Source organism: Macaca nemestrina, chromosome 12 (assembly GCF_043159975.1).
Source record: "Macaca nemestrina isolate mMacNem1 chromosome 12, mMacNem.hap1, whole genome shotgun sequence".
NCBI classification, from domain to species: domain Eukaryota; kingdom Metazoa; phylum Chordata; class Mammalia; order Primates; family Cercopithecidae; genus Macaca; species Macaca nemestrina.
The window spans coordinates 66,165,816-66,237,904 of NC_092136.1; positions in this window are offsets into that span (position 1 = coordinate 66,165,816).

Consider the following 72,089-nt stretch of genomic DNA (forward strand, 5'->3'; position numbering starts at 1 on the left):
TTCAGATCCCTTTGAAGACAATATGGTGAAAGGAAATATCCTCCGATAAAAAAGAGAAAGAAGCTTTCTGAGAAACTTCGTTGTGTTCTGCGAAATCATCTCACAGAGTGACAGCTTTCCTCTCCAGAAGCCTTTCGCTAAGACAGTTCTTGTGGAATTGGCAAAGTGATATTTGGAAACCCATAGGGGGCTATGTTGATAAAGGAAATATCCTCAGATGAAATGTGGAAAGAAGCTTTCTGAGAAACAGCTTAGTGTTCTGTTAATTCATCTCACAGAGTTATATCTGTATTTCGTGGATCTCTTTGCTAGGCTTATTTCTGTGGAATCTGAGAACAGATATTTCGGATCCCTTTGAAGACTATAGGGCCAAAGGAAATATCCTCCGATAACAAAGAGAAAGAAGCTTTCTGAGAAACTTCTTTAAGTTCTGTGAAATCATCTCACAGAGTGACAGCTTTCCCCTCCAGAAGCCTTTCGCTAAGACAGTTCTTGTGGAATTGGCAAAGTGATATTTGGAAGCCCATAGGGGGCTATGGTGAAAAAGGAAATATCCTCAGATGAAATCTGGAAAGAAGCTTTCTGAGAAACTGCTTAGTGTTCTGTTAATTCATCTGACAGAGTTACATCTGTATTTCGTGGATCTCTTTGCTAGCCTTATTTCTGTGGAATCTGAGAACAGATATTTCGGATCCCTTTGAAGACTATAGGGCCAAAGGAAATATCCTCCGATAACAAAGAGAAAGAAGCTTTCTGAGAAACTTCTTTGTGTTCTGTGAAATCATCTCACAGAGTGACAGCCTTCCCCTCAAGAAGCGTTTCGCTAACACAGTTCTTGTGGAATTGGCACAGTGATATTTGGAAGCCCATAGAGGGCTATGGTGAAAAAGGAAATATCCTCAGATGAAATCTGGAAAGAAGCTTTCTGAGAAACTGCTTAGTGTTCTGTTAATTCATCTCACAGAGTTACGTCTGTATTTCGTGGATCTCTTTGCTAGCCTTATTTCTGTGGAATCTGAGAACAGATATTTCGCATCCCTTTGAAGAAAACAGGGCCAAAGGAAATATCCTCTGATAACAAAGAGAAAGAAGATTTCTGAGAAACTTCTTTGTGTTCTGTGAAGTCATCTCACAGAGTTACAGCTTTCCCCTTAAGAAGCCTTTCGCTAAGACAGTTCTTGTGGAATTGGCAAAGTGATATTTGGAAGCCCATAGAGGGCTATGGTGAAAAAGGAAATATCCTCAGATGAAATATTGAAAGAAGATTTCTGAGAAACTGCTTAGTGTTCTGTTAATTCATCTCACAGAGTTACATCTGTATTTCGTGGATCTCTTTGCTAGCCTTATTTCTGTGGAATCTGAGAACAGATATTTCGGATGCCTTTGGAGAGTATAGGGCCAAAGGAAATATCATCCGATAATAAAGAGAAAGAAGCTTTCTGAGAAACTTCTTTGTTTTCTGTGAAATCATCTCACAGAGTGACAGGTCTCCCCTCAAGAAGCCTTTCGCTAAGACAGTTCTTGTGGAATTGGTAAAGTGATATTTGGAAGCCCATAGAGGGCTATGGTGAAAAAGGAAATATCCTCAGATGAAATCTGGAAAGAAGATTTCTGAGAAACTGCTTAGTGTTCTGTTAATTCATCTCACACAGTTACATCTGTATTTCGTGAATCTCTTTGGAAGCCTTATTTTTGGGGAATCTGAGAACAGATATTTCGGATCTCTTTGAAGACTATAGGGCCAAAGGAAATATCCTCCGATAACAAACAGAAAGAAGCTTTCTGAGAAACTTCGTTGTTTTCTGTGAAATCATCTCACAGAGTTACAGCTTTCCCCTCAAGAAGCCTTTCGCTAAGACAGTTCTTCTGGAATTGGCAAAGTGATATTTGGAAGCCCATAGAGGGCTAGGCGGAAAAAGGAAATATCCTCAGACGAAATCTGGAAAGAAGCTTTCTGAGAAACTGCTTAGTGTTCTGTTAATTCATCTCACAGAGTTACATCTGTATTTCATGGATCTCTTTGTTGGCCTTATTTCTGTGGAATCTGAGAACAGATATGTCGGATCCCTTTGAAGACCATAGGGCCAAAGGAAATATCCTCCGATAACAAAAGGAAAGAAGCTTTCTGAGAAACTTCTTTGTGTTCTGAGAAATCATCTCACAGAGTTACAGCTTTCCCCTCAAGAACCTTTCGCTAAGACAGTTCTTGTGGAATTGGCCTAGTGATATTTGGAAGCCATTAGAGGGCTATGGTGAAAAAGGAAATATCCTCAGATGAAATCTGGAAAGTAGCTTTCTGAGACTGCTTAGTGTTCCGTTAATTCATCTCACAGAGTTACATCTGTATTTCGTGGATCTGTTTGCTAGCCTTATTTCTGTGCAATCTGAGAACAGATATTTCGGATCCCTTTGAAGAGTATAGGGCCAAAGGAAATATCCTCCGATAACAAAGAGAAAGAAGCTCTCTTAGAAACTTCGTTGTGTTCTGTGAAATCATCTCACAGAGTTACAGCTTTCCCCTCAAGAAGCCTTTCGCTAAGAAAGTTCTTGTGGAATTGGCAAAGTTATAGTTGGAATCCCAAAGAGGGCTATGGTGAAAAAGGAAATATCCTCGGATTAAATCTGGAAAGAAGCTTTCTGAGAATCTGCTTAGTGTTCTGTAAATTCACCTCACAGAGTTACATCTGTATTTCACGGATCTGTTTGCTAGCCTTATTTCTGTGGAATCTGAGAACAGATATTTCGGATCCCTTTGAAGACTACAGGGCCAAAGGAAATATCCTCCGATAACAAAGAGAAAGAGGCTTTCTGAGAAAATTCGTTGTGTTCTGTGAAATCATCTCACACAGTTACAGCTTTCCCCTCAAGAAGCCTTTCGCAAAGACAGTTTTGTGGATTTCGCAAGGTGATATTTGGAAGCCCAGAGAGGGCAATGGTAAAAAAGGAAATATCCTCAGATGAAATCTGGAAAGAAGCTTTCTGAGAAACTGCTTAGTGTTCTGTTAATTCATCTCACAGAGTTACATTTGTATTTCGTGGATCTCTTTGCTAGCCTTATTTCTGTGGAATCTGAGAACAGATATTTCGGATCCCTTTGAAGACTATAGGGACAAGGGAAATATCCTCCGATAACAAAGAGAAAGAAGCTTTCTGAGAAACTTCTTTGTTTTCTGTGAAATCATCTCACAGAGTTACAGCTCCCCCCTCAAGAAGCCTTTCGCTAAGACAGTTCTTGGGGAATTGGCAAAGTGATATTTTGAAGCCCATAGAGGGCTATGGTGAAAAAGGAAATATCCTCAGACGAAATCTGGAAAGAAGCTTTCTGAGAAACTGCTTAGTGTTCTGTTAATTCATCTCACAGAGTTACATCTGTATTTCGTGGATCTCTTTGCTAGCCTTATTTCTGTGGAATCTGAGAACAGATATTTCAGATCCCTTTGAAGACTATAGGTACAAGGGAAATATCCTCCGATAACAAAGAGAAAGAAGCTTTCTGAGAAACTTCTTTGTGTTCTGTGAAATCATCTCACAGAGTTACAGCTTTCCCCTCAAGAAGCCTTTCGCTAAGACAGTTCTTGTGGAATTGGCAAAGTGATATTTGGAAGGCCATAGAGGTCTATGGTGAAAAAGGAAATATCCTCAGATGAAATCTGGAAAGAAGATTTGTGAGAAACTGCTTAGTGTTCTGTTAATTCATCTCACAGAGTTACATCTGTATTTCGTGGATCTCTTTGCTAGCCTTATTTCTGTGGAATCTGAGAACAGATATTTCTGATCCCTTTGAAGACTATAGGGCCAAAGGAAATATCCTCCGATAACAAAGAGAAAGAAGCTTTCTGAGAAACTTCTTTGTGTTCTGTGAAATCATCTCACAGAGTGAAAGATTTCCCCCAAAGAAGCCTTTCGCTAAGACAGTTCTTGTGGAATTGGCAAAGTGATATTTGAAAGCCCATAGAGGACTATGGTGAAAAACGAAATATCCTCAGATGAATTCTGGAAAGAAGCTTTCTGAGAAACTGCTTAGTGTACTGTTAATTCATTCCACAGAGTTCCGTCTGCATTTCGTGTGTCTCTTTGCTAGCCTTATTTCTGTGGAATCTGAGAACAGATATTTCGGATCCCTTTGAAGAACACAGGGCCAAAGGAAATATCCTCTGATAACAAAGAGAAAGAAGCTTTCTGAGAAACATCTCTGTGTTCCTTGAAGTCATTTGTGTTCTGTTAAGTCATCTCACAGAGTGACAGCTTTCTCCTCAAGAAGCCTTTCGCTAAGACAGTTCTTGTGGATTTGGGAAAGTGATATTTGGAAGCCCAGAGAGGGCTATGGTGAAAAAGGAAATATCCTCAGATGAAATCTGGAAAGAAGCTTTCTGAGAAACTGCTTAGTGTTCTGTTAATTCATCTCACAGAGTTACATCTGTATTTCGTGGATCTCTTTGCTAGCCTTATTTCTGTGGAATCTGAGAACAGATATTTCTGATCCCTTTGACGAATATAGGGCCAAAGGAAATATCCTCCGATAACAAAGAGAAAGAAGCTTTCTGAGAAACTTCGTTGTTTTCTGTGAAATCATCTCACAGAGTTACAGCTTTCCCTTCAACAAGCCTTTCGCTAAGACAGTTCTTGTGGAATTGGCAAAGTGATATTTGGAAGCCCATAGAGGGCTATGGTAAAAAAGGAAATATCCTCAGATGAAATCTGGAAATAAGCTTTCTGAGAAACTGCTTAGTGTTCTGTTAATTCATCTCACAGAATTACGTCTGCATTTCGTGTATCTCTTTTCTAGCCTAATTTCTGTGGAATCTGAGAACAGATAATTCGGATCCCTTGGAAGAAAACAGGGCCAAAGGCAATATCCTCTGATAACAAAGAAAAAGAAGCTTTCTGAGAAACTTCTTTGGTTCTGTGAAGTCATCTCACAGAGTGACAGCTTTCCCCTCAAGAAGCCTTTCGCTAAGACAGTTCTTGTGGAATTGGGAAAGTGATATTTGGAAGCCCATAGAGGGCTATGGTGAAAAAGGAAATATCCTCAGATGAAATCTGGAAAGAAGTTTTCTGAGAAACTGCTTAGTGTTCTGTTAATTCATCTCACAGAGTTACATCTGTATTTCGTGGATCTCCTTGCTAGCCTTATTTCCGTGGAATCTGAGAACACATATTTCGGATCCCTTTGAAGAGTATAGGTCCAAAGGAAATATCCTCAGATAACATAGAGAAAGAAGCTTTCTGAGAAACTTCTTTGTGTTCTCCGAAATCATCTCACAGAGTTACAACTTTCCCCTCAAGAAGCCTTTCGCTAAGACAGTTCTTGTGGAATTGGCAAAGTGATATTTGAAAACCCATAGAGGGCTATGGTGAAAAAGCAAATATCCTCAGATGAAATCTGGAAAGAAGCTTTCTGAGAAACTGCTTAGTGTTCTGTTAATTCATCTCAGAGAGTTACGTCTGTATTTCGTGGATCTCTTTGCTAGCCTTATTTCTGTGGAATCTGAGAACACATATTTCAGATCCCTTTGAAGAAAACAGGGCCAAAGGAAATATCCTCCGATAACAAAGAGAAAGAAGCTTTCTGAGAAACTTCTTTGTGTTCCGTGAATTCATCTCACAGAGTTACAGCTTTCCCCTCAAGAAGCCTTTCGCTAAGACAGTTCTTCTGGAATTGGCAAAGTGATATTTGGAAGCCCATAGAGGGCTATGGTGAAAAAGGAAATATCCTCAGATGAAATCAGGAAAGAAGCTTTCTGAGAAACTGCTTAGTGTTCTGTTAATTCATCTCACAGAATTACATCTGTATTTCGTGGATCTCTTTGCTAGCCTGATTTCTGTGGAATCTGAGAACAGATATTTCGGATCCCTTTGAAGACAACCGGGCCAAAGCAAATATCCTCCGATAACAAAGAGAAAGAAGCTTTCTGAGAAACTTCTTTGTGTTCTGTGAAATCATCTCACAGAGTTACAGCTTTCCCCTCAATAAGCCTTTTGCTAAGACACTTGTTGTGGAAGTGGAAAGTGATATTTGGAAGCCCATAGAGGGCTATGGTGAAAAAGGAAATATCCTCAGATGAAATCTGCAAAGAAGCTTTCTGAGACTGCTTAGTGTTCCGTTAATTCATCTCACAGAGTTACATCTGTATTTCCTGAATCTCTTTGCTAGCCTTATTTCTGTGGAATCTGGGAACAGATATTTCGGATCCCTGTGAATGGTATAGGGTCAAAGGAAATATCCTCCGATAACAAAGAGAAAGAAGCTTTCTGAGAAACTTCTTTGTGTTCTGTGAAATCATCTCACAGAGTTACAGCTTTCCCCACAAGAAGCCTTTCGCTAAGACAGTTCTGGTGGAATAGGCAAAGTGATATTTGGAAGTCCATAGGGGGCTATGTTTAAAAAGGAAATATCCTCAGATGAAATCTGGAAAGAAGCTTTCTGAGAAACTGCTTAGTGTTCTGTTAATTCATCTCACAGAGTTACATCTCTATTTCGTGGATCTCTTTGCTAGCCTTATTTCTGTGGAATCTGACAACAGATATTTCGGATCCCTTTGAAGACTATAGGGACAAAAGAAATATCCTCCGATAACAAAGAGAAAGAAGCTTTCTGAGAAACTTCTCTGTGTTCTGTGAAATCATCTCACAGAGTTACAGCTTTCCCCTCAAGAAGCCTTTCGCTAAGACAGTTCTTCTGGAATTGGCAAAGTGATATTTTCAAGCCCATAGGGGGCTATGGTGAAAAAGGAAATATCCTCAGGTGAATTCTGGAAAGAAGCTTTCTGAGAAACTGCTTAGTGTTCTGTTAATTCATCTCAAAGAGTTACATCTGTATTTCTTGGATGTCTTTGCTAGCCTTATTTCTGTGGAATCTGAGAACAGATATTTCGGATCCCTTTGAAGACTATAGGGCCAAAGGAAATATCCTCCGATAAAAAAGGGAAAGAAGCTCTCTGAGAAACTTCTTTGTGTTCTGTGAAATCATCTCACAGAGTTACAGATTTCCCCTCAAGAATCCTTTCGCTAAGACAGTTCTTGTGGAATTGGCAAAGTGATATTTGGAAGCCCATAGAGGGCTATGGTGAAAAAGGAAATATCCTCAGATGAAATCTGGAAAGAAGCTTTCTGAGAAACTGCTTAGTGTTCTGTTAATTCATCTCCCAGAGTTACATCTGTATTTCGTGGATCTCTTTGCTAGCCTTATTTCTGTGGAATCTGAGAACACATATTTCGGATCTCTTTGAAGAAAACAGGGCAAAGGAAATACCCTCAGATAACATAGAGAAAAACTTTCTGAGAAACTTCTTTGTGTTCTCCGAAATCATCTCACTGAGTTACAACTTTCCCCTCAAGAAGCCTTTCGGTAAGACAGTTCTAGTTGAATTGCCAAAGTGATATTTGAAAACCCATAGAGGGCTATGGTGAAAAAGGAAATATCCTCAGATGAAATCTGGAAAGAAGCTTTCTGAGAAACTGCTTAGTGTTCTGTTAATTCATCTCACAGAGTTACGTCTGCATTTCGTGTGTCTCTTTGCTAGCCTTATTTCTGTGGAATCTGAGAACAGATATTTCGGATCTCTTTGAAGAAAACAGGGCCAAAGGCAATATCTTCTGATAACAAAGAGAAAGAAGCTTTCTGAGAAACTTCTTTGTGTTCTTTGAAGTCATCTCAGAGAGTGACAGCTTTCCCCTCCAGAAGCCTTTCGCTAAGACAGTTCTTGTGGAATTGGGAAAGTGATATTTGGAAGCCCATGGAGGGCTATGGTGAAAAAGGAAATATCCTCAGATGAAATCTGGAAAGAAGCTTTCTGAGAAACTGCTTAGTGTTCTGTTAATTCATCTCACATAGTTACATCTGTATTTCGTGGATCTCTTTGCTAGCCTGATTTCTGTGGAATCTGGGAACAGATATTTCGGATCCCTGTGAAGAGTATAGGGTCAAAGGAAATATCCTCCGATAACAAAGAGAAAGAAGCTTTCTGAGAAACTTCATTGTGTTCTGTGAAATCATCTCACAGAGTTACAGCTTTCCCCACAAGAAGCCTTTCGCTAAGACAGTTCTGGTGGAATAGGCAAAGTGATATTTGGAAGTCCATAGAGGGCTATGTTTAAAAAGGAAATATCCTCAGATGAAATCTGGAAAGAAGCTTTCTGAGAAACTGCTTAGTGTTCTGTTAATTCATCTCACAGAGTTACATCTGTATTTCGTGGATCTCTTTGCTAGCCTTATTTCTGTGGAATCTGACAACAGATATTTCGGATCCCTTTGAAGACTATAGGGACAAAAGAAATATCCTCCGATAACAAAGAGAAAGAAGCTTTCTGAGAAACTCCTCTGTGTTCTGTGAAATCATCTCACAGAGTTTCAGCTTTCTCCTCATGAAGCCTTTCGCTAAGACAGTTCTTCTGGAATTGGCAAAGTGATATTTGGAAGCCCATAGAGGGCTATGGTGAAAAAGGAAATATCCTCAGGTGAATTCTGGAAAGAAGCTTTCTGAGAAACTGCTTAGTGTTCTGTTAATTCATCTCAAAGAGTTACATCTGTATTTCGTGGATGTCTTTGCTAGCCTTATTTCTGTGGAATCTGAGAACAGATATTTCGGATCCCTTTGAAGACTATAGGGCCAAAGGAAATATCCTCCGATAAAAAAGGGAAAGAAGCTCTCTGAGAAAATTCTTTGTGTTCTGTGAAATCTTCTCACAGAGTTACAGATTTCCCCTCAAGAATCCTTTCGCTAAGACAGTTCTTGTGGAATTGGCAAAGTGATATTTGGAAGCCCATAGAGGGCTATGGTGAAAAAGGAAATATCCTCAGATGAAATCTGGAAAGAAGCTTTCTGAGAAACTGCTTAGTGTTCTGTTAATTCATCTCACAGAATTACATCTGTATTTCGTGGATCTCTTTGCTAGCCTTATTTCTGGGGAATCTGAGAACAGATATTTCGGATCCCTTTGAAGACAACCGGGCCGAAGCAAATATCCTCCGATAACAAAGAGAAAGAAGCTTTCTGAGAAACTTCTTTGTGTTCTGTGAAATCATCTCACTGAGTTACAGCTTTCCCCTCAATAAGCCTTTTGCTAAGACACTTGTTGTGGAAGTGGAAAGTGATATTTGGAAGCCCATAGAGGGCTATGGTGAAAAAGGAAATATCCTCAGATGAAATCTGCAAAGAAGCTTTCTGAGACTGCTTAGTGTTCCGGTAATTCATCTCACAGAGTTACGTCCGTATTTCCTGAATCTCTTTGCTAGCCTTATTTCTGTGGAATCTGGGAACAGATATTTCGGATCCCTGTGAAGGGTATAGGGTCAAAGGAAATATCCTCCGATAACAAAGAGAAAGAAGCTTTCTGAGAAACTTCTTTGTGTTCTGTGAAATCATCTCACAGAGTTACAGCTTTCCCCACAAGAAGCCTTTCGCTAAGACAGTTCTGGTGGAATTGGCAAAGTGATATTTGGAAGCCCATAGAGGGCTATGGTGAAAAAGGAAATATCCTCAGATGAAATCTGGAAAGAAGCTTTCTGAGAAACTGCTTAGTGTTCTGTTAATTCATCTCACAGAATTACATCTGTATTTCGTGGATCTCTTTGCTAGCCTTATTTCTGGGGAATCTGAGAACAGATATTTCGGATCCCTTTGAAGACAACCGGGCCAAAGCAAATATCCTCCGATAACAAAGAGAAAGAAGCTTTCTGAGAAACTTCTTTGTGTTCTGTGAAATCATCTCACTGAGTTACAGCTTTCCCCTCAATAAGCCTTTTGCTAAGACACTTGTTGTGGAAGTGGAAAGTGATATTTGGAAGCCCATAGAGGGCTATGGTGAAAAAGGAAATATCCTCAGATGAAATCTGCAAAGAAGCTTTCTGAGACTGCTTAGTGTTCCGGTAATTCATCTCACAGAGTTACGTCCGTATTTCCTGAATCTCTTTGCTAGCCTTATTTCTGTGGAATCTGGGAACAGATATTTCGGATCCCTGTGAAGGGTATAGGGTCAAAGGAAATATCCTCCGATAACAAAGAGAAAGAAGCTTTCTGAGAAACTTCTTTGTGTTCTGTGAAATCATCTCACAGAGTTACAGCTTTCCCCACAAGAAGCCTTTCGCTAAGACAGTTCTTCTGGAATTGGCAAAGTGATATTTTGAAGCCCATAGAGGGCTATGGTGAAAAAGGAAATATCCTCAGGTGAATTCTGGAAAGAAGCTTTCTGAGAAACTGCTTAGTGTTCTGTTAATTCATCTCAAAGAGTTACATCTGTATTTCGTGGATGTCTTTGCTAGCCTTATTTCTGTGGAATCTGAGAACAGATATTTCGGATCCCTTTGAAGATTATAGGGCCAAAGGAAATATCCTCCGATAAAAAAGGGAAAGAAGCTCTCTGAGAAACTTCTTTGTGTTCTGTGAAATCATCTCACAGAGTTACAGATTTCCCCTCAAGAATCCTTTCGCTAAGACAGTTCTTGTGGAATTGGCAAAGTGATATTTGGAAGCCCATAGAGGGCTATGGTGAAAAAGGAAATATCCTCAGATGAAATCTGGAAAGAAGCTTTCTGAGAAACTGCTTAGTGTTCTGTTAATTCATCTCCCAGAGTTACATCTGTATTTCGTGGATCTCTTTGCTAGCCTTATTTCTGTGGAATCTGAGAACACATATTTCGGATCTCTTTGAAGAAAACAGGGCCAAAGGAAATATCCTCAGATAACATAGAGAAAGAAGCTTTCTGAGAAACTTCTTTGTGTTCTCCGAAATCATCTCACAGAGTTACAACTTTCCCCTCAAGAAGCCTTTCGCTAAGACAGTTCTAGTTGAATTGCCAAAGTGATATTTGAAAACCCATAGAGGGCTACGGTGAAAAAGGAAATATCCTCAGATGAAATCTTGAAAGAAGCTTTCTGAGAAACTGCTTAGTGTTCTGTTAATTCATCTCACAGAGTTACGTCTGCATTTCGTGTGTCTCTTTGCTAGCCTTATTTCTGTGGAATCTGAGAACAGATATTTCGGATCCCTTTGAAGAAAACAGGGCCAAAGGCAATATCTTCTGATAACAAAGAGAAAGAAGCTTTCTGAGAAACTTCTTTCTGTTCTTTGAAGTCATCTCAGAGAGTGACAGCTTCCCCCTCCAGAAGCCTTTCGCTAAGACAGTTCTTGTGGAATTGGGAAAGTGATATTTGGAAGTCCATGGAGGGCTATGGTGAAAAAGGAAATATCCTCAGATGAAATCTGGAAAGAAGCTTTCTGAGAAACTGCTTAGTGTTCTGTTAATTCATCTCCCAGAGTTACATCTGTATTTCGTGGATCTCTTTGCTAGCCTGATTTCTGTGGAATCTGAGAACAGATATTTCGGATGCCTTTGAAGACAACCGGGCCAAAGCAAATATCCTCCGATAACAAAGAGAAAGAAGCTTTCTGAGAAACTTCTTTGTGTTCTGTGAAATCATCTCACAGAGTTACAGCTTTCCCCTCAATAAGCCTTTTGCTAAGACACTTGTTGTGGAATTGGAAAGTGATATTTGGAAGCCCATAGAGGGCTATGGTGAAAAAGGAAATATCCTCAGATGAAATCTGCAAAGAAGCTTTCTGAGACTGCTTAGTGTTCCATTAATTCATCTCACAGAGTTACATCTGTATTTCCTGAATCTCTTTGCTAGCCTTATTTCTGTGGAATCTGGGAACAGATATTTCGGATCCCTGTGAAGAGTATAGGGTCAAAGGAAATATCCTCCGATAACAAAGAGAAAGAAGCTTTCTGAGAAACTTCATTGTGTTCTGTGAAATTATCTCACAGAGTTACAGCTTTCCCCACAAGAAGCCTTTCGCTAAGACAGTTCTGGTGGAATAGGCAAAGTGATATTTGGAAGTCCATAGAGGGCTATGTTTAAAAAGGAAATATCCTCAGATGAAATCTGGAAAGAAGCTTTCTGAGAAACTGCTTAGTGTTCTGTTAATTCATCTCACAGAGTTACATCTGTATTTCGTGGATCTCTTTGCTAGCCTTATTTCTGTGGAATCTGACAACAGATGTTTCGGATCCCTTTGAAGACTATAGGGACAAAAGAAATATCCTCCGATAACAAAGAGAAAGAAGCTTTCTGAGAAACTCCTCTGTGTTCTGTGAAATCATCTCACAGAGTTTCAGCTTTCCCCTCAAGAAGCCCTTTGCTAAGACAGTTCTTCTGGAATTGGCAAAGTGATATTTGGAAGCCCATAGAGGGCTATGGTGAAAAAGGAAATATCCTCAGGTGAATTTTGGAAAGAAGCTTTCTGAGAAACTGCTTAGTGTTCTGTTAATTCATCTCAAAGAGTTACATCTGTATTTCGTGGATGTCTTTGCTAGCCTTATTTCTGTGGAATCTGAGAACAGATATTTCGGATCCCTTTGAAGACTATAGGGCCAAAGGAAATATCCTCAGATAAAAAAGGGAAAGAAGCTCTCTGAGAAAATTCTTTGTGTTCTGTGAAATCATCTCACAGAGTTACAGATTTCCCCTCAAGAATCCTTTCGCTAAGACAGTTCTTGTGTAATTGGCAAAGTGATATTTGGAAGCCCATAGAGGGCTATGGTGAAAAAGGAAATATCCTCAGATGAAATCTGGAAAGAAGCTTTCTGAGAAACTGCTTAGTGTTCTGTTAATTCATCGCCCAGAGTTACATCTGTATTTCGTGGATCTGTTTGCTAGCCTTATTTCTGTGGAATCTGAGAACAGATATTTCGGATCCCTATGAAGACTATAGGGCCAAAGGAAATATCCTCCGATAACAAGAGAAAGAGGCTTTCTGAGAAAATTCGTTGTGTTCTGTGAAATCATCTCACTGAGTTACAGCTTTCCCGTGAAGAAGCCTTTCGCTAAGACAGTTCTTGTGGAATAGGCAAAGTGATATATGGAAGCCCATAGAGGGCTATGGTGAAAAAGGAAATATCCTAAGATGAATCTGGAAAGAAGGTTTCTGAGAAACTGCTTAGTGTTCTGTTAATTCATCTCACAGAGTTACATCTGTATTTCGTGGATCTCTTTGCTAGCCTTATTTCTGTGGAATCTGAGAACAGATATTTCGGATCCCTTTGAAGACTATAGGGACAAAGGAAATATCCTTCGATAACAAAGAGAAAGAAGCTTTCTGAGAAACTTCTTTGTGTTCTGTGAAATCATCTCACAGAGTTACAGCTTTTCCCTCAAGAAGCCTTTCGCTATACAGTTCTTGTTGAATTCGCAAAGTAATATTTGGAAGCCCATAGAGGGCAAAGGTGATAAAGGAAATATCCTCAGATGAAATCTGGAAAGAAGTTTTCTGAGAAACTGCTTAGTGTTCTGTTTATTCATCACACAGAGTTACATCTGTATTTCGTGGATCTCTTTGTTGGCCTTATTTCTGTGGAATCTGAGAACAGATATTTCGGATCCCTTTGAAGACTATAGGGCCAAAGGAAATATCCTCCGATAACAAAGAGAAAGAAGCTTTCTGAGAAACTTTTTGTGTTCTGTGAAATCATCTCACAGAGTTACAGCTTTCCCGTGAAGAAGCCTTTCGATAAGACAGTTCTTGTCGAATAGGCAAAGTGATATTTGGAAGCCCATAGAGGGCTATGGTGAAAAAGGAAATATCCTCAGGTGAAATCTGGAAAGAAGCTTTCTGAGAAACTGCTTAGTGTTCTGTTAACTCGTCTCACAGAGTTACCTCTGTATTTCGTCTATCTCTTTGCTAGCCTTATTTCTGTGGAATCTGAGAACAGATATTTCAGATCCCTTTGAAGACTAAAGGGCCAAAGGAAATATCCTCCGATAAAAAAGGGAAAGGAGCTCTCTGAGAAACTTCTTTGGGTTCCGTGAAATCATCTCACAGAGTTACAGCTTTCCCCTCAAGAAGACTTTCGATAAGAAAGTTCTTGTGGAATTGGCAAAGTGATATTTGGAAGCCCATAGAGGGCTATTGTGTAAAAGAAAATATCCTCAGTTGAAATCTGGAAAGAAGCTTTCTGAGAAACTGCTTAGTGTTCTGTTAATTCATCTCCCAGAGTTACATCTGTATTACGTGGATCTCTTTGCTAGCCTTATTTCTGTGGAATCTGAGAACAGATATTTCGGATCCCTTTGAAGAAAACAGGGCCAAAGGCAATATCCTCTGATAACAAAGAGAAAGATGCTTTCTGAGAAACTTCTTTGTGTTCTGTGAAGTCATCTCACAGAGTGACAGCTTTCCCCTCAAGAAGCCTTTCGCTAAGACAGTTCTTGTGGAATTGGCAAAGTGATATTTGGAAGCCCATAGAGGGCTATGGTGTAAAAGGAAATATCCTCAGATGAAATCTGGAAAGAAGCTTTCTGAGAAACTGCTTAGTGTTCTGTTAATTCATCTCACAGAATCACATCTGTATTTCGTGGATCTCTTTGGTAGCCTTATTTCTGTGGAATCTGAGAACAGATATTTCGGATACCATTGAAGACAATACGGCCAAAGGAAATATCCTCCGATAACAAAGAGAAAGAAGCTTTCTGAGAAATTTCTTTGTGTTCTGTGAAATCATCTCACAGAATTACAGCTTTCCCCTCAAGAAGCCTATCGCTAAGACAGTTCTTGTGGAATTGGCAAAGTGATATTTGGAAGCCAATAGAGGGCTATGGTGAAAAAGGAAATATCCTCAGATGAAATCTTGAAAGAACCTTGTGAGAAAATGCTTAGTGTTCTGTTAATTCATCTCACAGAGTTACATCTGTATTTCGTGGATCTCTTTGCTAGTATTATTTCTGTGGAATCTGAGAACAGATATTTCGGATCCCTTTGAAGAGTATAGGGCCAAAGGAAATATCCTCAGATAACATAGAGAAAGAAGCTTTCTGAGAAACTTCTTTGTTTTCTGTGAAATCAACTCACTGATTTACAGCTCTAACCTCAAGAAGCCTTTCGCTAAGACAGTTCTTGTGGAATTGGCAAAGTGATATTTGAAAATCCATAGAGGGCTATGGTGAAAAAGGAAATATCCTCAGATGAAATCTGGAAAGAAGCTTTCTGAGAAACTGCTTAGTGTTCTGTTAATTCATCTCACAGGGTTACGTCTGTATTTCTTGGATCTCTTTGCTAGCCTTATTTCTGTGGTATCTGAGAACAGATATTTCCGATCCCTTTGAAGAAAACAGGGCCAAAGGAAATATCCTGTGATAACAAAGAGAAACAAGCTTTCAGAGAAACTTTTTTGTGTTCTGTGAAGTCATCTCACAAACTTACAGCTTTCCCCTCAAGAAGCCTTTCGCTAAGACACTTCTTGTGGAATTGGCAAAGTGATATTTGGAAGCCCATAGAGGGCTATGGTGAAAAAGGAAATACCCTCAGATGAAATCTGGAAAGTAGGTTTCTGAGAAACTGCTTAGTGTTCTGTTAATTCATCTTCCAGAGTTACATCTGTATTTCGTGGATCTCTTTGCTAGCCTTATTTCTGTGGAATCTGAGAACAGATATTTCGGATCCCTTTGAAGACTATAGGGCCAAAGGAAATATCCACCGATAACAAAGAGAAAGAAGCTTTCTGAGAAACGTCCTTGTGTTCTGTGAAATCATCTCACAGAGTTACAGTTTTCCCCTCAAGAAGCCTTTCGCTAAGAGAGTTCTTGTGGTATTGGCAATGTGATATTTGGAAGCCCAAGATGGCTATGGTGAAAAAGCAAATATCCCCCGATGAAATCTGGAAAGAAGCTTTCTGAGAAACTGCTTAGTGTTCTGTTAATTCATCTCACAGAGTTACATCTGTATTTCGTGGATCTGTTTGCTAGCCTTACTTCTGTGGAAGCTGAGAACAGATATTTCGGATCCCTTTGAAGACTATAGGGCCAAAGGAAATATCCTCCGATAACAAAGAGAAAGAAGCTTTCTGAGAAACTTCGTTGTTTTCTGTGAAATCATCTCATAGAGTTACAGCTTTCAACTAAAGAAGCCTTTCGCTAAGACAGTTCTTGTGGAATTGGCAAAGTGATATTTGGAAGCCCATAGAGGGCTAGGGTGAAAAAGGAAATATCCTCAGATGAAATCTGGAAGGAAGCTTTCTGAGAAACTGCTTAGTGTTCAGTTAATTCATCTCACAGAGTTACATCTGTATTTCCTGGATCTGTTTGCCATCCTTATTTCTGTGGAATCTGAGAACAGATATTTCGGATCCCTTTGAAGACTATAGGGCCAAAGGAAATATCTTCCGATAACAAAGAGAAAGAAGCTTTCTGAGAAACTTCTTTGTGTTCTTGAAATCATCCCACAGAGTTACAGCTTTCCCCTCAAGAAGCCTTTAGCTAAGACAGTTCTTGTGGAATTGGCAAAGTGATATTTGCAAGTCCGTAGAGTGCTATGGTGAAAAAGGAAATATCCGGAGATGAAATCTGGAAAGAAGCTTTCTGAGAAACTGCTTAGTGTTCTGTTAATTCATCTCACAGAGTTACATCTGTATTTCGTGGATATGTTTGCTAGCCTTACTTCTGTGGAAGCTGAGAACAGATATTTCGGATCCCTTTGAAGACTACAGGTCCAAAGGAAATATCCTCCGATAACAAAGAGAAAGAAGCTTTCTGAGAAACTTCGTTGTTTTCCTGAAATCATCTCACAGAGTTACAGCTCTCCCCTCAAGAAGCCTTTCGCTAAGACAGTTCTTGAGGAATTGGCAAAGTGATATTTGGAAGCCCATAGATGGCTATGGTGAAAAAGGAAATATCCTCAGATGAAATCTGGAAAGAAGCTCTCTGAGAAACTGCTTAGTGTTCTGTTAATTCATCTCACAGCGTTACATCTGTATTTCGTGGATCTCTTTGCTAGCCTTATTTCTGTGGAATCTGAGAACAGATATTTCGGATCCCTTTGAAGACTATAGGGCCAAAGGAAATATCCTCCGATAACAAAGAGAAAGAAGCTTTCTGAGAAACTTCTTTGTGTTCTGTGAAATCATCTCACAGAGTTACAGCTTTCCCCGCAAGAAGCCTTTCGCTAAGACACTTCTTGTGGAATTGGCAAAGTGATATTTGGTAGTCCGTAGAGTGCTCTGGTGAAAAAGGAAATATCCGGAGATGAAATCTGGAAAGAAGCTTTCTGAGAAACTGCTTAGAGTTCTGTTAATTCATCTCACAGAGTTACATGTGTATTTCGTGAATCTCTTTGCCAGCCTTATTTCTGTGGAATCTGAGAACAGATATTTCGGATCCCTTTGAAGACTATAGGGCCAAAAAAATATCCTCCGATAACGAAGAGAAAGAAGCTTTCTGAGAAACTTCGCTGTTTTCACTTAAATCATCTCAGAGAGGTACAACTTTCCCATCAAGAAGCCCTTCGCTAAGACAGTTCTTGTGGAATTGGCAAAGTGATATTTGAAAACCCATAGAGGGCTATGGTGAAAAAGGAAATATCCTCTGATGAAATCTGGAAAGAAGCTTTCTGAGAAACTGCTTAGTGTTCTGTGAATTCATCTCACAGAGTTACATCTGTATTTCGTGGATCTCTTTGCTAGCCTTATTTCTGTGGAATCTGAGAACAGATATTTCGGATCCCTTTGAAGAGTATAGGTCCAAAGGAAATATCCTCAGATAATTTAGAGAAAGAAGCTTTCTGAGAAACTTATTTGTGTTCTGTGTAGTCATCTCACAGTGACAGCTTTCCCCTCAAGAAGCCTTTCGCAAAGACAGTTCTTGTGGAATTGGCAAAGTGATATTTGGAAGCCCATAGAGGGCTATGTTGAAAAAGGAAATATCCTCAGATGAAATCTGTAAAGAAGCTTTCTGAGAAACTGCTTAGTGTTCTGTTAATTCATCTCACAGAGTTATATCTGTATTTCGTGGATCTCTTTGCTAGCCTTATTTCTGTGGAATCTAAGAACAGATATTTCGGATCCCTTTGAAGACTATAGGGCCAAAGGAAATATCCTCCGATAAAAAAGAGAAAGAAGCTTTCTGAGAAAATTCGTTGTGTTCTGTGAAATCATCTCACAGAGTTACACCTTTCCCCTCAAGAAGCCTTTCGCTAAGACAGTTCTTGTGGAATTGGCAAAGTGACATTTGGAAGCCCATAGAGGGCTAGGGTGAAAAAGGAAATATCGTCAGATGAAATCTGGAAAGAAGATTTCTGAGAAACTGCTTAGTGTTCTGTTAATTCATCTCCCAGAGTTAAATCTGTATTTCGTGGATCTGTTTGCTAGCCTTATTTCTGTGGAATCTGAGAGCAGATATTTCGGATCCCTTTGAAGACTATAGGGCCAAAGAAATATCCTCCGATAACAAAGAGAAAGAAGCTTTCTGAGAAACTTCGTTGATTTCTGTGAAATCATCTCACAGCGTTATAGCTTTCCCCTCAAGAAGCCTTTCTCTAAGACAGTTCTTTTGGAATTGACAAAGTGATATTTGGAAGCCCATAGAGGGCTATGGTGAAAAAGGAAATATCCTCAGGTGAAATCTGGAAAGAAGCTCTCTGAGAAACTGCTTAGTGTTCTGTTAATTCATCTCACAGAGTTACATCTGTATTTCGTGGATCTCTTTGCTAGGCTTATTTCTGTGGAATCTGTGATCAATTATTTTGGATCCCTTATAAGACTGTAGGGCCAAAGGAAATATCCTCCGATAGGAAAGAGAAAGAAGCTTTCAGACAAACTTCTTTGTGTTCTGTGAAATCATCTCACAGAGTTACAGCTTTCCCCTCAAGAAGCCTTTCGCTAAGACACTTCTTGTGGAATTGGCAAAGTCATATTTGGAAGTCCGTAGAGTGCTATGGTGAAAAAGAAAATATCCGGAGATGAAATCTGGAAAGAAGATTTCTGAGAAACTGCTTAGTGTTCTGTTAATTCATCTCACAGAATTACATCTGTATTTCGTGAATCTCTTTGCCAGCCTTATTTCTGTGGAATCTGAGAACAGATATTTCGGATCCCTTTGAAGACTATAGTGCCAAAAAAATATCCTCCCATAAAGAAGAGAAAGAAGCTTTCTGAGAAACTTCGTTGTTTTCTCTGAAATCATCTCACAGAGGTACAACATTCCCATCAAGAAGGCTTTCGCTAAGACAGTTCTTGTGGAATTGGCAAAGTGATATTTGAAAACCCATAGAGGGCTATGGTGAAAAAGGAAATATCCTCAGATGAAATCTGGAAAGAAGCTTTCTGAGAAACTGCTTAGTGTTCTGTTAATTCATCTCACAGAGTTACATCTGTATTTCGTGGATCTCTTTGCTAGCCTTATTTCTGTGGAATCTGAGAACAGATATTTCGGATCCCTTTGAAGACTATAGGGCCAAAGGAAATATCCTCCGATAACAAAGAGAAAGAAGCTTTCTGAGAAACTTCTTTGTGTTCTCTGAAATCATCTCACAGAGTTACAGCTTTCCCCTCAAGAAGCCTTTCGCTAAGACACTTCTTGTGGATTTGGCAAAGTGATATTTGGAAGTCCGTAGAGTGCTATGGTGAAAAAGAAAATATCCGGAGATGAAATCTGGAAAGAAGCTTTCTGAGAAACTGCTTAGTGTTCTGTTAATTCATCTCACTGAGTTACATCTGTATTTCTTGAATCTCTTTGCCAGCCTTATTTCTGTGGAATCTGAGAACAGATATTTCGGATCCCTTTGGAGACTATAGGGCCAAAGGAAATATCCTCCGATAACAAAGATAAAGAAGCTTTCTGAGAAACTTCGTTGTGTTCTGTGAAATCATCTCACAAAGTTACAGCTTTCCCCTCAAGAAGCCTTTCGCTAAGACAGTTATTGTGGAATTGGCAAAGTGATATTTGGAATCCCATAGAGGGCTATGGTGAAAAAGGAAATATCCTCAGATGAAATCTGGAAAGAAGCTTTCTGAGAAACTGCTTAGTGTTCTGTTAATTCATCTCACAGAGTTACATCTGTATTTCGTGGATCTCTTTTCTAGTCTTTTTTCTGTGGAATCTGAGAACAGATATTTCGGTTCCCTTTGAAGAGTACAGGGTCAAAGGAAATATCCTCAGAAAACATAGAGAAAGAAGCTTTCTGGGAAACTTATTTGTGTTCTGTGAAATCATCTCACAGAGTTACAGCTCTCCCCTCAAGAAGCCTTTCGCTAAGACACTTCTTGTGGAATTGGCAACGTGATATTTGAAAACCCATAGAGGACTATGGTGAAAAAGGAAATATCCTCAGATGAAATCTGGAAAGAAACTGTCTGAGAAACTGCTTAGTCTTCTGTTAATTCATCTCACAGAGTTACATCTATATTTCGTGGATCTCTTTGCTAGCCTTATTTCTGTGGAATCTGAAAACAGATATTTCGGATCCCTTTGAAGAATATAGGGCCAAAGGAAATATCCTCCAATAACTAAAAGATGGAAGCTTTCTGAGAAACTTCGTTGGGTTCTGTGAAATCATCTCACAGAGTTACAGCTTTCCCCTCAAGAAGCCTTTTGCTAAGACATTTCTTGTGAAATGGCAAAGTGATATTTGGAAGACCATAGAGGGCTATGGAGAAAATGGAAATATCCCCAGATGAAATCTGGAAAGAAGCTTTCTGAGAAACTGCTTAGTGTTCTGTTAATTCATCTCACAGAGTTACTTCTGTATGTCGTGGATCTCTTTGCTAGGATTATTTCTGTGGAATCTGATAACAGATATTTCGGATCCCTGTGAAGACTATAGAGCCAAAGGAAATATCCTCCGATAACAAAGAGAAAGAAGTTTTCTTAGAAACTTCTTTGTGTTCTGTGAAATCATCTCACAGAGGTACAGCTTTCCCGTGAAGAAGCCTTTCGATAAGACAGTTCTTGTGGAATAGGCAAAGTGATATTTGGAAGCCCATAGAGGGCTATGGTGAAAAAGGAAATATCCTCAGGTGAAATCTGGAAAGAAGCTTTCTGAGAAACTGCTTAGTGTTCTGTTAACTCGTCTCACAGAGTTACCTCTGTATTTCGTCTATCTCTTTGCTAGCCTTATTTCTGTGGAATCTGAGAACAGATATTTCAGATCCCTTTGAAGACTAAAGGGCCAAAGGAAATATCCTCCGATAAAAAAGGGAAAGGAGCTCTCTGAGAAACTTCTTTGGGTTCCGTGAAATCATCTCACAGAGTTACAGCTTTCCCCTCAAGAAGACTTTCGCTAAGAAAGTTCTTGTGGAATTGGCAAAGTGATATTTGGAAGCCCATAGAGGGCTATTGTGTAAAAGGAAATATCCTCAGTTGAAATCTGGAAAGAAGCTTTCTGAGAAACTGCTTAGTGTTCTGTTAATTCATCTCCCAGAGTTACATCTGTATTACGTGGATCTCTTTGCTAGCCTTATTTCTGTGGAATCTGAGAACAGATATTTCGGATCCCTTTGAAGAAAACAGGGCCAAAGGCAATATCCTCTGATAACAAAGAGAAAGATGCTTTCTGAGAAACTTCTTTGTGTTCTGTGAAGTCATCTCACAGAGTGACAGCTTTCCCCTCAAGAAGCCTTTCGCTAAGACAGTTCTTGTGGAATTGGCAAAGTGATATTTGGAAGCCCATAGAGGGCTATGGTGTAAAAGGAAATATCCTCAGATGAAATCTGGAAAGAAGCTTTCTGAGAAACTGCTTAGTGTTCTGTTAATTCATCTCACAGAATCACATCTGTATTTCGTGGATCTCTTTGGTAGCCTTATTTCTGTGGAATCTGAGAACAGATATTTCGGATACCATTGAAGACAATACGGCCAAAGGAAATATCCTCCGATAACAAAGAGAAAGAAGCTTTCTGAGAAATTTCTTTGTGTTCTGTGAAATCATCTCACAGAATTACAGCTTTCCCCTCAAGAAGCCTTTCGCTAAGACAGTTCTTGTGGAATTGGCAAAGTGATATTTGGAAGCCCATAGAGGGCTATGGTGAAAAAGGAAATATCCTCAGATGAAATCTTGAAAGAACCTTGTGAGAAAATGCTTAGTGTTCTGTTAATTCATCTCACAGAGTTACATCTGTATTTCGTGGATCTCTTTGCTAGTATTATTTCTGTGGAATCTGAGAACAGATATTTCGGATCCCTTTGAAGAGTATAGGGCCAAAGGAAATATCCTCAGTTAACATAGAGAAAGAAGCTTTCTGAGAAACTTCTTTGTTTTCTGTGAAATCAACTCACTGATTTACAGCTCTAACCTCAAGAAGCCTTTCGCTAAGACAGTTCTTGTGGAATTGGCAAAGTGATATTTGAAAATCCATAGAGGGCTATGGTGAAAAAGGAAATATCCTCAGATGAAATCTGGAAAGAAGCTTTCTGAGAAACTGCTTAGTGTTCTGTTAATTCATCTCACAGGGTTACGTCTGTATTTCTTGGATCTCTTTGCTAGCCTTATTTCTGTGGTATCTGAGAACAGATATTTCCGATTCCTTTGAAGAAAACAGGGCCAAAGGAAATATCCTGTGATAACAAAGAGAAACAAGCTTTCAGAGAAACTTTTTTGTGTTCTGTGAAGTCATCTCACAAACTTACAGCTTTCCCCTCAAGAAGCCTTTCGCTAAGACACTTCTTGTGGAATTGGCAAAGTGATATTTGGAAGCCCATAGAGGGCTATGGTGAAAAAGGAAATACCCTCAGATGAAATCTGGAAAGTAGGTTTTTGAGAAACTGCTTAGTGTTCTGTTAATTCATCTCACAGAGTTACATCTGTATTTCGTGGATCTCTTTGCTAGCCTTATTTCTGTGGAATCTGAGAACAGATATTTCGGATCCCTTTGAAGACTATAGGGCCAAAGGAAATATCCACCGATAACAAAGAGAAAGAAGCTTTCTGAGAAACGTCCTTGTGTTCTGTGAAATCATCTCACAGAGTTACAGTTTTCCCCTCAAGAAGCCTTTCGCTAAGAGAGTTCTTGTGGTATTGGCAATGTGATATTTGGAAGCCCAAGATGGCTATGGTGAAAAAGCAAATATCCCCCGATGAAATCTGGAAAGAAGCTTTCTGAGAAACTGCTTAGTGTTCTGTTAATTCATCTCACAGAGTTACATCTGTATTTCGTGGATCTGTTTGCTAGCCTTACTTCTGTGGAAGCTGAGAACAGATATTTCGGATCCCTTTGAAGACTATAGGGCCAAAGGAAATATCCTCCGATAACAAAGAGAAAGAAGCTTTCTGAGAAACTTCGTTGTTTTCTGTGAAATCATCTCATAGAGTTACAGCTTTCAACTAAAGAAGCCTTTCGCTAAGACAGTTCTTGTGGAATTGGCAAAGTGATATTTGGAAGCCCATAGAGGGCTATGGTGAAAAAGGAAATATCCTCAGATGAAATCTGGAAGGAAGCTTTCTGAGAAACTGCTTAGTGTTCTGTTAATTCATCTCACAGAGTTACATCTGTATTTCCTGGATCTGTTTGCCATCCTTATTTCTGTGGAATCTGAGAACAGATATTTCGGATCCCTTTGAAGACTATAGGGCCAAAGGAAATATCTTCCGATAACAAAGAGAAAGAAGCTTTCTGAGAAACTTCTTTGTGTTCTTGAAATCATCCCACAGAGTTACAGCTTTCCCCTCAAGAAGCCTTTAGCTAAGACAGTTCTTGTGGAATTGGCAAAGTGATATTTGCAAGTCCGTAGAGTGCTATGGTGAAAAAGGAAATATCCGGAGATGAAATCTGGAAAGAAGCTTTCTGAGAAACTGCTTAGTGTTCTGTTAATTCATCTCACAGAGTTACATCTGTATTTCGTGGATATGTTTGCTAGCCTTACTTCTGTGGAAGCTGAGAACAGATATTTCGGATCCCTTTGAAGACTACAGGTCCAAAGGAAATATCCTCCGATAACAAAGAGAAAGAAGCTTTCTGAGAAACTTCGTTGTTTTCCTGAAATCATCTCACAGAGTTACAGCTCTCCCCTCAAGAAGCCTTTCGCTAAGACAGTTCTTGAGGAATTGGCAAAGTGATATTTGGAAGCCCATAGATGGCTATGATGAAAAAGGAAATATCCTCAGATGAAATCTGGAAAGAAGCTCTCTGAGAAACTGCTTAGTGTTCTGTTAATTCATCTCACAGCGTTACATCTGTATTTCGTGGATCTCTTTGCTAGCCTTATTTCTGTGGAATCTGAGAACAGATATTTCGGATCCCTTTGAAGACTATAGGGCCAAAGGAAATATCCTCCGATAACAAAGAGAAAGAAGCTTTCTGAGAAACTTCTTTGTGTTCTGTGAAATCATCTCACAGAGTGACAGCTTTCCCCGCAAGAAGCCTTTCGCTAAGACACTTCTTGTGGAATTGGCAAAGTGATATTTGGTAGTCCGTAGAGTGCTATGGTGAAAAAGGAAATATCCGGAGATGAAATCTGGAAAGAAGCTTTCTGAGAAACTGCTTAGTGTTCTGTTAATTCATCTCACAGAGTTACATGTGTATTTCGTGAATCTCTTTGCCAGCCTTATTTCTGTGGAATCTGAGAACAGATATTTCGGATCCCTTTGAAGACTATAGGGCCAAAAAAATATCCTCCGATAACGAAGAGAAAGAAGCTTTCTGAGAAACTTCGCTGTTTTCTCTTAAATCATCTCAGAGAGGTACAACTTTCCCATCAAGAAGCCCTTCGCTAAGACAGTTCTTGTGGAATTGGCAAAGTGATATTTGAAAACCCATAGAGGGCTATGGTGAAAAAGGAAATATCCTCTGATGAAATCTGGAAAGAAGCTTTCTGAGAAACTGCTTAGTGTTCTGTGAATTCATCTCACAGAGTTAAATCTGTATTTCGTGGATCTCTTTGCTAGCCTGATTTCTGTGGAATCTGAGAACAGATATTTCGGATCCCTTTGAAGAGTATAGGTCCAAAGGAAATATCCTCAGATTATTTAGAGAAAGAAGCTTTCTGAGAAACTTATTTGTGTTCTGTGAAATCATCTCACAGAGTGACAGCTTTCCCCTCAAGAAGCCTTTCGCAAAGACAGTTCTTGTGGAATTGGCAAAGTGATATTTGGAAGCCCATAGATGGCTATGTTGAAAAAGGAAATATCCTCAGATGAAATCTGTAAAGAAGCTTTCTGAGAAACTGCTTAGTGTTCTGTTAATTCATCTCACAGAGTTATATCTGTATTTCGTGGATCTCTTTGCTAGCCTTATTTCTGTGGAATCTAAGAACAGATATTTCGGATCCCTTTGAAGACTATAGGGCTAAAGAAATATCCTCCGATAACAAAGAGAAAGAAGCTTTCTGAGAAACTTCGTTGATTTCTGTGAAATCATCTCACAGAGTTATAGCTTTCCCCTCAAGAAGCCTTTCTCTAAGACAGTTCTTTTGGAATTGACAAAGTGATATTTGGAAGCCCATAGAGGGCTATGGTGAAAAAGGAAATATCCTCAGGTGAAATCTGGAAAGAAGCTCTCAGAGAAACTGCTTAGTGTTCTGTTAATTCATCTCACCGAGTTACATCTGTATTTCGTGGATCTCTTTGCTAGGCTTATTTCTGTGGAATCTGTGATCAATTATTTCGGATCCCTTAGAAGACTATAGGGCCAAAGGAAATATCCTCCGATAAGAAAGGGAAAGAAGCTTTCAGACAAACTTCTTTGTGTTCTGTGAAATCATCTCACAGAGTTACAGCTTTCCCCTCAAGAAGCCTTTCGCTAAGACACTTCTTGTGGAACTGGCAAACTCATATTTGGAAGTCCGTAGAGTGCTATGGTGAAAAAGAAAATATCCGGAGATGAAATCTGGAAAGAAGATTTCTGAGAAACTGCTTAGTGTTCTGTTAATTCATCTCACAGAGTTACATCTGTATTTCGTGAATCTCCTTGCCAGCCTTATTTCTGTGGAATCTGAGAACAGATATTTCGGATCCCTTTGAAGACTATAGTGCCAAAAAAATATCCTCCCATAACGAAGAGAAAGAAGCTTTCTGAGAAACTGCTTAGTGTTCTGTGAATTCATCTCACAGAGTTAAATCTGTATTTCGTGGATCTCTTTGCTAGCCTGATTTCTGTGGAATCTGAGAACAGATATTTCGGATCCCTTTGAAGAGTATAGGTCCAAAGGAAATATCCTCAGATTATTTAGAGAAAGAAGCTTTCTGAGAAACTTATTTGTGTTCTATGAAATCATCTCACAGAGTGACAGCTTTCCCCTCAAGAAGCCTTTCGCAAAGACAGTTCTTGTGGAATTGGCAAAGTGATATTTGGAAGCCCATAGATGGCTATGTTGAAAAAGGAAATATCCTCAGATGAAATCTGTAAAGAAGCTTTCTGAGAAACTGCTTAGTGTTCTGTTAATTCATCTCACAGAGTTATATCTGTATTTCGTGGATCTCTTTGCTAGCCTTATTTCTGTGGAATCTAAGAACAGATATTTCGGATCCCTTTGAAGACTATAGGGCCAAAGAAATATCCTCCGATAACAAAGAGAAAGAAGCTTTCTGAGAAACTTCGTTGATTTCTGTGAAATCATCTCACAGAGTTATAGCTTTCCCCTCAAGAAGCCTTTCTCTAAGACAGTTCTTTTGGAATTGACAAAGTGATATTTGGAAGCCCATAGAGGGCTATGGTGAAAAAGGAAATATCCTCAGGTGAAATCTGGAAAGAAGCTCTCAGAGAAACTGCTTAGTGTTCTGTTAATTCATCTCACAGAGTTACATCTGTATTTCGTGGATCTCTTTGCTAGGCTTATTTCTGTGGAATCTGTGATCAATTATTTCGGATCCCTTAGAAGACTATAGGGCCAAAGGAAATATCCTCCGATAAGAAAGGGAAAGAAGCTTTCAGACAAACTTCTTTGTGTTCTGTGAAATCATCTCACAGAGTTACAGCTTTCCCCTCAAGAAGCCTTTCGCTAAGACACTTCTTGTGGATTTGGCAAAGTGATATTGGGAAGTCCGTAGAGTGCTATGGTGAAAAAGAAAATATCCGGAGATGAAATCTGGAAAGAAGCTTTCTGAGAAACTGCTTAGTGTTCTGTTAATTCATCTCACTGAGTTACATCTGTATTTCGTGTATCTCTTTGCCAGACTTATTTCTGTGGAATCTGAGAACAGATATTTCGGATCCCTTTGATGATTATAGTGCCAAAAAAATATCCTCCGATAACGAAGAGAAAGAAGCTTTCTGAGAAACTTCGTTGTTTTCTCTGAAATCATCTCACAGAGGTACAACTTTCCCATCAAGAAGCCTTTCGCTAAGACAGTTCTTGTGGAATTGGCAAAGTGATATTTGAAAACCCATAGAGGTCTATGGTGAAAAAGGAAATATACTCAGGTGAAATCTGGAAAGAAGCTTTCTGAGAAACTGCTTAGTGTTCTGTTAATTCATCTCACAGAGTTACATCTGTATTTCGTGGATCTGTTTGCTAGCCTTATTTCTGTGGAATCTGAGAACAGATATTTCGGATCCCTTTGAAGACTATAGGGCCAAAGGAAATATCCTCCGATAAGAAAGAGAAAGAAGCTTTCTGAGAAACTTCTTTGTGTTCTGTGAAATCATCTCACTGAGTTACAGCTTTCCCCTCAAGAAGCCTTTCGCTAAAACAGTTCTTGTGGAATTGGCAAAGTGACATTTGGAAGCCCATAGAGGGCTATGGTGAAAAAGGAAATATCCTCAGATGAAATCTGAAAGGCAGATTTCTGAGAAACTGCTTAGTGTTCTGTTAATTCATCTCCCAGAGTTACATCTGTATTTCGTGGATCTCTTTGCTAGCCTTATTTCTGTGGAATCTGAGAACAGATATTTCGGATCCCTTTGAAGACTATAGGGCCAAAGGAAATATGCTCCGATAACAAAGATAAAGAAGCTTTCTGAGAAACTTCGCTGTGTTCAGTGAAATCATCTCACAAAGTTACAGCTTTCCCCTCAAGAAGCCTTTCGCTAAGACAGTTATTGTGGAATTGGCAAAGTGATATTTGGAATCCCATAGAGGGCTATGGTGAAAAAGGAAATATCCTCAGATGAAATCTGGAAAGAAGCTTTCTGAGAAACTGCTTAGTGTTCTGTTAATTCATCTCACAGAGTTACATCTGTATTTCGTGGATCTCTTTTCTAGTCTTTTTTCTGTGGAATCTGAGAACAGATATTTCGGATCCCTTTGAAGAGTACAGGGCCAAAGGAAATATCCTCAGAAAACATAGAGAAAGAAGCTTTCTGGGAAACTTATTTGTGTTCTGTGAAATCATCTCACAGAGTTACAGCTCTCCCCTCAAGAAGCCTTTCGCTAAGACACTTCTTGTGGAATTGGCAACGTGATATTTGAAAACCCATAGAGGGCTATGGTGAAAAAGGAAATATCCTCAGATGAAATCTGGAAAGAAACTTTCTGAGAAACTGCTTAGTGTTCTGTTAATTCATCTCACAGAGTTACATCTGTATTTCGTGGATCTCTTTGCTAGCCTTATTTCTGTGGAATCTGAAAACAGATATTTCGGATCCCTTTGAAGAATATAGGGACAAAGGAAATATCCTCCAATAACTAAGAGATGGAAGCTTTCTGAGAAACTTCGTTGGGTTCTCTGAAATCATCTCACAGAGTTACAGCTTTCCCCTCAAGAAGCCTTTCGCTAAGACAGTTCGTGTGGAATTTGAAAAGTGATATTTGGAAGCCCATAGAGTGCTATGGATTGAAGGGGAATAACATCAGATGAAATCTGGAAAGAAGCTTTCTGAGAAACTGCTTAGTGTTCTGTTAATTCATCTCACAGAGTTACATCTGTATATTGTGAATCTCTTTGCTAGCCTTATTTCTGTGGAATCTGAGAACAGATATTTCGGATCCCTTTGAGGACTATAGGGTCAAAGGAAATATCCTGCGATAACAAAGAGAAAGAAGCTTTCTGAGAAACTTCTTTGTGTTCCTTGAAATCATCTCACAGAGTTACAGCTTTCCCCTCATTAAGCCTTTCGCTAAGACAGTTCTTGTGGAATTGGCAAAGTGATATTTGGAAGCCCATAGTGGGCTATGGTGAAAAAGGAAATATCCTCAGATGAAATCTGGAATAAAGCTTTCTGAGAAAATGCTTAGTGTTCTGTTAATTCATCTCACAGAGTTACATCTGTATTTCGTGGATCTCTTTGCTAGCCTTATTTCTGTGGAATCTGAGAACAGATATTTCGGATCCCTTTGAAGACTATAGGGCCAAAGGAAATATCCTCCGATAACAAAGAGAAAGAAGCTTTCTGAGAAACTTCTTTGTGCTCTTCGAAATCATCTCACAGAGTTACAGCTTTCCCCTCAAGAAGCCTTTCGCTAAGACAGTTCTTGTGGAATTGGCAAAGTGATATTTGGAAGCCCATAAAGGGCTATGGTGAAAAAGGAAATATCGTCAGATGAAATCTGGAAAGAAGCTTTCTGAGAAACTGCTTAGTGTTCTGTTAATTCATCTCACAGAGTTACATCTGTATTTCGTGGATCTCTTTGCTAGCCTTATTTCTGTGGAATCTGAACACAGATATTTCGGATCCCTTTGAAGAATATAGGACCAAAGGAAATATCCTCCAATAACTAAGAGATGGAAGCTTTCTGAGAAACTTCGTTGGGTTCTGTGAAATCATCACACAGAGTTACAGCTTTCCCCTCAAGAAGCCTTTTGCTAAGACATTTCTTGTGAAATGGCAAAGTGATATTTGGAAGACCATAGAGGGCTATGGAGAAAATGGAAATATCCCCAGATGAAATCTGGAAAGAAGCTTTCTGAGAAACTGCTTAGTGTCCTGTTAATTCATCTCACAGAGTTACATCTGTATGTCGTGGATCTCTTTGCTAGGATTATTTCTGTGGAATCTGATAACAGATATTTCGGATCCCTGTGAAGACTATAGAGCCAAAGGAAATATCCTCCGATAACAAAGAGAAAGAAGTTTTCTGAGAAACTTCTTTGTGTTCTGTGAAATCATCTCACAGAGGTACAGCTTTCCCCTCTAGACGTCTTTCACTAAGACAGTTCTTGTGGAATTGGCAAAGTGATATTTGGAAGCCCATAGAGGGCTACGGTGAAAAAGGAAATATCCTCAGATGAAATCTGGAAAGAAGCTTTCTGAGAAACTGCATAGTGTTCTGTTAATTCATCTCACAGAGTTACATCTGTATTTCGTGGATCTCTTTTCTAGGATTATTTCTGTGGAATCTGAGAACAGATATTTCGGATCCCTTTGAAGACTTTAGGGCGAAAGGAAATATCCTCCGATAACAAAGCGAAAGAAGCTTTCTGAGAAAGTTCTTTGTTTTCTGTGAAATCATCTCACAGAGTGACAGCTTTCCCCGCAAGAAGCCTTTCGCTAAGACAGTTCGTGTGGAATTTGAAAAGTGATATTTGGAAGCCCATAGAGGGCTATGTATTGAAGGGGAATAACCTCAGATGAAATCTGGAAAGAAGCTTTCTGAGAAACTGCTTAGTGTTCTGTTAATTCATCTCACAGAGTTACATCTGTATATCGTGGATCTCTTTGCTAGCCTTATTTCTGTGGAATCTGAGAACAGATATTTCGGATCCCTTTGAGGACTATAGGGTCAAAGGAAATATCCTGCGATAACAAAGAGAAAGAAGCTTTCTGAGAAACTTCTTTGTGTTCCTTGAAATCATCTCACAGAGTTACAGCTTTCCCCTCAAGAAGCCTTTCGCTAAGACAGTTCTTGTGGAATTGGCAAAGTGATATTTAGAAGCCCATAGAGGGCTATGTTGAAAAATGAAATATCCTCTGATGAAATCTGGAAAGAAGCTCTCTGAGAAACTGCTTAGTGTTCTGTTAATTCATCTCACAGCGTTACATCTGTATTTCGTGGATCTCTTTGCTAGCCTCATTTCTGTGGAATCTGATAACAGATATTTCGGATCCCTTTGAAGACTATTGGACCAAAGGAAATATACTCCGATAAAAAAGAGAAAGAAGCTTTCTGTGAAACTTCTTTGTGCTCTCTGAAATGATCTCACACACATACAGCTTTACCTCAAGTAGCCTTTCGCTAAGACAGTTCTTGTGGAATTGGCAGAGTGATATTTGGAAGCCCATATAGGGCAATGGTGAAAAAGGAAATATCCAGATAAGAAATCTGAAAAGAAGCTTTCTGCGAAACTGCTTAGTGTTCTGTTAATTCATCTCACAGAGATACACCTGTATTTCGTGGATCTCTTTGCTAGGCTTATTTCTGTGGAATCTGAGAACAGATATTTCGGATCCCTTTGAAGACTTTAGGGCCAAAGGAAATATCCTCCGATAACAAAGAGAAAGAAGCTTTCTGAGAAACTTCTTTGTGTTCTGTGAAATCATCGCACAGAGTTACAGCTTTCCCCTCATTAAGCCTTTCGCTAAGACAGTTCTTGTGGAATTGGCAAAGTGATATTTGGAAGCCCATAGTGGGCTATGGTGAAAAAGGAAATATCCCTAGATGAAATCTGGAATAAAGCTTTCTGAGAAAATGCTTAGTGTTCTGTTAATTCATCTCACAGAGTTACATCTGTATTTCGTGCATCTCTTTGCTAGCCTTATTTCTGTGGAATCTGAGAACAGATATTTCGGATCCCTTTGAAGACTATAGGGCCAAAGGAAATATCCTCCGATAACAAAGAGAAAGAAGCTTTCTGAGAAACTTCTTTGTGCTCTTCGAAATCATCTCACAGAGTTACAGCTTTCCCCTCAAGAAGCCTTTCGCTAAGACAGTTCTTGTGGAATTGGCAAAGTGATATTTGGAAGCCCATAAAGGGCTATGGTGAAAAAGGAAATATCGTCAGATGAAATCTGGAAAGAAGCTTTCTGAGAAACTGCTTAGTGTTCTGTTAATTCATCTCACAGAGTTACATCTGTATTTCGTGGATCTCTTCGCTAGCCTTATTTCTGTGGAATCTGAAAACAGATATTTCGGATCCCTTTGAAGAATATAGGGCCAAAGGAAATATCCTCCAATAACTAAGAGATGGAAGCTTTCTGAGAAACTTCGTTGGGTTCTGTGAAATCATCTCACAGAGTTACAGCTTTCCCCTCAAGTAGCCTTTTGCTAAGACATTTCTTGTGAAATGGCAAAGTGATATTTGGAAGACCATAGAGGGCTATGGAGAAAATGGAAATATCCCCAGATGAAATCTGGAAAGAAGCTTTCTGAGAAACTGCTTAGTGTTCTGTTAATTCATCTCACAGAGTTACATCTGTATGTCGTGGATCTCTTTGCTAGGATTATTTCTGTGGAATCTGATAACAGATATTTCGGATCCCTGTGAAGACTATAGAGTCAAAGGAAATATCCTCCGATAACAAAGAGAAAGAAGTTTTCTTAGAAACTTCTTTGTGTTCTGTGAAATCATCTCACAGAGGTACAGCTTTCCCCTCTAGACGTCTTTCACTAAGACAGTTCTTGTGGAATTGGCAAAGTGATATTTGGAAGCCCATAGAGGGCTACGGTGAAAAAGGAAATATCCTCAGATGAAATCTGGAAAGAAGCTTTCTGAGAAACTGCATAGTGTTCTGTTAATTCATCTCACAGAGTTACATCTGTATTTCGTGGATCTCTTTTCTAGGCTTATTTCTGTGGAATCTGAGAACAGATATTTCGGATCCCTTTGAAGACTTTAGGGCGAAAGGAAATATCCTCCGATAACAAAGAGAAAGAAGCTTTCTGAGAAAGTTCTTTGTTTTCTGTGAAATCATCTCACAGAGTGACAGCTTTCCCCTCAAGAAGCCTTTCGCTAAGACAGTTCGTGTGGAATTTGAAAAGTGATATTTGGAAGCCCATAGAGGGCTGTGGATTGAAGGGGAATAACCTCAGATGAAATCTGGAAAGAAGCTTTCTGAGAAACTGCTTAGTGTTCTGTTAATTCATCTCACAGAGTTACATCCATATGTCGTGGATCTCTTCGCTAGCCTTATTTCTGTGGAATCTGAGAACAGATATTTCGGATCCATTTGAAGACTATAGGGCCAAAGGAAATATCCTCCGATAACAAAGAGAAAGAAGCTTTCTGAGAAACTTCTTTGTGTTCTGTGAAATCATCGCACAGACTTACAGCTTTCTCTTAAAGAAGCCTTTCGCTAAGACAGTTCTTGTGGAATTGGCAAAGTGATATTTGGAAGCCCATAGAGGGCTATGGTGAAAAATGAAATATCCTCAGATGAAATCTGGAAAGAAGCTCTCTGAGAAACTGCTTAGTGTTCTGTTAATTCATCTCACAGAGTTACATCTGTATATCGTGGATCTTTTTGCTAGCCTTATTTCTGTGGAATCTGAGAACAGATATTTCGGATCCCTTTGAGGACTATAGGGTCAAAGGAAATATCCTGCGATAACAAAGAGAAAGAAGCTTTCTGAGAAACTTCTTTGTGTTCCTTGAAATCATCTCACAGAGTTACAGCTTTCCCCGCAAGAAGCCTTTCGCTAAGACAGTTCTTGTGTAATTGGCAAAGTGATATTTGGAAGCCCATAGAGGGCTATGTTGAAAAATGAAATATCCTCTGATGAAATCTGGAAAGAAGCTCTCTGAAAAACTGCTTAGTGTTCTGTTAATTCATCTCACAGCGTTACATCTGTATTTCGTGGATCTCTTTGCTAGCCTCATTTCTGTGGAATCTGATAACAGATATTTCGGATCCCTTTGAAGACTATTGGACCAAAGGAAATATACTCCGATAAAAAAGAGAAAGAAGCTTTCTGTGAAACTTCTTTGTGCTCTCTGAAATGATCTCACACACATACAGCTTTACCTCAAGTAGCCTTTCGCTAAGACAGTTCTTGTGGAATTGGCAAAGTGATATTTGGAAGCCCCTATAGGGCAATGGTGAAAAAGGAAATATCCAGATAAGAAATCTGCAAAGAAGCTTTCTGAGAAACTGCTTAGTGTTCTGTTAATTCATCTCACAGAGATACATCTGTATTTCGTGGATCTCTTTGCTAGGCTTATTTCTGTGGAATCTGAGAACAGATATTTCGGATCCCTTTGAAGACTTTAGGGCCAAAGGAAATATCCTCCGATAACAAAGAAAAAGAAGCTTTCTGAGAAACTTCTTTGTGTTCTGTGAAATCATCGCACAGAGTTACAGCTTTCCCCTCATTAAGCCTTTCGCTAAGACAGTTCTTGTGGAATTGGCAAAGTGATATTTGGAAGCCCATAGTGGGCTATGGTGAAAAAGGAAATATCCCTAGATGAAATCTGGAATAAAGCTTTCTGAGAAAATGCTTAGTGTTCTGTTAATTCATCTCACAGAGTTACATCTGTATTTCGTGGATCTCTTTGCTAGCCTTATTTCTGTGGAATCTGAGAACAGATATTTCGGATCCCTTTGAAGACTATAGGGCCAAAGGAAATATCCTCCGATAACAAAGAGAAAGAAGCTTTCTGAGAAACTTCTTTGTGCTCTTCGAAATCATCTCACAGAGTTACAGCTTTCCCCTCAAGAAGCCTTTCGCTAAGACAGTTCTTGTGGAATTGGAAAAGTGATATTTGGAAGCCCATAAAGGGCTATGGTGAAAAAGGAAATATCGTCAGATGAAATCTGGAAAGAAGCTTTCTGAGAAACTGCTTAGTGTTCTGTTAATTCGTCTCACAGAGTTACATCTGTATTTCGTGGATTTCTTTGTTAGGCTTATTTCTGTGGAATCTGAGAACAGATATTTCGGATCCCTTTGAAGACTATAGGGCCAAAGGAAATATCCTCCGATGACAAAGAGAAAGAAGCTTTCTGAGAAAGTTCTTTGGTTTCTGTGAAGTCATCTCACAGAGTGACGGCTTTCCCATCAAGAAGTCTTTCGCTCAGACAGTTCGTGTGGAATTGGCAAAGTGATATTTGGAAGCCCATAGAGGGCTACGGTGAAAAGGGAAATATCCTCAGATGAAATCTGGAAAGAAGCTTTCTGAGAAACTGCTTAGTGTTCTGTTAATTCATCTCACAGAGTTACATCTGTATTTCGTGGATCTCTTTGCTAGCCTTATTTCTGTGGAATCTAAGGACAGTTATTTCGGATCCCTTTGAAGACTATAGGGCCAAAGGAAATATCCTCCGATAACAAAGAGAAAGAAGCTTTCTGAGAAACTTCTTTGTGTTCTGCGAAATCATCTCCTAGAGTTAAAGCTTTCGCCTCAGGAACTCTTTCGCTAAGACAGTTCATGTGGAATTGGCAAAGTGATATTTGGAAGCCCTTAGAGTGCTATGGTGAAAATGAAATATCCTCAGATGAAATCTGGAAAGAAGCTTTCTGAGAAACTGCTTAGTGTTCTGTTAATTCATCTCACAGAGTTACATCTGTATTTCGTGTATCTCTTTGCTAGCCTTATTTCTGTGGAATCTGAGAGCAGATATTTCGGATCCCTTTGAAGACTATCGTGCGAAAGGAAATATCCTCCGATAACAAAGAGAAAGAAGCTTTCTGAGAAACTTCTTTGTGTTCTGTGAAATCATCGCACAGAGTTACAGCTTTCCCCTCAATAAGCCTTTCGCTAAGACTGTTCTTGTGGAATTGGAAAAGTGATATTTGGAAGCCCATAGAAGGCTATGGTGAAAAAGGAAATATCCAGAGATGAAATCTGGAAAGAAGCTTTCTGAGAAACTGCTTAGTGTTCTGTTAATTCATCTCACGGAGTTACATCTGTATTTCGTGTATCATTTTCCTAGGCTTATTTCTGTGGAATCTGAGAACAGATATTTCGGATCCCTTTGAAGACTATAGGACCCAAGGAAATATCCTCCGGTAACAAATAGAAAGAAGCTTTCTGAGAAACTTCTTTGTGTTCTGTGAAATCATCTCACAGAGTTACAGCTTTCCTTCAAGAAGCCTTTCGGTAAGACCGTTCTTGTGGAATTGGCAAAGTGATATTTGGAAGCCCGTAGAGGGCTATGGTGAAAAAGGAAATATCCTCAGATGAAATCTGCAAAGAAGCTTTCTGAGAAACTGCTTAGTGTTCTGTTAATTCATCTCACAGAGTTACATCTGTATTTCGTGGATCTCTTTGCTAGCCTAATTTCTGTGGAATCTGAGGACAGATATTTCGGATCCCCTTGAAGACTATAGGGCCAAAGAAAATATCCTCCGATAACAAAGAGAAAGAAGCTTTCAGAGAAACTTCTTTGTGTTCTGTGAAATCATCTCACAGAGTTACAGCTTTCCCCTCAAGTAGCCTTTCGCTAGACAGTTCTTGTGGAATTGGCAAAGTGATATTTGGAAGCCCATAGAGGGCTACGGTGAAAAAGGAAATATCCTCAGATGAAATCTGGAAAGAAGCTTTCTGAGAAACTGCATAGTGTTCTGTTAATTCATCTCACAGAGTTACATCTGTATTTCGTGGATCTCTTTTCTAGGATTATTTCTGTGGAATCTGAGAACAGATATTTCGGATCCCTTTGAAGACTTTAGGGCGAAAGGAAATATCCTCCGATAACAAAGCGAAAGAAGCTTTCTGAGAAAGTTCTTTGTTTTCTGTGAAATCATCTCACAGAGTGACAGCTTTCCCCGCAAGAAGCCTTTCGCTAAGACAGTTCGTGTGGAATTTGAAAAGTGATATTTGGAAGCCCATAGAGGGCTATGTATTGAAGGGGAATAACCTCAGATGAAATCTGGAAAGAAGCTTTCTTAGAAACTGCTTAGTGTTCTGTTAATTCATCTCACAGAGTTACATCTGTATATCGTGGATCTCTTTGCTAGCCTTATTTCTGTGGAATCTGAGAACAGATATTTCGGATCCCTTTGAGGACTATAGGGTCAAAGGAAATATCCTGCGATAACAAAGAGAAAGAAGCTTTCTGAGAAACTTCTTTGTGTTCCTTGAAATCATCTCACAGAGTTACAGCTTTCCCCTCAAGAAGCCTTTCGCTAAGACAGTTCTTGTGGAATTGGCAAAGTGATATTTAGAAGCCCATAGAGGGCTATGTTGAAAAATGAAATATCCTCTGATGAAATCTGGAAAGAAGCTCTCTGAGAAACTGCTTAGTGTTCTGTTAATTCATCTCACAGCGTTACATCTGTATTTCGTGGATCTCTTTGCTAGCCTCATTTCTGTGGAATCTGATAACAGATATTTCGGATCCCTTTGAAGACTATTGGACCAAAGGAAATATACTCCGATAAAAAAGAGAAAGAAGCTTTCTGTGAAACTTCTTTGTGCTCTCTGAAATGATCTCACACACATACAGCTTTACCTCAAGTAGCCTTTCGCTAAGACAGTTCTTGTGGAATTGGCAGAGTGATATTTGCAAGCCCATATAGGGCAATGGTGAAAAAGGAAATATCCAGATAAGAAATCTGAAAAGAAGCTTTCTGCGAAACTGCTTAGTGTTCTGTTAATTCATCTCACAGAGATACACCTGTATTTCGTGGATCTCTTTGCTAGGCTTATTTCTGTGGAATCTGAGAACAGATATTTCGGATCCCTTTGAAGACTTTAGGGCCAAAGGAAATATCCTCCGATAACAAAGAGAAAGAAGCTTTCTGAGAAACTTCTTTGTGTTCTGTGAAATCATCGCACAGAGTTACAGCTTTCCCCTCATTAAGCCTTTCGCTAAGACAGTTCTTGTGGAATTGGCAAAGTGATATTTGGAAGCCCATAGTGGGCTATGGTGAAAAAGGAAATATCCCTAGATGAAATCTGGAATAAAGCTTTCTGAGAAAATGCTTAGTGTTCTGTTAATTCATCTCACAGAGTTACATCTGTATTTCGTGCATCTCTTTGCTAGCCTTATTTCTGTGGAATCTGAGAACAGATATTTCGGATCCCTTTGAAGACTATAGGGCCAAAGGAAATATCCTCCGATAACAAAGAGAAAGAAGCTTTCTGAGAAACTTCTTTGTGCTCTTCGAAATCATCTCACAGAGTTACAGCTTTCCCCTCAAGAAGCCTTTCGCTAAGACAGTTCTTGTGGAATTGGCAAAGTGATATTTGGAAGCCCATAAAGGGCTATGGTGAAAAAGGAAATATCGTCAGATGAAATCTGGAAAGAAGCTTTCTGAGAAACTGCTTAGTGTTCTGTTAATTCATCTCACAGAGTTACATCTGTATTTCGTGGATCTCTTCGCTAGCCTTATTTCTGTGGAATCTGAAAACAGATATTTCGGATCCCTTTGAAGAATATAGGGCCAAAGGAAATATCCTCCAATAACTAAGAGATGGAAGCTTTCTGAGAAACTTCGTTGGGTTCTGTGAAATCATCTCACAGAGTTACAGCTTTCCCCTCAAGAAGCCTTTTGCTAAGACATTTCTTGTGAAATGGCAAAGTGATATTTGGAAGACCATAGAGGGCTATGGAGAAAATGGAAATATCCCCAGATGAAATCTGGAAAGAAGCTTTCTGAGAAACTGCTTAGTGTTCTGTTAATTCATCTCACAGAGTTACATCTGTATGTCGTGGATCTCTTTGCTAGGATTATTTCTGTGGAATCTGATAACAGATATTTCGGATCCCTGTGAAGACTATAGAGTCAAAGGAAATATCCTCCGATAACAAAGAGAAAGAAGTTTTCTTAGAAACTTCTTTGTGTTCTGTGAAATCATCTCACAGAGGTACAGCTTTCCCCTCTAGACGTCTTTCACTAAGACAGTTCTTGTGGAATTGGCAAAGTGATATTTGGAAGCCCATAGAGGGCTACGGTGAAAAAGGAAATATCCTCAGATGAAATCTGGAAAGAAGCTTTCTGAGAAACTGCATAGTGTTCTGTTAATTCATCTCACAGAGTTACATCTGTATTTCGTGGATCTCTTTTCTAGGCTTATTTCTGTGGAATCTGAGAACAGATATTTCGGATCCCTTTGAAGACTTTAGGGCGAAAGGAAATATCCTCCGATAACAAAGAGAAAGAAGCTTTCTGAGAAAGTTCTTTGTTTTCTGTGAAATCATCTCACAGAGTGACAGCTTTCCCCTCAAGAAGCCTTTCGCTAAGACAGTTCGTGTGGAATTTGAAAAGTGATATTTGGAAGCCCATAGAGGGCTGTGGATTGAAGGGGAATAACCTCAGATGAAATCTGGAAAGAAGCTTTCTGAGAAACTGCTTAGTGTTCTGTTAATTCATCTCACAGAGTTACATCCATATGTCGTGGATCTCTTCGCTAGCCTTATTTCTGTGGAATCTGAGAACAGATATTTCGGATCCATTTGAAGACTATAGGGCCAAAGGAAATATCCTCCGATAACAAAGAGAAAGAAGCTTTCTGAGAAACTTCTTTGTGTTCTGTGAAATCATCGCACAGACTTACAGCTTTCTCTTAAAGAAGCCTTTCGCTAAGACAGTTCTTGTGGAATTGGCAAAGTGATATTTGGAAGCCCATAGAGGGCTATGGTGAAAAATGAAATATCCTCAGATGAAATCTGGAAAGAAGCTCTCTGAGAAACTGCTTAGTGTTCTGTTAATTCATCTCACAGAGTTACATCTGTATATCGTGGATCTTTTTGCTAGCCTTATTTCTGTGGAATCTGAGAACAGATATTTCGGATCCCTTTGAGGACTATAGGGTCAAAGGAAATATCCTGCGATAACAAAGAGAAAGAAGCTTTCTGAGAAACTTCTTTGTGTTCCTTGAAATCATCTCACAGAGTTACAGCTTTCCCCTCAAGAAGCCTTTCGCTAAGACAGTTCTTGTGTAATTGGCAAAGTGATATTTGGAAGCCCATAGAGGGCTATGTTGAAAAATGAAATATCCTCTGATGAAATCTGGAAAGAAGCTCTCTGAAAAACTGCTTAGTGTTCTGTTAATTCATCTCACAGCGTTACATCTGTATTTCGTGGATCTCTTTGCTAGCCTCATTTCTGTGGAATCTGATAACAGATATTTCGGATCCCTTTGAAGACAATTGGACCAAAGGAAATATACTCCGATAAAAAAGAGAAAGAAGCTTTCTGTGAAACTTCTTTGTGCTCTCTGAAATGATCTCACACACATACAGCTTTACCTCAAGTAGCCTTTCGCTAAGACAGTTCTTGTGGAATTGGCAAAGTGATATTTGGAAGCCCCTATAGGGCAATGGTGAAAAAGGAAATATCCAGATAAGAAATCTGCAAAGAAGCTTTCTGAGAAACTGCTTAGTGTTCTGTTAATTCATCTCACAGAGATACATCTGTATTTCGTGGATCTCTTTGCTAGGCTTATTTCTGTGGAATCTGAGAACAGATATTTCGGATCCCTTTGAAGACTTTAGGGCCAAAGGAAATATCCTCCGATAACAAAGAAAAAGAAGCTTTCTGAGAAACTTCTTTGTGTTCTGTGAAATCATCGCACAGAGTTACAGCTTTCCCCTCATTAAGCCTTTCGCTAAGACAGTTCTTGTGGAATTGGCAAAGTGATATTTGGAAGCCCATAGTGGGCTATGGTGAAAAAGGAAATATCCCTAGATGAAATCTGGAATAAAGCTTTCTGAGAAAATGCTTAGTGTTCTGTTAATTCATCTCACAGAGTTACATCTGTATTTCGTGGATCTCTTTGCTAGCCTTATTTCTGTGGAATCTGAGAACAGATATTTCGGATCCCTTTGAAGACTATAGGGCCAAAGGAAATATCCTCCGATAACAAAGAGAAAGAAGCTTTCTGAGAAACTTCTTTGTGCTCTTCGAAATCATCTCACAGAGTTACAGCTTTCCCCTCAAGAAGCCTTTCGCTAAGACAGTTCTTGTGGAATTGGCAAAGTGATATTTGGAAGCCCATAAAGGGCTATGGTGAAAAAGGAAATATCGTCAGATGAAATCTGGAAAGAAGCTTTCTGAGAAACTGCTTAGTGTTCTGTTAATTCGTCTCACAGAGTTACATCTGTATTTCGTGGATTTCTTTGTTAGGCTTATTTCTGTGGAATCTGAGAACAGATATTTCGGATCCCTTTGAAGACTATAGGGCCAAAGGAAATATCCTCCGATGACAAAGAGAAAGAAGCTTTCTGAGAAAGTTCTTTGGTTTCTGTGAAGTCATCTCACAGAGTGACGGCTTTCCCATCAAGAAGTCTTTCGCTCAGACAGTTCGTGTGGAATTGGCAAAGTGATATTTGGAAGCCCATAGAGGGCTACGGTGAAAAGGGAAATATCCTCAGATGAAATCTGGAAAGAAGCTTTCTGAGAAACTGCTTAGTGTTCTGTTAATTCATCTCACAGAGTTACATCTGTATTTCGTGGATCTCTTTGCTAGCCTTATTTCTGTGGAATCTAAGGACAGTTATTTCGGATCCCTTTGAAGACTATAGGGCCAAAGGAAATATCCTCCGATAACAAAGAGAAAGAAGCTTTCTGAGAAACTTCTTTGTGTTCTGCGAAATCATCTCCTAGAGTTAAAGCTTTCGCCTCAGGAAGTCTTTCGCTAAGACAGTTCATGTGGAATTGGCAAAGTGATATTTGGAAGCCCTTAGAGTGCTATGGTGAAAATGAAATATCCTCAGATGAAATCTGGAAAGAAGCTTTCTGAGAAACTGCTTAGTGTTCTGTTAATTCATCTCACAGAGTTACATCTGTATTTCGTGTATCTCTTTGCTAGCCTTATTTCTGTGGAATCTGAGAGCAGATATTTCGGATCCCTTTGAAGACTATCGTGCGAAAGGAAATATCCTCCGATAACAAAGAGAAAGAAGCTTTCTGAGAAACTTCTTTGTGTTCTGTGAAATCATCTCACAGAGTTACAGCTTTCCCCTCAATAAGCCTTTCGCTAAGACTGTTCTTGTGGAATTGGAAAAGTGATATTTGGAAGCCCATAGAAGGCTATGGTGAAAAAGGAAATATCCAGAGATGAAATCTGGAAAGAAGCTTTCTGAGAAACTGCTTAGTGTTCTGTTAATTCATCTCACGGAGTTACATCTGTATTTCGTGTATCATTTTCCTAGGCTTATTTCTGTGGAATCTGAGAACAGATATTTCGGATCCCTTTGAAGACTATAGGACCCAAGGAAATATCCTCCGGTAACAAATAGAAAGAAGCTTTCTGAGAAACTTCTTTGTGTTCTGTGAAATCATCTCACAGAGTTACAGCTTTCCTTCAAGAAGCCTTTCGGTAAGACCGTTCTTGTGGAATTGGCAAAGTGATATTTGGAAGCCCGTAGAGGGCTATGGTGAAAAAGGAAATATCCTCAGATGAAATCTGCAAAGAAGCTTTCTGAGAAACTGCTTAGTGTTCTGTTAATTCATCTCACAGTGTTACATCTGTATTTCGTGGATCTCTTTGCTAGCCTAATTTCTGTGGAATCTGAGGACAGATATTTCGGATCCCCTTGAAGACTATAGGGCCAAAGAAAATATCCTCCGATAACAAAGAGAAAGAAGCTTTCAGAGAAACTTCTTTGTGTTCTGTGAAATCATCTCACAGAGTTACAGCTTTCCCCTCAAGTAGCCTTTCGCTAGACAGTTCTTGTGGAATTGGCAAAGTGATATTTGGAAGCCCATAGAGGGCAATGGTGAAAAAGGAAATATCCTCAGATGAAATCTGGAAAGAAGCTTTCTCAGAAACTGCTTAGTGTTCTGTTAATTCATCTCACAGAGTTACATCTGTATTTCGTGGATCTCTTTGCTAGCCTTATTTCTGTGGAATCTGAGAACAGATATTTCGGATCCCTTTGAAGACTATAGGGCCAAAGGAAATATCCTCCGATAACAAAGAGAAAGAAGCTTTCTGAGAAAGTTCTTTGTTTTCTGTGAAATCATCTCACAGAGTGACAGCTTTCCCCTCAAGAAGCCTTTCGCTAAGACAGTTCGTGTGGAATTGGAAATGTGATATTTGGAAGCCCATAGAGGGCTATGGAGGGAAGGGGAATATCCTCAGATGAAATCTGGAAAGAAGCTTTCTGAGAAACTGCTTAGTGTTCTGTTAATTCATCTCACAGTGTTACATCTGTATTTCGTGGATCTTTTTGCTAGCCTTATTTCTGTGGAATCTGAGAACAGATATTTCAGATCCCTTTGAAGACTATAGGGCCAAAGGAAATATCCTCCGATAACAAAGAGAAAGAAGCTTTCTGAGAAACTTCTTTGTGTTCTGTGAAATCATCGCACAGAGTTACAGTTTTCCCCTGAAGAAGCCTTTCCCTAAGACAGTTCTTTTGGAATTGGCAAAGTGATATTTGGAAGCCCATAGAGGCCTATGGTGAAAAATGAAATATCCTCAGATGAAATCTGGAAAGAAGCTTTCTGAGATACTGCTTAGTGTTCTGTTAATTCATCTCACAGTGTTACATCTGTATTTCGTGGATCTCTTTCCTAGGCTTATTTCTGTGGAATCTGAGAACAGATATTTCGGATCCCTTTGAAGACTATAGGGCCAAAGGAAATATCCTCCGATGACAAAGAGAAAGAAGCTTTCTGAGAAAGTTCTTTGTTTTCTGTGAAGTCATCTCAAAGAGTGTCAACTTTTCCCTCAAGAAGCCTTTCGCTAAGACAGTTCATGTGGAATTGGAAAAGTGATATTTGGAAGCCCATAGAGGGCTATGGAGGGAAGGGAAATATCCTCAGATGAAATCTGGAAAGCAGCTTTCTGAGAAACTGCTTAGTGTTCTGTTAATTCATCTCACAGAGTTACATCTGTATTTCGTGGATCTCTTTGATAGCCTTATTTCTGTGGAATCTGAGAACAGATATTTTGGATCCCTTTGTAGACTATAGGGCCAAAGGAAATATCCTCCGATAACAAAGAGAAAGAAGCTTTCTGAGAAGCTTCTTTGTGTTCTGTGAAATAATCTCACAGAGTTACAGCTTTCCCCTCAAGACGTCTTTCACTAAGACAGTTCTTGTGGAATTGGCAAAGTGATATTTGGAAGCCTGATCTTCTCTTCTGTCTGATCTTCAAATACTAGTCTTTTAAGACTTGATCCTGGGTCCCCTTTTCTTCTGTGTCTCCATCTTCCTGTGATTTTCTCCAGTTCCATAGCTTTATATAGCTTCTGCCTGTCACTCGAGTCTTTGTCATCTCAGAGACTTCATGCAGCAGGGTTTACTTTTTGATCTCAGAATGCAGAGGTGGAGGATGAGAAATGCTCCTTGCAGCGACCGGGGACCCAGATAACAGAAGCTGCATCCAGACACCTGCCTCTGGGGGAGGGAAAGGGAAATCACACACCGGACTTCAAGCCTCTGCTCACAGCTAAACGGCTAGACTCATCATATGGCTCCTGCCTACCCTAGTCGGCCAAGGAGCTCAGATTTCCCTGTGCCCGAAGGAGAGGAGAATGGATGCCAACGACACTCTAGTGACCCCCACAGAAAATGTTTTCAAATGCACTTTATGTATACAGGTACGTACATATTCACATGCACACACACACCCTATAAAGTAGGTGAGGGTAATTATATCAGCATTATACCAATGAGGAAGTGATATGAGTTGAGGTATAATGTATCAGGTTTCTCTGTTATTAAAAATCGTAGGAGCCCCATTTCTTGAGTTTTGTATAACCTTTAGGTAAAAACACTTGATAGGCTATACTGCTGTGTGCCTTGCAGCATCCTCTAATTTTGATCAGCATTTCACCAGGAGATACATACAACAGACTTAGAAGAGCTGTCATAACCTTTCCCAAGTTCACATATGTACCTATGTAACAAACCTGCACATTCTGTACATGTGTACCTACGTAACACCTGCACATTCTGCGCATGTATCCTGGAACTTAAAAAAAAAGACAGATAGTAAAAAAAGAAAGTATTTCCAAAGTTAAATTGCTTCTTCACTAGCAGAAGACACCCAATTCTTCTGTCTTTTCTGGGTCTTGCTTATTTCATGGCTGTTCATCTCTGCAGCGTACTAAGGGCAGAGCATTTCATGGGTTACTGATTGGGTCATAGCTGTGAATGGTTGTCAGTGGGTTGGTGTTTTGTGATAATAAAAATACACCGTGATGATAAAGTTGTCCCCAAGTTCAGTTTATCTCATATACCATCTAGAAGGAGTAGGGAAAACATTATGATGGTCTGTAAGAAGTGTAGGGACGTTTGGAATTTTGTAGATCACAACTGACATTGCTTACTTCTAAGGAGAGATTTAGTACTGGGATTACCTACAAAGGGAGTATTTTCTCTCCCAGTGGATATTAGACCAACCTCTGTTCATACTAATCACATTTTTTATAATTAGGGTCGTCATTGCTTTGCTGAATTTTGAGTTCCCTGAGATCTTGAACTATGTCTTAACCTTCTTTGTATCCCGAGGGTCCAACATAGGGCCTGTGCGCTAGGCAACATAGTGCACAGTAGTTAAATCATCTTTAGGTGTTTACTGAATGATTTTATGTGTCATTGTGTTGTGAGGCAGATAAAACATTTGCTTTTCATAATAGATCTAAGAAGGTGATGAAAGAAGGTCTTCTACATCAGTGTGTATTAATTAGCAATATGTATCAGATATACTCTGGCTTCCAGTGGTCTTGTGGATAGATGTGGCCATATGACTACTTCTGCTCAATGGGCTGGGCACAGAAGTGGTACGCATGCTTATGAGGCCCTCTGAGCTCTACCTTCCCCCTGGGTGACTATCAGCATGAACCACTAAATCACTACAATGAGCTGCCCTGCAGTGGACATGTAGCATGAACAAGGAGTAAATCTTTATCATGGCACTAGCCGATAGAAAATTCTAGGAGCCACATATAAAAGGTAAAAATAGACAGATGAATTTAATAATAGTTTTACTTATCCAACAGATCTAAGATATCATTTAAACATGTAATCAACATAGGAATTATTGAGATATTTTACATTCTTTTTTGTATATATGCTAAGTCTTCAAAATCTGGTGTGTACTTTCCACAGTCAGCACATCTCAATTTGAACTAGTTATATTTTAAGTGTTTAATGGCACCAGGTGCCTACTGTACTGACAGTACAGCTCTGCTGTTCAATGTCACTGATATTTGGGGGTTATTAGTTGCTGCAACATAACTTAGCCCATCCTGACAGCTACACTAAACATTGATTTTCTTCAGATACCCTGATGAAGTAAGTTTCTCAGACCTGACATGGGGATCACCAGGGTTGGTGCGAAGTAACAAAGAGTATGTTGCATGAGGGGATTCACTTTATGGCAACACAGAGAACCTGTAATGAAATGTGTGAAGATTTGTGCTCAGCCCTTCAGAACTGAACATCTAATTGTGGCCTAGAGGAGGGTTTCTTCGAGTTTCTCATAAATTTAGCCACATTGAAACTCTGTGGTGGTAAGAAGATGAATTTTTTTCTGCCTGATAATAGTGTTTTAACAAGGTAATCAATAATGTGAGAAAGCTACTCGTAGTCTGGATCGCAAGATGTTCATAAATTCATTTAGGAAGCATTCATTCTCAATGACCATGTGCTCAGTAACATGCTGGGTGCTGGGAATACAACTGTGAAGAAGTGTACAGTCTCACAGAGGAAGCAATGAAATCTATAATTATAGCATTCATTAGTTGGAATATGATCTGCATTAGTTTTATATCACGGCTAAAGAGATTACTTCAAACTTCGAGGCTTCGAGCAATCTATGTTTATGCTCCCACAGTCTCTGTGGGTCAGGAGTCTGGGTACAGCTCAACCATGACCTCTAATCAGGATCCCTCCAAGGCCACCCCAGGGTGTCCACCAGGTTGCATTCTTTTCTGGAGCTCAAGGTTCTCTCACATGGTTATTGGCAGAATTTGGTTTTCCTTGTGGTTGTAGGTCTGAGGTCTTCATTTTCTTGTTGACCTTCAGCCAGGAACGGTTCTCAGCTTCTAGAGGCCCCTCAGAGACCCTTTCACAACACAGCGGCTTATTTCTTCAGAGCGAGCAGGATAATCTCTCTGACCTCGAGACCCTCTCCTAAGGACTCATCTAATGCATTCAGGCCAATCCAGGCTGGAATGGAAGGAGCCCCGCCATGAGGCTGTTGCAGTATTCGAGAAGACAGATGATGGTTGTTTAAAGGAGGGTGGTGGCAGTAGAGATGCAGAGAAGTGTGTAGATCAAAGAGAAGTTTAAAAGGTAGAATCAATAAGACTTGGTGATTTGTTGGATATGACATAAGGGAAAAAGAAGTTAAAGATGGCTCCTGGACTTGAGCCACTAAAAGGATGGTTGTGCCATTTCCTGATGTGGGGACACTGAGAAGAAGAGCAGTTTTGCCAGTGAAGCAGATCCATTGTAGACATTGATGTGTCTGATCTGCCAGTGAGACATGAGGTACCAGGTGCCACACTGACCATTGGCTACACTGATCTGGAGTTCAGAAGAGAAGTGTGGGCCAAAGATATGAGTGTTGGAGATATCAGCTGATAGGTGACATCTAAAGCCATTAGGAGGGATGAGATCATCCAGGGAGGACAGGTAGAATGAGACTAGAGCCTGGATGAAGTCCTTAGAGACGTCCATTTAAAGGTCTTCTAAGGGGGACAATTTCACACACACCTATTTCTTGTTGCTGTTACTAATGTCACCTTCAGGGAATGAATATTATAATTATTTGGGAACATATAGTACTTCAAGAGGATTCTCTCCACCAGGGCACTGTGTGTGTGTGTGTGTCTGTGTGTGTGTATGTGTTGCAGAGAGGAAATTGCATCCGAATCAGCTGAAGAGCATTTGTAAACTACACTCACAACTTTCAGTGTGTCCCTAAGGGAAAAGAATAACAGATGCAAAAAAAATTTCTTTATAGAGACACATGCCCTCATTTTTTAGAGAAAACTGGAGCTCATAAAAGTACAAGTCATTTGCCCAGTGCTACACAGCTGGTTAGATGATAGCCCCCACTGAGAGAAGTTGAAGTTGCTTAGCAATTACTTTGAGCCCTTTAACCCTCGAGGAGTGTACATTTATCCACCAGTTTCACAGGCTAGATTCCAGATACATCAAGGAATTCTAGCATCAGCTATTGGGGGGTTACCCAGATGTCCACCAAGCTTTCAGTACCTGTGGGTGGAAGAAGGAAATTCTCACTTATTGAACCAGTACTATACAACCATAACAGCTTCAGAACAACGCTGCAAGGCAGGTATTATTTTCCTCATTTTACAAATGAAGAAACTGAGGCTTGTGAATGGAGTAATGTGCCCACAGATGGCAGAACCAGGCTTGAAATTTGCTCTTACTACTGGCCTTACATTAATTTTAGGATGTGAGAGCCAACTGTATGCATTGCACATCGACTGTAATATATAATTAAGCATTTCTTCAAAAAATAACATTACAGTGGAATTGAGTTCATGAGCAAATATATTTGTGTGAGCCTCTCAGCTTTCTGCTTGTGAAACAGCAGTTCTGAAGCCAGACTGCATTAGTGAGAACTAGGCTCCATTCCTTACTTGAGTAAACTTAGCCAAGGTACCAGACTTCTTTGTGCTTTAGTTCCTCATTTGCAATAAATTAGAATAATAGTAATACCTGCTGCATAGGGTTTCTGTGAAAATTGAATGATTTAATGTAGGCAAAAGCTCTAAAATACCACCTAACGTGTAGTGGCACTATGTAGCTGCTTCCGTCTCTACCATTACTATTCATTTGCATTCACTATGATTTTTTTAATTCAAGAGGCTTCTCTGAGTTTCCAATTAGCAATTAATGTCTCCTCCTAGCCCCAGAATTTTAGAGTTTTTCTTTGTCCTCGTAACAGTATAGTTATGAGAAAGCAATGCCCAGGTAGTTACCTAAGGGGATACAGAGCAGATGCAAGTGGCTAACCTGATTGGATCCTTCACGCTCAGTAAATTGAAACGTCAAGCCTATTTATGCCTCAGGGTCTTTGTCTTTTACTCTTCTCACTGTCTGGAATGCTCTCTCCCTGTGTAATAGAACAGCCTCCCTCAGTACTTTTTTCATGTCTCTGTTCGAATGTCACCTTATCAAAAGGCTTGTCCACACCACTCTATCTAAAATAGCATCTCCTTCCTATCATTACTTTCTATTTTCTTACCCTCTTTATTTTTCTTCAAAGCACATCATCAGAAGTATTACACATCTATTTACTGAGGGTCTGTCTCCCCAGCAGAACTTGAGTTCCTCAAGAGCAGGGATTTGGTCTGTTTTGTTCACAGCTGTCTTCCCAGCACCTAGGACAGGCCCTGGCACATCATAGGCCGTCAGTAAAGATTTGCAGAATAGATGAGTGGATGTGTGAGTGAATGTTAAGTTACAATTCACACAGTGGAATTCATGGTTATCTGCAAAGACCACCATGATTTACGGGTGCATTGTCACCTATACAACTTTAGGACAAACTGGACGGCTCCAGCCCTTCACTGCAGGTAAGAGTACTACCATCTGTCCAGTTCCCCAGGCAAAATAACCTCTGCATCATTCTAGGCACTGGATTTTTTTTCACCCTCCTTATTTGTTCAATCCCAAGTTCTTTCAAACCTACCTCCACTAGATCTCAAGTCCATCTGTTTCTCCTTTTCTTCTGGTTCTAACCACCATCTTGTCTCACCTGGCTACTAGAATAACTTTCTTATTGAACTTCCCACTCCTGTGCTTCCTTCGGACCATTCTCTACAAAACATGCAGCACACACTTTGGGAAACAAGTGATGCCTGCCTGCAACTCATTAGTGGCTTCCTATTGGCCTTAGAAAATAAATCCAAACTTCTTATCACATTGTACCTGGCCTGGCATGGTCTATTCCCAGCCCTTTTCTCTAACCCTATTTTAGGTAACTCTATCCACCTCACACTTTACAATGTCCAATCACCCCAGCCTTCCCGTTCCCAGAACAACCTCTGGACCTTTGTTCTTGCTGTTTCTTCTGGTTGGAATACTTCTCACTTGACTCTTTCCATGCCTAACACCATCTCATCTTTTAGATTTTAGGCTAAATGTCACCTAGTCACAGATCAACCAACAAATCTTAATCAGGTGCCTCCAGTTCCTCTCTCCCACAGAACTATATTCTTTTCCTTTTAAAATACTTTTCATAATTTTAAATCATGCTTATTTGTTGTTCGATGTCTGTCTCCCACTCTAGATTGTAAATTCTATCTACTGTGGCATATCTAGCACCTAGAAGAGTCTCTGACACAGAGTAGTCACTTAATGAACATTTTTGGATGTTGTTGAATGAATGTCATAGAGGAACCTGCAGGAAACCCTGAAGATACTAAGGGACAAAAGACAGGAATTGGGTGCTTGGATCTCAGGATTTCTGGTGGTTGGGGCTTGTAATCAAAGACTGATAAATCCTTCCAATATACTGGTTTCTTGTTTATTACCTTCTCAGGTTATAATTTGAGTGAGTAGAAATGCTGTGTTCTTTTCACCACCAATATGGTGTGGCCCCTCTTGGAGATAATAACAAGCATATTTTTAGATTTACTATGAGCACCTTAACGGCATTATGCCATTTAATACAATTCAATAAGATATGTATTGCTATCATTTCCTATTTTACATTTGAACAAACTGAGGCACAGAGAAGTTAAATAGCTTGTTCAAGATCTCAGGGCTGGTAAGAGGTAGACAAATGAATATAAATATGTGAAGTCCAACCTCACAGTCCGAATTGCTAACCTCTGAGGCACAGACGCCCACATGGCCTTGTACCTATACTCCCATAGTGACCTCTACCAGTCCTTTAAATATAATGTTTATCCTGGACACACTTACTTTGTATCCCTGGCCCAGACTTCTACCCTGAGCTCCAGACTCAATTGTCTAACTACCCACGCTATATCTCCTGGGCATGTCAAACTTAACTTTTCCAAAACTGAGTTTATGATCTACCTCTGTACCCCCATCCTCCATGCCCAAACGTGGTCTGCCTCTATTTCCTCTTCTCAACAAATGGCATCAGGAATCATGAGATGTGGAGATGTGTGTGTATACACACACATACACACATACATATATATACATACACACCTCTTTGAGAGATGGACTGCTTGGATTAGATAGTGGCATGCCATTTCTCCTGCCTTACTGTTGCAAGGACCATGACTGTTACATACCAAGGCATGGACCAAAATTTAGTAAATCGAAGGTTTTCAGTATGTTCTTGCTGAATAAAAGAAAAAAAAAGGAAGAATTTTTTGTGTGAATCTCATCTCTTTTTACTCCAGGTAATTTCCCATGATATTCGCTATTTTTTTCAGTCATTTTTCTAAGAATATTTTTCCAAACTTCTCTAAGTGGTAATTTTTCTCTCCCCAAGGTTTTATTCCCAGGAATTTGTATTGCAGTATATTAATGAAACAACGCTATGTTTCGTAAAAATCATTTTCATTTCTTTTCACTTGGGCTCTTGTGCACTTGGATTTATATGGCAAAGAATACTTAATAATAAGGAAAGACCTATCTAGAAACAGCAGTGTAATCATTTGGCAGTAGAGAAAAGAGTGATTTATGGGCCATATAATTAGCAATCATCTGTTTCCCATTTATTTCTCAGGACTGAAGTTCAGAAGGCATTCAGTAACAAGCAGTAGGTAATGCCGTCTCAGTTTTTCCTTGGAAAGCTGAATATGTATAATAAGCCCCATACACTATATTTTCCCCTAAGTATGTAAAAAGGACAAAAGGACACACACACACACATACACATACACACACACACACACACAGAGAGAGAGAGAGAGAGAGAGAGAGAGAGAGAGAGAGAGAACTCATATTCTTTGCTATTCAAGAGAATTCAGGTAATGTTTTTTTCTCGAGATAATCAAAACAATTTTTAATAGCCCCAAATAAAATCTCAGTTCATTGGTAACTTAATTTTGCTTTACATGAAGGAAAGCCTCTTTGTTTTTGTTGCTTTGTTTTCTAAAATATGAAATTCTTTTAAGACAAATTCATATAAACTGATAAAGCAACAACCCAGATTCTATGCATCTTAAATGCATTTGCAAAGCCATTATTTATTTAAACTTCAGAAGTTGTCAGGTATAATTCAAAAGCAAGTTAAGAGGTGAAGGTATGGAATCAGCTCTGTCTGGGGTAAACATTTATTTGGCTGTGGGTGAGCCACTTGTCACCTCTCTTTCTCCTCCTCTAAGAAACTGAAGGAAAACCACTCTCACAAGGTTCATATGGGAATAAGATGGGGTAATGTGTGAATGTGCTTTGACAATTGCAAAGCATGAAAAATAAATAAATAAATAAATAAATAAAATGAGGTTGTTATTGTTATTAGTTGAATAATAAGTGATTTTTATCAGGCTGAATAAATCAAAATATCTATCCTTTTATGCAGAAAATGGTTGAGATCCCACATCAGAATTTTAGTTGATTCAGTATGTATTCAGATAATGAACTTAGCTTTTCTACATATAGAAATGTGGTATTTAAGTTGTTCTCTGAGTGGAATATTTTAATATATTTTTAATGTTTCCATAAATTTATGAGAGATCTTCAAATGATTATTTTCCCACTAGATTGTTTATTTTCTGTAAATCCTAACAATTACAGTAAATCTATGGAGAGAGTAATCTCTAAGCACTATATTCTGCTCTAAATCATCTGTTTAATTCAGTGAATCAATCACATTTCCATATAGAGTCCTCTGTGTTGCACAATTTTACTCTCTCATAGGAAGATGAGTGAATATAGAACCTTAAAGGAAAGCTAAGTGAATATAAAGAAATCCCATTATCATGATTAAAATTTCCAACTTAGGAAGCCACAAAGCCTTCCCAGATCTGAAGTATATCTTCATATAAAGAAAAAGAACTATTTTTAGGAAATACAGTCTTTCTTCTGCATTATAACTTGGAAAACTGTACTATGTATTGAAAAGGAAGCAGCAATCTTTTCTAAAGTCCAACAAATGCTCAGCTGAAAAGCTGTGAGACCATCTCAGATCCCCAAGGCATCATTGCATCCACAGGCATGAAATGGGGCGGGACTGACTGTGTGTGTGTGATGTTTCTGTATGTTCTGTATGGGCATCACAGCCTGTGAGCTCATTTACATACCCCGATCTAAACAGCTGTGTCAGGAGGACTGACCGTAATAGGTTACTGAACAGAGGAAAGCAGTTTTTACAAAGAGACAAAGCATTTGGCCATCACATTTTCGGTTGTTACTGGTTTGTCCACTCCCTGGACAGGCACCTCATTTGCAGTAACCTGCAGTGTTCACTGTAAGAGTCACTTCATTGACAGTCACTACCTGCTTCACAGGAATCCAGTATTCACCTGGGCCAGGTCTAGCTGCCCACATTTCACTAATCATGTTCATGGATTAGACAAACATTGGGTGTGTGGTACCTCCGTGCCAAGCACTGTGCTAGGCCCAAAGGATTCAACTATGAATAACAGAAATATTCCTTGTTATCAGGAGGGTTATACTCAGGGCACTCTTGTCTCAAGCCAGAAGGTAAAACCTCATTTCAGCCTGAACTGCCAGAAAGTTAGACTTTTCAGACCAATATTAGAGAGTGCCTGCCACTACTGATGGGCCCTGGCCTTCCTACCCTTGGGAAATTCAGCATCACACCAGTCTCTGAGAACATTGCAGTTGATGCCAGTTTGATTTTCATAATATCTTGATGAGTTTATACACGTATAATATTTATAACCCTTGAATGTTTATAATTCAGGTCAAAAAGACTCTGAATTAAAGTATGATAAATGAATTACAACTTTACATCCATCTGCAATTTCAAAACAATTTCCCATAGTGCACATTTACCCCAGCTAGAGGAAAAAGTTGAGCTTCTATTTTTGTCAGTTGTGCAAAAACAACAACAACAAGAACCAACAAAGGATTGTTATGCAATACTAGTATAAGGAAAGTCTAGCCACAAAGCACAAAGTCCTAACATATCTGTCAACATTCCTAAACTATAAAAACTTAAATGCCATGCAGTCCAGATCAACCCTATATGAGACAGATGGGGATTAGTAATTGGCCACTTTACTAATTTAAACTGGTTTGGCTCCTATTTTCTCACTTTCCTTCTACAACTGACCCCTCCTTGTGGAAAGTGACTTCCAAAGAGAAATCTCCTAATTGGTTTTTCATGTCCTTTTGGCCAGAGGCATAGACCAAAATCTGTTGGATAGTTATCGGGGTGTGAAGTCCTAGTTTTACTTCCCTACGTTCTAGGTTGATAAAAAGCCCCAAAGCAGGCAAAGGTCTTTGACCAAAGAACACAGCTCTTTGAAAAAGCTTTGCCAGGCACCCACCCAGATTGCAGTCTCACATCTTTTGGCTTGCTTCATCTCCACCATCAACTTTTGCTTTTGCCTGGATGACTGAGAACATTCCTTCTTCTCCCTTATCATTTATTCTCCATGAAACAACCACAGTGATCTTTGACAACCTAAATCAAAGTGGTTTCCCAGTGTTCCTAGAATAAAGTCCGCTGCATGTTCTATCTTCTGCTCACCTTCTCAGCCTCTTCTGATGCCACTCTTCCCTCCTTAAAACACCTCAGCCCCTCTGCTCTCCTTTCTCTCCCTCAATATACCAGGCAGCTTCCCAGCTCAGGGCCTTTGCACCCAGAGCGCTCATGCTGTGCTCTTTCCCCAGCTGGTGCCTTCTCCTCCTTAGGTCTCAGCTCACATGTCACCTCCACAGAGAAGACTTTCCTCAACCCCTTGTCCAAATGAGTATGTAGCCCCTCCCATAACTGTTTCTCTCATTACTCTATCTTCAGAACACTCATTATTATCTGAGCTTATCCTTCCTTCTTCAGAACACTCATTATTATCTGAGTCTCCCTTCCTTCCTTCCTTCCTTCCTTCCTTCCTTCCTTCCTTCCTTCCTTCCTTGTCTCCCTCTCTCTCTCTTTTCTTTCTTTCTTTCTTTCAACAGAGTCTCGCTCTTGTTGCCCAGGTTGGAGTGCAGTGGCGTGACCTTGGCTCACTGCAACCTCTGCCTTTCGGGTTCAAGCGATTCTCCCGCCTCAGCCTCCCCAGTAGCTGGGATTACAGGCATCTGCCACCATGCCTAGCTAATTTTTGTATTTTTAGTAGAGACGGAGTTTCACCATGTTGTCCAGGTTGGTCTCAAACTCCTGACCTCAGGTGATCTGCCTCGGCCTCCCAAAGTGCTGGGATTACAGGCCCCGCCACCACGCCCAGCTAATTTTTTGTGTTTTTAGTAGAGATGGGGTTTCACCATGTTGGCCATGCTGGTCTTGAACTCCTGACCTCAGGTGATCCACCCGCCTCAGCCTCTCAAAGTGCTGGGATTACAGGCGTGAGCCACCACACCTGGCCTCATGCCATAATTTAATTAACCAATCCCTATGGTGGACATTCAGATTGCTTCCAATTTTTCCATATATAATAATATTATATGTAATATTATAATAACATCTGAGATGAGCATTCTCCACATGTAATATTTTTATGCATCTCTGATTCTTTCCCAAGGGTAAATTCCTAAAAGTGAAATAGTTAGCTGAAAAAGAACAAACATTTCTAAATCTTCTGATATATGCTGCCAATTTGCCACTTTACACAGTACTAACATTATTTTTTAAATTAGCTGAGGCTACAGAAGTGTCTGTGAATTCAAACAAATGACCTGCCTACACTCCTTACGAAAGTAAACACATTATCCAGTCATAATGAGCCCACGAAAACTGTGCCTATATAAACAAGCAAGTATGCATGTATTATTCATAAGAGGCACTTGGGCGGTGGGAAGAGCAGTCCATTGGATCTGGTTTGCAATTCTATCTCCACCAGTTACTAGTTGTGTGACCTTGGACAGCTCAGTTTTCTCAACTATCAGCTGTGGGTGTCAGTTTCCTCATCTTTGGGAAGATTAGCTGTATTAAACATTACATCAAGGGTGGCACCGGTGGCTGCCATATTATGAAGTCCTTTTTTTTTTTTTTCTGAGGCAGAATCTCACTCAGTTGCCTAGGCTGGAGTGCAGTGGCACGATCTCGGCTCACTGTAGCTCCATGAACAAAGCACAGGCTTTGATTCTGATCAACAGAGATTTAAATCTCTCTCTGTGGATCTTAGGCAAGTCACTGTATCTCTTCGAGTTACTTTCTCATTCAGTAAAATACCTCATATTCCTGTTGAGAGGATTAAATGAGATGACATATACAGCTCTTGGCTCACAGTAGGTACTTTAATTATTCAGGATTTTAAAAAAATGTGTTTCACACCTACAACCAGCCAGGAGATACAAGGATGAGCAAGGCACACCTTCTGTGCTCCAGGAACAATCAAACTAGTCTAGAAGACAGCCATGCGCACGCTTGCCCAGAGAATGGGTTGGGATGCAAAACTATGAAGACTAAGCCATCTGGACTGCAGTCCCTAGGCCAAAGGAGCCAGTGAGGCATCCTAAAAGGGAGACTAACTTCATCAGATTTGGGGGCTAATGTGTGTAGCCTTGTAGAGTCTTTAGCACCACAGAAGTCTGGAAACCTTCCAACAGGTGAAGGAAACCAGGATACCGCACTTTCCCCCAGAATGTACCTCATTCAGCCTAGGGACCACATAGCTGCAAGGCAGCTCAGCAAGTGACTAAGTCCAGCTCTGGGGCACAGTGGTAAGGAGAACCCTCTTAGAGCTCCACTCCAATTTCAAGCTTTTAGAAGAGTTAATTCTGGACTAGATCACAGGGTCTCAAGCAATGTTTTCCTCATGATTTGTTTCTTAAACCTCTGACATCTATATACTTGTCTGCTAATACAAGCAGCAAAAATTTTAAAGTAAAAATTAAAACTCGCTGGTTCAATAATGTATCTTTCATATAAAACTACTAATGGCAGTTATTTTACACTGTTTTAAATCTATCACAGCTATGCTGCCTGCCAGCAAAGGTGTTCCTAGTCTTCAAATTGGAGTTCCATAGAACTGTATCATGCCACGCTCTGCAAAAGCATGACTTCCTAGTGCTGCCTCAGGGAGTGGCACTGGAGGAGTCTCTGAGGACAGATCTACCACTGTCAACATTCAGTTCCTCTCAAAGGGGACCAGCCTGGCCAATATGGTGAAACCCCGTCTCTACTAAATATACAAAAATTAGCTGGGCGTGGTTGCAGGCGCCTGTAGTCCCAGCTACTCAGGAGGCTGAGGCAGGAGAATGACGTGAACCCAGGAGGCGGAGGTTGCAGTGAGCCGAGATCGTGCCACTGCACTCCAGGCTGGCCACAGAGCAAGACTCCATCTCAAAATTAATTAATTAATTAAATTAAGAAGTGCTAAGGCAGTAAGTGAAGTTAGGTCCAAGCAAATTATTTAAGGAAAAGACCTTTACTCAATAATACAGGCAACCAGCCCATAGAAAATGCCCTAAGGGAGTCAGAGGACCGGGTCCAAAGTCACCTGTGCCTGTAAATAGCTGTAAGTACTGACCAGGAAAAGATATGAGTTCAGTAACTTATATCAAAGTACAGCGGAAAGTGTCGTTAATAAAACGGCAAGGGAAGAGAGGCAGCAAATTAAAACTTCTGGAAACCAAAAATGCTTGTGGGTAAGTGAGTTTTAAATTTTTTCTAATTCCAGTTTATACATTTCAATCCAGGACAAAAGATTTCATAGTTTCAACAAAGTATCTACAAAATATTTACTTACACTTCCTATTTCTCCTCTCGATTTGAAAACGCACCTTCTAAGATTTATGCTTGCATTACAAGGCACGGTCTACTATTAATATAACACTTTACAAAACATACGCTCAGAACGCCTTTCTAAAGCAATTAGAAAACAGAACAAAAACCCAAAAGCCTTTGGCAAGGGCATTCCAATAAGGCACTGATACCTCTTTAGGAAATCCTTTCGAAGCAATCCCTCACCCCTCTGCCCAGATATGCTAATCCCTCCGACTGCATGAGGTCCAAGCTAAAGCCTCCGCTGGGGACCGTACGGCCACCGCGCCCTCCTCACAGAAAGGCGGAACCTGGCTGTCGGGTGCCGACACCGAGGCTGGTGTAGTCAGGGGGTCTGGAAACACGCCAAGGAAGTCGACTGCCGGATCGCCGCCCGGCGCCCGCAGACTCCGAGCGCTCCTTCTCCCGGGCGCTGCGGCTGTGCTCTCCCGGAAGCATTCCAGGCAGAGAGAAGCAGACGCGATCCGCGCCTGCTGGGAACCGTGCCAAAGTTGGGACCCGAGCGGGAGAGGCGGCCGAGCGCCCCACGCTGCGTGCGACCGACCGGCGGGGAGCGCAAGAGCGCTGCGCCCCACACAGAGGCCGGCCGAGCCGCCAAGGGCCGTGAGCTAGGCCGGGGACCGGGCCACACCGAGCCGGGCCGCGCGCCAACCGGGGACCCCTTCCGCCAGCCCCTTGGGAAGGCTGGCCGACGCCCTACCTTCTCCTCGCCATCGTAGATTCGCACCCCGCGCTGCTGGATCACCAGGGTCTGGTTGATCTCCAGGAGGCCGCTGGTCCAAACGAATCGGTCCATGGCCGCCGCCACCTAGCCCCGGCGCTCCCGGGCCGCGAGCCGCAACCCGGGCAGCCTGTGGCGCCCCCTAGCGTCGGACGGGGCGGAGAAGGGTCGGGGCTGGTGAGGGAGGGAGGGAGCGGCCTGGCCGCGAGCAGGCGCGGCTGCGAGGTGCGCCCGGGGACGTGGAGACGTGCGTGGAGCGCCCCCTGGCGGTCCATTAGCCGCCGGCCTTTTAGAACCCTTGATCAGCTAGCTGTCCACCCCATTCCAAATTCATAGATTACGGGCGCGCGAGGGAGCCCTGAACACAGCTTAGCCTTGCTTATTGTGCATTATGCCAGCATGTTTGTGGCAGTTTTCTTGTCAGTGCCCAGAATATTGCCATATTCATTAGTGATTGTAAATAATCATAACCCCTCTCCTTCAAATGAATGTTTATGGCACGCATTGTTTCTATACAGCTGCAGTTAGTACTACCTGTACTGCTCTTTTTTTCCCTTTAAGATTATCTTTATATTGTAACACAAAGGATAAATGCTTGAGGTAAGGGATACCTCATTTACCCTGACGTGATTATCACACACTGTATGCCTGCATCAAAATATCCCATATACCCCAGAAATATATACACCTATATACACACACAAATTAATTTTTTTTTAACTGGGGGAAACAGATTTTATTTAATCGGGCTTGGTGGCGCGCGCCTGTATTCCCAGCTGCTTCCGAAGCTGAGGCGGGAGGATTGCTTGAGCCCAGGAGTTTGACACCAGTGGGCGACGTAGAAAGACCCTCTCCCCCTCCACCCCAACTCCCCCACGCCACTCCATACCCCAACCCCCAAACTCAGAAAAAAAAGATTATTTTTATTTAGGCATTTCCAATATTAATACAGACCTCATGCGTGAATTTACATGTCAATATGTAGTTCCTCTAAAATTTACCTGTTCGTTGGCAAAGCCATCCATGGCTGCTGCTCTCACGCACCAGGCGACCTCGTGCCTCTAGCCACCTTCTCCTCTGTCTGATTTCCCCTCAAGAAGCCTTTCGCTAAGACAGTTCTTGTGGAATTGGCAAAGTGATATTTGGAAGCCCATAGAGGGCTATTGTGAAAAGGAAATATCCTCAGATGAAATCTGGAAAGAAGCTTTCTGAGAAACTGCTTAGTGTTCTGTTAATTCATCTCACAGAGTTACATCTGTATTTCGTGGATCTCTTTGCTAGGCTTATTTCTGTGGAATCTGAGAAGAGATATTTCGGATCACTTTGAAGACTATAGGGCCAAACGAAATATCCTCCGATAACAAAGAGAAAGAAGCTTTCTGAGAAAGTTCTTTGTGTTCTGTGAAATCATCTCACAGAGTTACAGCTTTCCCCTCAAGAAGACTTTCGCTAAGACAGTTCTTGTGGAATTGGAAAAGTGATAATTGGAAGCCCATAGATGGCTATGGTGAAAAAGGAAATATCCAGAGATAAAATCTGGAAAGAAGCTTTCTGAGAAACTGCTTAGTGTTCCGCTAATTCATATCACGGAGTTACATCTGTATTTCGTGGATCTCTTTGCTAGGCTTATTTCTGTGGAATCTGAGAACAGATATTTCGGATCCCTTTGAAGACTATAGGACCCAAGGAAATATCCTGCGGTAACAAAGAGAAAGAAGCTTTCTGAGAAACTTCTTTGTGTTCCGCGAAATCATCTCACAGAGTTACAGCCTTCCTCTCATTAAGCCTTTCACTAAGACAGTTCTTTGGAATTGGCAATGTGATATTTGGAAACCCATAGAGGGCTATGGTGAAAGAGGAAATATCCTCAGATGAAATCTGGAAAGAAGCTTTCTGAGAAACTGGTTAGTGTTCTGTTAATTCATCTCACAAAGATACATCTTTATTTCGTGGATCTCTTTGCTACGCTTATTTCTGTGGAATCTGAGAACAGATATTTCGGATCCCTTTTGAAGACTACAGGGCCAAACGAAATATCCTCCGATAACAAAGAGAAAGAAGCTTTCTGAGAAACTTCTTTGTGTTCTGCAAAATCATCTCACAGAGTTACAGCTTTCCCCTCAAGAAGACTTTCATTAAGACAGTTCTTGTGGAATTGGCAAAGTGGTATTTGGAAGCCCACAGAGGGCTATGGTGAAAAAGGAAATATCCTAAGATGAAATCTGGAAAGAAGCTTTCTTAGAAACTGCTTAGTGTTCTGTTAATTCATCTCACAGAGTTACATCTGTATTTCGTGGATCTCTTTCCTAGCATTATTTCTGTGGAATCTGAGAACAGATATTTCGGATCACTTTGAAGACTATAGGGCCAAAGGAAATATCCTCCGATAACAAAGAGAAAGAAGCTTTCTGAGAAAGTTCTTAGTGTTCTCTGAAATCATCTCACAGAGTGACAGCTTTCCCCTCAAGAAGCCTTTCGCTAAGACAGTTCGTGTGGAATTGGAAAAGTGATATTCGGAAGCCCAAAGAGGGCAATGGCGGGAAGGGAAATATCCTCAGATGAAATCTGGAAAGAAGCTTTCTGAGAAACTGCTTAGTGTTCTGTTAATTCATCTCACAGAGTTACATCTGTATTTCATAGATCTCATTGCTAGCCTTATTTCTGTGGAATCTGAGACCACATATTTCGGATCCCTTTGAAGACTATAGGGCCAAAGGAAATATCCTCCAATAACAAAGAGAAAGAAACATTCTGAGAAACTTCTTTGTGTACTGTGAAATCATCTCACAGAGTTACAGCCTTCCTCTCATTAAGCCTTTCGCTAAGACAGTTCTTGTGGAATTGGCAGTGTGATATTTGGAAGCCCATAGAGGGCTATGGTGAAAGAGGAAATATCCTCAGATGAAATCTGGAAAGAAGCTTTCTGAGAAACTGCTTAATGTTCTGTTAATTCATCTCACAGATTTACATCTGTATTTCGTGGATCAATTTGCTAGCCTTATTTCTGTGGAATCTGAGAACAGATATTTCGGATCCCTTTGAAGACTATAGGGCCAAAGGAAATATCCTCCGATAACAAAGAGAAAGAAGCTTTCTGAGAAACTTCTTTGTGTTCTGTGAAATCATCTCACAGAGTTACAGCTTTCCACTCAAGACGCCTTTCCCTAAGACAGTTCTTGTGGAATTGGCAAAGTGATATTTGGAAGCCCATAGAGGGCTATGGTGAAAAAGGAAATATCCTCAGATGAAATCTGGAAAGAAGCTTTCAGAGAAACTGCTTAGTGTTCTGTTAATTCATCTCACAGACTTACATCTGTATTTCGTGGATCTCTTTGCTAGCCTTATTTCTGTGGAATCTGAGAACAGATATTTCGGATCCCTTTGAAGACTATAGGGCCAATGGAAATATCCTCCGATAACAAAGAGAAAGAAGCTTTCTGAGAAACTTCTTTGTGTTCTGTGAAATCATCGCAAAGAGTTACAGCTTTCCCTTCAAGAATCCTTTCGCTAAGACATTCTTGTGGAATTGGCAAAGTGATATTTGGAAGCCCATAGAGGGCTATGGTGAAAAAGGAAATATCCACAGATGAAATCTGGAAAGAAGCTTTCTGAGAAACTGCTTAGTGTTCTGTTAATTCATCTCACGGAGTTACATCTGTATTTCGTGGATCTCTTTGCTAGGCTTATTTCTGTGGAATCTGAGAACAGATATTTCGGATCCCTTTGAAGACTATAGGTCCCAAGGAAATATCCTCCGATAACAAAGAGAGAGAAGCTTTCAGAGAAAATTCTTTGTGTTCTGCGAAATCATCTCACAGAGTTACAGCTTTCCCTCAAAAAGCCTTTCGCTAAGACAGTTCTTGTGGATTTGGCAAAGTGATATTTGGAAGCCCGAAGACGGCTATAGTGAAAAAGGCAATATCCTCAGATGAAATCTGGAAAGAAGCTTTCTGAGAAACTGCTTAGTGTTCTGTTAATTCATCTCACAGAGTTACATCTGTATTTCGTGGATCTCTTTGCTAGCCTTTTATCTGTGGAATCTGAGAACAGATATTTCGGATCCCTTTGAAGACTATAGGGCCAAAGGGAATATCCTCCGATAACAAAGAGAAAGAAGCTTTCTGAGAAAGTTCTTTGTGTTATGTGATATCATCTCACAGAGTGACAGCTTTCCCCTCAGGAAACCTTTCGCTAAGACAGTTCGTGTGGATTTGGAAAAGTGATATTTGGAAGCCCATAGAGGGCTATGGAGGGAAGGGAAATATCCTCAGATGAAATCTGGAAAGAAGTTTTCTGAGAAACTGCTTAGTGTTCTGTTAATTCATCTCACAGAGTTACATCTGTATTTCGTGGATCTCTTTGCTTGCCTTATTTCTGTGGAATCTGAGAACGGATATTTCGGATCCCTTGGAAGACTATAGGGCCAAAGAAAATATCCTCCGATAACAAAGAGAAAGAAGCTTTCAGAGAAACTTCTTTGAGTTCTGTGAAATCATCTCATAGAGTTACACCTTTCCCCTCAAGACGCCTTTCACTAAGACAGTTCTTGTGGAATTGGCAAAGTGATATTTGGAAGCCCCTAGAGGGCTATGGTGAAAAAGGAAATATCCTCAGATGAAATCAGGAAAGAAGCTTTCTGAGAAACTGCTTAGTGTTCTGTTAATTCATCTCACAGAGTTACATCTGTATTTCGTGGATCTCTTTGCTAGGCTTATTACTGTGGAATCTGAGAACAGATATTTCGGATCCCTTTGAAGACTATAGGGCCAAAGGAAATATCCTCCGATAACAAAGGGAAAGAAGATTTCTGAGAAATTTCTTTGTGTTCTGCGAAATCATCTCACAGACTTACAGCTTTCCCCTCAAGAATCCTTTTGCTGAGACAGTTCTTGTGGAATTGGCAAAGTGGTATTTGGTAGCCCATAGAGGGCTATGGAGAAAAAGGAGATAACCTCAGATGAAATCTGGAAAGAAGCTTTCTGAGAAACTGCTTAGTGTTCTGTTAATTCATCTCACAGAGTTACATCTGTATTTTGTGGATCTGTTTGCTAGGCTTATTTCTGTGGAATCTGAGAACAGATATTTCGGATCGCTTTGAAGACAATAGGGCCAAACGAAATATCCTCAGATAACAAAGAGAAAGAAGCTTTCTGAGAAAGTTCTTTGTGTTCTGTGAAATCATCTCACAGAGTGACAGCTTTACCCTCAATAAGCCTTTCGCTAAACAGTTCGTGTGGAATTGGAAAAGTGATATTCGGAAGCCCATAGAGGGCTATGGAGGGAAGGGAAATATACTCAGATGAAATCTGGAAAGAATCTTTCGGAGAAACTGCTAAGTGTTCTGTTAATTCATCTCACAGAGTTACATCTGTATTTCGTGGATCTCTTTGCTAGCCTTATTTCTGTGGAATCTGAGAACAGATATTTCGGATCCTTTTGAAGACTATAGGGCCGAAGGAAATGTCCTCCGATAACAAAGAGAAAGAAGCTTTCAGAGAAACTTCTTTGAGTTCTGTGAAATCATCTCACAGAGTTACACCTTTCCCCTCAAGACGCCTTTCACTAAGACAGTTCTTGTGGAATTGGCAAAGTGATATTTGGAAGCCCATAGAGGGCTATGGTGAAAAAGGAAATATCATCAGATGAAATCAGGAAAGAAGCTTTCTGAGAAACTGCTTAGTGTTCTGTTAATTCATCTCACAGAGTTACATCTGCATTTCGTGGATCTCTTTGCTAGGCTTATTACTGTGGAATCTGAGAACAGATATTTCGGATACCTTTGAAGACTATAGGGCCAAAGGAAATATCCTCCGATAACAAAGGGAAAGAAGCTTTCTGAGAAATTTCTTTGTGTTCTGCGAAATCATCACACAGAGTGACAGCTTTCCCCTGAAGAAGACTTTCGCTAAGACAGTTCGTGTGGAAGTGGAAAAGTGATATTCGAAAGCCCATAGAGGGCTATGGTGAAAAAGGAACTATCCTCAGATGAAATCTGGAAAGAAGCTTTCTTAGAAACTGCTTAGTGTTCTGTTAATTCATCTCACAGAGTTACATCTGTATTTCGTGGATCTCTTTGCTAGCCTTATTTCTTTGTATTCTGAGAACAGATATTTCGGATCCCTTTGAAGACTATAGGGCCCAAGGAAATATCCTCCGATAACAAAGAGAGAGAAGCTTTCAGAGAAACTACTTTGTGTTCTGCGAAATCATCTCACAGAATTACAGCTTTCCCTCAAAAAGCCTTTCGCTAAGACGGTTCTTGTGGATTTGGCAATGTGATATTTGGAAGCCCGAAGACGGCTATAGTGAAAAAGGAAACATCCTCAGATGAAATCTGGAAAGAAGCTTTCTGAGAAACTGCTTAGTGTTCTGTTAATTCATCTCACAGAGTTACATCTGTATTTCGTGGATCTCTTTGCTAGCCTTATTTCTGTGGAATCTGAGAACAGATATTTCGGATCCCTTTGAAGACTATAGGGCCAAAGGAAATATCCTCCGATAAAAAAGAGAAAGAAGCTTTCTGAGAAACTTCTTTGTGTTCTGTGAAATCATCTTACAGAGTTACAGCTTTCCCCTCAAGACGCCTTTCACTAAGATAGTTCTTGTGGAATTGGCAAAGTGATATTTGGAAGCCCATCGAGGGCTATGGAGAAAAAGGAAATATCCTCAGATGAAATCTGGAAAGAAGCTTTCTGAGAAACTGCTTAGTGTTCTGTTAATTCATCTCACAGAGTTACATCTGTATTTCGTGGATCTCTTTGCTAGGCTTATTTCTGTGCAATGTGAGAACAGATATTTCGGATCCCTTTGAAGACTATAGGGCCAAAGGAAATATCCTCCGATAAAAAAGAGAAAGAAGGTTTCTGAGAAACTTCTTTGTGTTCTGTGAAATCATTTCACAGAGATTCAGCTTTCCCCTCAAGAAGCCTTTAGCTAAGACAGTTCTTTTGGAATTGGCAACGTGATATTTGGAAGCACATAGTGGGCTATGGAGAAAAAGGAAATATCCTCAGATGAAATCTGGAAAGAAGCTTTTTGAGAAACTGCTTAGTGTTCTGTTAATTAATCTCACAGAGTTACATCTATATTTCTTGGATCTCTTTGCTAGCCTTATTTCTGTGGAATATGAGACCACATATTTCAGATCTCTTTGTAGACTATAGGGCCAAAGGAAATATCCTCAGATAACAAAGAGAAAGAAGCTTTCTGAGAAACTTCTTTGTGTTCTGTGAAATCATCTCACAGAGTGACAGGCTTCCCCTCAAGAAGCCTTTCGCTAAGATAGTTCGTGTGGAATTGGAAAAGTGATATTCGGAAGGCAATAGAGCGCTATGGCGGGAAGGGAAATATCCTCATATGAAATCTGGAAAGAAGCTTTCTGAGAAACGGCTTAGTGTTCTGTTAATTCATCTCACAGAGTTACATCTGTATTTCGTGGGTCTCTTTGCTAGCCTTTTTTCTGTGGAATCTGAGAACAGATATTTCGGATCCCATTGAAGATTATAGGGCCAAAGGAAATATCCTCCGATAACAAAGAGAAAGAAGCTTTCTGAGAAACTTCTTTGTGTTCTCTGAAATCATCTCACAGAGTTACAGCTTTCCCCTCAAGACGCCTTTCGCTAAGACAGTTCTTGTGGAATTGGCAAAGTGATATTTGGAAGCCCATAGTGGGCTATGGTGAAAAAGGAAATATCCTCAGATGAAATCTGCAAAGAAGCTTGCTGAGATTCTGCTTAGTGATCTGTTAATTCATCTCACAGAATTATATCTGTATTTCGTGGATCTCTTTGCTAGGCTTATTTCTGTGGAATCTGAGAACAGATATTTCGGATCCCTATGAAGACTATAGGGCCAAAGGAAATATCCTCCCATAACAAAGAGAAAGAAGCTTTCTGAGAAAGTTCTTTGTGTTATGTGATATCATCTCACAGAGTGACAGCTTTCCCCTCAAGAAGCCTTTCGCTAATACAATTGGTGTGGAATTGGAAAAGTGATATTCGGAAGCCCATAGAGGGCTATGGTGAAAAAGGAAATATCCTCAGATGAAATCTGGAAATAAGCTTTCTTAGAAACTGCTTAGTGTTCTGTTAATTCATCTCACAGAGTTACATCTGTATTTCGTGGATCTCTTTGCTAGCCTTATTTCTTTGTATTCTGAGAACAGATATTTCGGATCCCTTTGAAGACTATAGGGCCAAAGGAAATATCCTCCGATAACAAAGAGAAAGAAGCTTTCTGAGAAACCTCTTTGTGTTCTGTGAAATCCTCTCACAGCGTTACAGCTTTCCCCTCAAGAAGACGTTCGCTTAGACAGTTCTTGTGGAATTGGCAAAGTGATATTTGGAAGCCCCTAGAGGTCTATAGTGAAAAAGGAAATATTCAGAGATGAAATCTGGAAAGAAGCTTTCTGAGAAACTGCTTAGTGTTCTATTAATTCACCTCACGGAGTTACATCTGTATTTCGTGGATCTCTTTGCTAGGCTTATTTCTGTGGAATCTGAGAACAGATATTTCGTATCCCTTTGAAGACTATACGTCCCAAGGAATAATCCTCCGATAACAAAGAGAAAGAAGCTTTCTGAGAAACTTCATTGTGTTCTGCGAAATCATCTCACAGAGTTACAGCTTAACCTCAAGAAGCCTTTCGCTAAGACAGCTCTTGTGGAATTGGCAAAGTGATATTTCGAAGCCCGTACAGGGGTATGGTGAAAAAGGAAATATCCTCAGATGAAATCTGGAAAGAAGCTTTCTGAGAAACTGCTTAGTGTTCTGTTAATTCATCTCACAGAGTTACATCTGTATTTGGTGGATCTCTTTGCTAGCCTTATTTCTGTGGAATCTGAGAACAGATATTTCGGATCCCTTTGAAGACTATAGGGCCAAAGAAAATATCCTCCGATAACAAAGAGAAAGAAGCTTTCAGAGAAACTTCTTTGAGTTCTGTGAAATCATCTCACAGAGTTACACCTTTCCCCTAAAGACGCCTTTCACTAAGACAGTTCTTGTGGAATTGGCAAAGTTATATGTGGAAGCACATAGAGGGCTACGGTGAAAAAGGAAATAACCTAAGATGAAATCTGTAAAGAAGCTTTCTGAGAAACTGCTTAGTGTTCTGTTAATTCATCTCACAGAGTTACATGTGTATTTCGTGGATCTCTTTGCTAGGCGTATTTCTGTGGAATCTGAGAACAGATATTTCGGATCCCTTTGAAGACTATACGGCCAAAGGAAATAACTTCCGATAACAACGAGAAAGAAGCTTTCTGAGAAAGTTCTTTGTGTTCTCCGAAATCATCTCACAGAGTGACAGCTTTCCCCTCAAGAAGACTTTCGCTAATACAGTTGGTGTGGAATTGGAAAAGTGATATTCGGAAGCCCTTAGAGGGCTATGGTGAAAAAGGAAATATCCTCAGATGAAATCTGGAAATAAGCTTTCTTAGAAACTGCTTAGTGTTCTGTTAATTCATCTGACAGAGTTACATCTGTATATCGTGGATCTCTTTGCTAGCATTATTTCTTTGTATTCTGAGAACAGATATTTCGGATCCCTTTGAAGACTATAGGGCCAAAGGAAATGTCCTCCGATAACAAAGAGAAAGAAGCTTTCTGAGAAACCTCTTTGTGTTCTGCGTAATCATCTCACAGACTTACAGCTTTCCCCTCAAGAATCCTTTTGCTGAGACAGTTCTTGTGGAATTGGCAATGTGGTATTTGGAAGCCCTTAGAGGGCTATGGTGAAAAAGGAAATATCCTCAGATGAAATCTGGAAAGAAGCTTTCTGAGAAACTGCTTAGTGATCTGTTAATTCATCTCACAGAGTTACATCTGTATTTCGTGGATCTCTTTGCTAGCCTTATTTCTGTGGAATCTGAGGACAGATATTTCGGATCCCTATGAAGACAATAGTGCCAAAGGAAAAATCCACCGATAACAAAGAGAAAGAAGCTTTCTGAGAAACTTCTTTGTGTTCTGTGAAATCATCTAAGAGAGTGACAGCTTTCCCCTCAAGAAGCCTTTCGCTAAGACAGTTCGTGTGGTATTGGAAAAGTGATATTCGGAAGCCCATAGAGGGCTATGGCGGGAAGGGAAATATCCTCAGATGAAATCTGGAAAGAATCTTTCGGAGAAATTGCTTAGTGTTCTGTTAATTCATCTCACAGAGTTACATCTGTATTTCGTGGATCTCTTTGCTAGCCTTATTTCTGTGGAATCTGAGAACATGTATTTCGGATCCCTTTGAAGACTATAGGGCCAAAGGAAATATCCTCCGATAACAAAGAGAAAGAAGCTTTCTGAGAAACTTCTTTGTGTTCTGTGAAATCTCTCACAGAGTTACAGCTTAACCTCAAGAAGCCTTTCGCTAAGACAGCTCTTGTGGAATTGGCAAAGTGATATTTCGAAGCCCGTAGAGGGGTATGGTGAAAAAGGAAATATCCTCAGATGAAATTTGGAAAGAAGCTTTCTGAGAAACTGTTTAGTGTTCTGTTAATTCTTCTCACAGAATTACATCTGTATATCGTGGATCTCTTTGCTAGCCTTATTTCTTTGTATTCTGAGAACAGATATTTCGGATCACTTTGAAGACTATAGGGCCAAAGGAAATATCCTCCGATAACAATGAGAAAGAAGCTTTCTGAGAAACTTCTTTGTGTTCTGCGAAATCATCTCACAGACTTACAGCTTTCCCCTCAAGAATCCTTTTGCTGAGACAGTTCTTGTGGAATTGGCAAAGTGGTATTTGGTAGCCCATAGAGGGCTATGGAGAAAAAGGAGATAACCTCAGATGAAATCTGGAAAGAAGCTTTCTGAGAAACTGCTTAGTGTTCTGTTAATTCATCTCACAGAGTTACATCTGTATTTCGTGGATCTCTTTGCTAGCCTTTTTTCTGTGGAATCTGAGAACAGATATTTCGGATCCCATTGAAGATTATAGGGCCAAAGGAAATATCCTCCGATAACAAAGAGAAAGAAGCTTTCTGAGAAACTTCTTTGTGTTCTCTGAAATCATCTCACAGAGTTACAGCTTTCCCCTCAAGACGCCTTTCGCTAAGACAGTTCTTGTGGAATTGGCAAAGTGATATTTGGAAGCCCATAGTGGGCTATGGTGAGAAAGGAAATATCCTCAGATGAAATCTGCAAAGAAGCTTGCTGAGATTCTGCTTAGTGATCTGTTTATTCATCTCACAGAATTATATCTGTATTTCGTGGATCTCTTTGCTAGGCTTATTTCTGTGGAATCTGAGAACAGATATTTCGGATCCCTATGAAGACTTTAGGGCCAAAGGAAATATCCTCCCATAACAAAGAGAAAGAAGCTTTCTGAGAAAGTTCTTTGTGTTATGTGATATCATCTCACAGAGTGACAGCTTTCCCCTCAAGAAGCCTTTCGCTAATACAATTGGTGTGGAATTGGAAAAGTGATATTCGGAAGCCCATAGAGGGCTATGGTGAAAAAGGAAATATCCTCAGATGAAATCTGGAAATAAGCTTTCTTAGAAACTGCTTAGTGTTCTGTTAATTCATCTCACAGAGTTACATCTGTATTTCGTGGATCTCTTTGCTAGCCTTATTTCTTTGTATTCTGAGAACAGATATTTCGGATCCCTTTGAAGACTATAGGGCCAAAGGAAATATCCTCCGATAACAAAGAGAAAGAAGCTTTTTGAGAAACCTCTTTGTGTTCTGTGAAATCCTCTCACAGCGTTACAGCTTTCCCCTCAAGAAGACGTTCGCTTAGACAGTTCTTGTGGAATTGGCAAAGTGATATTTGGAAGCCCCTAGAGGTCTATAGTGAAAAAGGAAATATTCAGAGATGAAATCTGGAAAGAAGCTTTCTGAGAAACTGCTTAGTGTTCTATTAATTCACCTCACGGAGTTACATCTGTATTTCGTGGATCTCTTTGCTAGGCTTATTTCTGTGGAATCTGAGAACAGATATTTCGTATCCCTTTGAAGACTATACGTCCCAAGGAATAATCCTCTGATAACAAAGAGAAAGAAGCTTTCTGAGAAACTTCATTGTGTTCTGCGAAATCATCTCACAGAGTTGCAGCTTAACCTCAAGAAGCCTTTCGCTAAGACAGCTCTTGTGGAATTGGCAAAGTGATATTTCGAAGCCCGTACAGGGGTATGGTGAAAAAGGAAATATCCTCAGATGAAATCTGGAAAGAAGCTTTCTGAGAAACTGCTTAGTGTTCTGTTAATTCATCTCACAGAGTTACATCTGTATTTGGTGGATCTCTTTGCTAGCCTTATTTCTGTGGAATCTGAGAACAGATATTTCGGATCCCTTTGAAGACTATAGGGCCAAAGAAAATATCCTCCGATAACAAAGAGAAAGAAGCTTTCTGAGAAACTTCTTTGAGTTCTGTGAAATCATCTCACAGAGTTACACCTTTCCCCTAAAGACGCCTTTCACTAAGACAGATCTTGTGGAATTGGCAAAGTTATATTTGGAAGCACATAGAGGGCTACGGTGAAAAAGGAAATAACCTAAGATGAAATCTGTAAAGAAGCTTTCTGAGAAACTGCTTAGTGTTCTGTTAATTCATCTCACAGAGTTACATGTGTATTTCGTGGATCTCTTTGCTAGGCGTATTTCTGTGGAATCTGAGAACAGATATTTCGGATCCCTTTGAAGACTATACGGCCAAAGGAAATAACCTCCGATAACAACGAGAAAGAAGCTTTCTGAGAAAGTTCTTTGTGTTCTCCGAAATCATCTCACAGAGTGACAGCTTTCCCCTCAAGAAGACTTTCGCTAATACAGTTGGTGTGGAATTGGAAAAGTGATATTCGGAAGCCCTTAGAGGGCTATGGTGAAAAAGGAAATATCCTCAGATGAAATCTGGAAATAAGCTTTCTTAGAAACTGCTTAGTGTTCTGTTAATTCATCTGAGAGAGTTACATCTGTATATCGTGGATCTCTTTGCTAGCCTTATTTCTTTGTATTCTGAGAACAGATATTTCGGATCCCTTTGAAGACTATAGGGCCAAAGGAAATGTCCTCCGATAACAAAGAGAAAGAAGCTTTCTGAGAAACCTCTTTGTGTTCTGCGTAATCATCTCACAGACTTACAGCTTTCCCCTCAAGAATCCTTTTGCTGAGACAGTTCTTGTGGAATTGGCAATGTGGTATTTGGAAGCCCTTAGAGGGCTATGGTGAAAAAGGAAATATCCTCAGATGAAATCTGGAAAGAAGCTTTCTGAGAAACTGCTTAGTGATCTGTTAATTCATCTCACAGAGTTACATCTGTATTTCGTGGATCTCTTTGCTAGCCTTATTTCTGTGGAATCTGAGGACAGATATTTCGGATCCCTATGAAGACAATAGTGCCAAAGGAAAAATCCACCGATAACAAAGAGAAAGAAGCTTTCTGAGAAACTTCTTTGTGTTCTGTGAAATCATCTAAGAGAGTGACAGCTTTCCCCTCAAGAAGCCTTTCGCTAAGACAGTTCGTGTGGTATTGGAAAAGTGATATTCGGAAGCCCATAGAGGGCTATGGCGGGAAGGGAAATATCCTCAGATGAAATCTGGAAAGAATCTTTCGGAGAAATTGCTTAGTGTTCTGTTAATTCATCTCACAGAGTTACATCTGTATTTCGTGGATCTCTTTGCTAGCCTTATTTCTGTGGAATCTGAGAACATATATTTCGGATCCCTTTGAAGACTATAGGGCCAAAGGAAATATCCTCCGATAACAAAGAGAAAGAAGCTTTCTGAGAAACTTCATTGTGTTCTGCGAAATCTCTCACAGAGTTACAGCTTAACCTCAAGAAGCCTTTCGCTAAGACAGCTCTTGTGGAATTGGCAAAGTGATATTTCGAAGCCCGTAGAGGGGTATGGTGAAAAAGGAAATATCCTCAGATGAAATCTGGAAAGAAGCTTTCTGAGAAACTGTTTAGTGTTCTGTTAATTCATCTCACAGAGTTACATCTGTGTTTCGTGGATCTCTTTGCTATCCTTATTTCTGTGGAATCTGAGAACTGATATTTCTGATCCCTTTGAAGACTATAGGGCCAAAGGAAATATCCTCCGATAACAAAGAGAAAGAAGCTTTTGAGAAACTTCTTTGTGTTCTGTGAAATCATCCCACAGAGTTACAGCTTTCCCCTCAAGAAGACGTTCGCTAAGACA